The 63214-nt window shown below is 42.7% G+C and overlaps 2 protein-coding genes across 2 annotated transcripts; both read right to left on the reverse strand.

Annotated features, from left to right (window-relative positions):
* Nucleotides 1-2768: 2768 nt before the first annotated feature.
* Nucleotides 2769-16345, reverse strand: T265_01278 (hypothetical protein; the record flags this gene model as incomplete). Its single annotated transcript, XM_009165263.1, has 5 exons — nucleotides 2769-3256; nucleotides 7975-8232; nucleotides 11384-11883; nucleotides 13338-13509; nucleotides 16128-16345. The coding sequence occupies 5 exons, from the start codon at nucleotides 16221-16223 to the stop codon at nucleotides 2921-2923; spliced, it is 1362 nt and encodes a 453-aa protein (XP_009163527.1).
* A 12773-nt stretch (nucleotides 16346-29118) lies between these two features.
* Nucleotides 29119-60351, reverse strand: T265_12762 (hypothetical protein; the record flags this gene model as incomplete). Its single annotated transcript, XM_009165285.1, has 19 exons — nucleotides 29119-29161; nucleotides 33398-33497; nucleotides 34029-34122; nucleotides 36544-36759; nucleotides 37072-37087; nucleotides 37276-37422; nucleotides 39182-39375; nucleotides 40879-41382; nucleotides 41678-41840; nucleotides 43292-43439; nucleotides 45889-46044; nucleotides 46582-46644; nucleotides 47233-47446; nucleotides 49676-50038; nucleotides 51170-51508; nucleotides 53024-53316; nucleotides 54533-55096; nucleotides 59922-60097; nucleotides 60151-60351. Coding segments are annotated over 19 exons (3993 nt in total), but the record flags the coding sequence as incomplete, so codon positions are not given.
* Nucleotides 60352-63214: the final 2863 nt, after the last annotated feature.

Consider the following 63214-nt stretch of genomic DNA (forward strand, 5'->3'; position numbering starts at 1 on the left):
TGGGCGTGCCTCACAAGCAACCTGTGCTTCTGGTATTCATGGGAATTTCGGAGCCGCACGCAATTTGGGCGAATTTCCACGTACAACCTGTGGGAACCTGACAGACATTCGATGCACCATGTTCTCTCTGGCCCACAAAATGAGTTGTATGAGAGGGCGCGAGAATTTTTTCATGTTCATATATATATATATATATATATATATATATATATATAATGTTTCCCTGGAGGCTGGGACTGAGTTTGATAAAATACCTCGACATGTTGCCTGTAGATTGTCTGTTTCTCGAGCGGCCATTATTTGATGAAGTCAGCGCACCAGCCCGGTGCTGATATGAGCTGAACAGGCTTGGGCAAATCGTGCTTCCCCAACCCTTTGTCAATTTCCAGCTCAATTGACGCAGTTGTACAGGACGTCCGCGGGCTTCCAGCTTAACCTGAAAGGCCATAGTAAACTGGACGTGTTTGGCCAGGCAGCCAAGCTTTTGTAGAGCAACTCACAGCGTCTTACTGTCAAACATTTGACGTCCACAAACAGTTCACAGAAGGATATCTATTCACCTGCTACACCTATGCATCTGTCCTGCAGCAGCGATTAAAGCAATGTTAATTCGTCAACTTAGCCGTCCTCACTGATCCTGAGGATCCTGTTGCTTGGAAATGCCGATGACATATGTATTGCACTGGTTGTAAAAAAGCTGATCTAGTGTTTTCTGACCACTCTCTTGTGGGTTCGTTTCATCCTGTGGGAAGTGTTTTCCTTTTATTTCATGGAATGTTTCAGATCATTTTGTCTGCTTGCCGGTCTGATTTCTTTCACTGTTGAAAACTCATCAATTTTCATTAAAGATAACTCATCATATACTTTTCTCGTACTGCTCCTTGTTTCGATTTAACTCTTCCAGTTAACTAGTATTTTTTAGTTGTGCCCACATCTTGAGCCCTGCAACGCTCTGACGTGCAGTTGTTGTATGCGAATCTTCGGGCGAATCCGTTGTTGCACTGAGCTCTTTACGGATTTGTCCGCGACAACTTGATCTGAAAGTATGTGGGGCCGCGATAGATTTTTCCGATCTATTTATTTGTCAACTAGTTGTAATCAATTAATCTCATTCACTGATCCTCAGAATTGTGTTGCTTAGAGATACCGGTATCTGACGGATGGAGCTGGACACAATTCAATATGCTTCAAGCCATGCTTGCTTCATAGGTAAGTCTATTATCTTTTAGAGAGGATTATAGTTGCATTATTTCTTAAATTTGTCGTGGCCTGTGTTTAACTCCAATTTTATGAATAATTTATCAGAACGTTCGTTTTGACGTATCGCTCTTTCGAGGAAGAACCTATCTCCGATTAAAAGTTTTATTCTCAGAGTTCTGAAATGCGGTTCACAGCCGCCGCATACAAACCACTTTCGGTAGTTTAACCAAATGACATATATGTATTCGCCTAACATTCTATCTTGCTGAAATCTGTCTCTAGTCTGATTGGGTGTTGCTTTAGGGTAAGAACTTCCAAACTTCCAGAATCCGCTATGTTTGCCAGTATTCCTGCTTTACCGGATGTCCTGTATGATCAGGACGTGGTGAAATTTCAATCCATTGATCTTTCTGGGTCTGAAAGACAGTTTTTTCAGAAAATACTATCAGAGGAATCTTGTGCTGCTCGCTCGGTTTGACCTACCATTCATTTTCTGCTCTGTGTGGTCGTTTTGGAGACGAGGGTCGCGGACTTTTGTACACGTGTAATACTTGGCGAATACCCAACTGAATTGTATTGGATATCAGTGAAACGTCCACATCCTCATCTGTCACCATTCTGTCAATCCGTAGCGTTGCATCTGATTTGACAGCGTTATTATTCTCCAAATTCATTTACATACAGAATACGTAGTTTTATAAAATTTTATTTTTTATTTCCAATTTCAAATCTCTCACAGTGGCGGACTACCCAATACTGAATTGCTTGCGTACGCATGTAGACATCAGCTCGTTTGTTCACCCATCCGCAATCTTCATCCGCCTGCTCGACTTGTTTTGACTCATCATAACTTAATCCCTCGTCACAAGTCTTGATCATGAGATTGACGTCAGGTAGAAAAACTACTCCTCACAATATCATCGGGATCCTACTCCTCTCACCGTTATCTGATGTGAAGACACGGGACTGCGCCCTTCAGTTATTTGGCTTGCTTACGTGCTCTTAACCCCCCGAGCACGTGGGACCCATGTTATTTTGTATGTTTACTCACTTGCTGGTGAGATGGAATTCTCAACCCACTTTTTCCTTATGACATCTGGAGTCGTCTAGCATGCCTGCGACTTGAGATTCTAAATCTGGAACTCAACACATCCCTGTATGCCGCCCACTCTCATTAACGCAGTTCGCCAATTCGCCACCCAAAAATGTATCGATTATGTCACCTCAATGGATGGTGCATCTTCTACAGTGAACCTGTCCAGATCAACGAACAGATTGATATCCACCTGCATGGCCTGAGCTACCAACACTCTCACTGATAGCAAACAGATATATTTTCAAGATTATGGTTGATCATGAACTACCACTAGTAAAGCTGTTAGATGACCAACTTCTGAATAATTGGAGAAATTTCTGATCCATTCGCATGGCGCTACAATTTTCGAAAACTAATCAAAGTGCCCCACGTATGGAATGCAGACATTTTTTGACATTCATCAGCCAATCACTTGGTCATAAGATTAGCAGGACAAAATCTCGCTTTATGATCACATGGCAGTTTCAGCCCTCTGCAAATGCCTGGTAAGTTTCAACAAGAGGGAAAGGTCTCGTGGATCTCAGATGTCCGGCGTCTGATTGGTCCCTCACTATTGCTAACTTGGTAAACATTTTGCCTTAATTTTACTTATTATCATCTTTTCAACAGGAAAAAATAAGTGGTTCACAGAAACAGCAATAACGCTTGTTCTTGGGTAGTTTTCTGGTCTGGGGAAGTTACGTGAGGAATTATAAAGAGCAACAGTGTAAGCAGCAGGCCCATAGATAGGATGACAAAGACGTAGACTGCTGGATTGATCACTGGGATGCTCGAGTCAGTAAAGTATGAACAAATCAATCCAAATAGCCACCATACAACCAGAGTTTTACAATGGTCTTGAGATTGCTTTGCAGCTGTACAGAGCTGACACATTCGACTCCAGCTCATGGCACCGGACAAACCCAGCAAGGCCATGATTGGTGAGAACAAGTAAGGCTGTATGAAAGCTCCAGGGGCAAGCTGAAATAAAGAGCATATGGAGGAAAAGTCACAACGTTTTTGAGTGATGGGCCACCAAAAAGATATTCAAGAGTTCGGAATGTTTTTTTTCTTTCGTATAGCTTTAATACAACCGTTTGGAATCAGAAGGATGATAGAATGCCAGTTAACTCAGGTCTAGACAGAAGTAAGCAAGATATGTAGAAGAGGATTCAAACAAAATATATCCAACTGGGAACGTTGCACCTTCATCACTAGGAAATATGAAGCTGGAGTAGGCAGCAAGGCTCACACCTGCTACTTACAACGTAGCACATTCGCTAGGTTGAACCTGTAGACTTCTATCGAATAACCTGAGAATACGTAGTAGCCGACCTTAATTTGTTTTTTAGATAAATTCTAATCAGTTTCTCATGCTATGGGTATAGGCATTCCCTTAAGTTAAAGACAGTCACTTTAGACTCAAGTTCTACTGTGACCTGTTGGCAAAAATGACTCTTAAAAGGCAGGCTTAAAGTCCTTTTAAGATTTTCACAGCACACCTATCGGCAACCGAATCGATAAAGCTTGCCGGGTGAGTCATACTGCTACTCTAGTTCCATTTAACATGTTATCAGCACATGCCGTACCAGTAGTAGAAGAGCCATTGGTCGTATAGCTTTTTTAACAAAGCAGCTACAGGTACAAAATGTGTTTATGTGAACAAGTTTTCGGACGGCCGAAAGTATAATGCACTGGAAATTCTAATACAGTCCAATGCAAAATCTGTAGATGAACAAAATGCTTCAGGCAAAAGTCTGGAAGCAATATAGCAGGAGTTTAAAGGGTCCGTATCGTTCCGGTCGCACATCTTGAAGGGTGTAGGCTCTTTATTGGTGACAGTTTTCACCAGGTATATGGGGTTTTTATGAATAAGTCTCCATCGCCTTTCTTTCCATACTACTAGAATCTTCCTCCTTGGTTGTTTGGCAGTTAAACATCAGTTTCTGCTACTGATGTTTTAATGTACATGAAGATACTACTGAGGGTAGCAATGAATGTCATTGAATTGATCATCGTCATCAACAGTATGATGATTTGCTGCCGTATCATTAAACTGGAGTACCTGTCCCTTTAGTATGATGAAATGATTATGTGACGGGACACATCAAACAGGGTGACTAAAGTTCAGAACAGATGGAATTCGTTAAATAGCTTTGGATTCATTACTGGGAGGTTTTGCCCCAAGTAAGTTGCGGTCCTATCGGAGAGAAACCGTCCTGCCGGTGGTCGGTTTTGGTTTGGCTTATTTGTGTTGCTTCTGTGAGGATGTCATTGAATCAATCTTTTTTGACCTGAGAAATATGCCTTACTGTACATCTGGGCATACAGAAAAACATAGCATGCTTTGATGCTTGTGCTTGTCTGAGTAAAACAAAGACTGAGCTTTAGATCCATGGTTATCACTTCACGCATCTGGCATTACCTGGATACTGCTACTACCTTCAAAAAGATGAATCGAAGTTTTTGTTAAGGAAACTACTTACAAGCTTGCTGAAAATTTTCGACAGCCTCACGACCGGTTTCGCCCTTCTTGGGGTTCATCAGGCAGGCGCACGCCTGAAGTTCTCGTCGACTTATGCTCTACATGAACTCAAATGGGACTAATCTCGACAAATATACTCATCATCGTATCATAAACAAAAGATTAAGTTGGGTGTCCCGTGAAAATCAAAGTGATATGCAAATGTGTGTATTTACAAATCAAGGTTGTCGCACTGGGTAGCTTTCCGGGAGCGTCCGTCAGAGGGGTAGATACCTGTGGATTATGTTGGTTATTCTGGAGCCAATTTAGTGTTACTATGCATTGTTTTCATGTATTCTACTTCTGTGGATTTCACTCAGGATATCATAGCATCTGGTACAGGACTGATCTTGTCTAGTCAGGTGTGTAGGTATGGTAAAACCCTAGAAAAAATTATCTTCACTAAGATAAGCCTTGCTAATTCCAAGATATTGGAAAGCAAGACTTTCTATCATATTTAAATTACTTTTGGTGAATGCAAACTCTTATATCTAGTTGTTTGAGTGCTTTTAAGAAGGGCACTACCAAAAATGACGCCCTCACGTTCTTCGAGCGGAGTATCATTTCCCAAGAGCTATGTGTACAAAAATTGAACACATATTGGTCACCGTTCATTCCGAGCGGCACAAGAACCCGAAGACCTTGTATTATCCTGCTTCATCAACAATCCTTAAAAATTGATACAAATCAGAATAAATGACACGAGTTGACGTTTTGCTTGCCTGTATTGATCTGACCGCAAGAAATTTTAACAAACATGATCAAAACCCCAGAGCTCTGTTGCAATCACACGAAACGTTTTGCTTTACCGGTTTAGTACTGTCGATCAGTAAAGCGCCCAAACTTTTCCGTTACATGCGTGTCATATATAACCTAGAGTATCCTCTGGAGGTACCCGTTGAAAAAAATTGGCAAACGTAATTGTTCCTAGGAGGCAAGCCACTCTAGGGCAGTCGTGATCGACTACGACATCAACATAGGCAGTCTCCCTTTGGATGCAATATGTAACAATGTTGTTTTCTGCAGGGGAGGACAAACGTAACACCAAAATTTCATTAGGACGCACAAAACATGTTCCTCTGAATTACCTGTTGGAGATAATTGTGATTAGGAATCCTGAATGGGTCTTGTAAATTTGTGTGATAACTTCAGATATAACTTTAATTTGAGGGTCTGTTTTCCACTGGCTTCTAAAAGCTGTAGCTGAAACCAACATCGATATATTTGACAATGCTCACGAATCTTCTAAACTACCACTCAAACAACATTTGACCACTATATTTTCGAAAGCAACTGATGATGATAGGAAAGGGATGTTTGGACTCCCTTGCCGATAGCGCCTCTCTGCAAGGTTCACAACACAGGTTGTAACCATGCAAAAAATTCTATGAAATCCCGAGTTGGGTAACATCTATTAAGTTGTGTACGAAGTTGTGTAGTTTTGAAGGTATTTTTCTTTGGTGTTTTGAGCTCTTACTGTGATGAGGTCTGACTAAGGAGCGATTTAACTGGTCAAGTAAACAGCCGAATAAACATCCACAAGAAGCCATATTATGTGAATATCTAGGATGTGGTAGACCAGCACCAAGTCCCTTCCCTATTTAATTTTACTCTTTTCTTCACAAAAATGCTTCCAAATACATCATGTTTGTACGGCAGCAAAGCATCACTTATGTCTTGCTGTCCACATTGATGAAGATATAATCTCTTTTGAATGATAAAATTTCCACATAAATTGTATGCGTCGTTATGCGGTCCCCTGGAAAATCTTGCACTATTCTTTGCACCAAGCTGATTTCAAGATAAGCTCCAGAAAAGCACCCTCCTTAAAGAGTTGATGAGACTAGGGGTGTTATTTCTGTCTTTGATTTTTGGATGTAATTGTGGTCTTCCTTAGGCACTACCTACGTATATTATCTCTGGAGCGGACACAGTGTACTACAAGTGACTCCGCTTGAAAAAATCACCTACAATAACTGCCAAAAAGGTTTATTCTATCCTGGAAGGAAACTGGTTATTGGAATAACTCGGCTGACTGGCATATGATCACTGAGGTAAGAACTATCCTAATGGCACCAGTCTGGCACCGGACTGAAATGGCTTAGATTTGGACAGACGTATTCTCAAAAGAGAGCATTCAATAAGAAATTGCGATCAATATTCTATTTGAGGCGTAAAGTCCTAAAATTCCGCAATGGGCTTGTCCACAATTCTCTCGTTTACTTAATGAAATGATAATAATGAAATCTGTCCACACCAATAAAGCGTAATCCAGGAGAACCTAGCCTGGTAACCTTGGAATCCTCATATGTGAATCTGAAATGCACGAGTAAGTATGATAAATTTTCACAAACTGTGATGAACTTTTACGTAAACTTGCTAAATGGAAGAGCTGCATCCCAAATAGATGGCGATTACAAAATCCCGAATGAGTTTGGGTTTAGTAGGAAGGAACACAAAACCGAGTATATCACTCTATCTAGCGCATAAGCAAAGCTACAAAATCACACTAAATAAGTCTGCAGTTGGTGCTACCCGAAGGACACCCCATCAGGATTAAGTGGACTTTCTTCAGAAAAAACAACCACTTGGCTCCTCATCGCATAAGTAGAACGGAACGTATTTTTGTTTCTTCCGAGAAAACCCTGGACCAAAACCTTTTCAAAGAGTTCGAGACGGCGGAAGTGGAAGTTGACTAATAAAGCGGAACTTCATCCTCATTCATCTTTCCCCATATTTGGCTGTACCACTTTAGAAGGAAACTACTGGGTAGTAGCTGGGGATGAAGATTTAAATTGACTGGTACAGACAGAGTGAGCTGTTTTGTCCATGGCAATTTCAGTTGGTTAAGGGTTCGCCATGGAAGATTTAATGGTCGGAAAGTGCAATACTTGATATCTAGCTGCCCTCACCGTTTTCAATATTTTTATAGAAAAAGGACATGCAACACATGCTTGAAAAACAAGGGTCCCCCACTTTATATTCGAAACAGCGATCGAACTTAAGAGCATGTAAGACTCAGTTTTTCAGAACACTACTTTCTCATCATCTAAATCAAGAGGGCTTGTTTCTACCCTCAGATCGCACATTGTTAACTTAGCTGGAGTTGTACGTATGAGTGACGCAGTGCTCTTTGCGTAATGAGAATAACAAAACAATTAAAGCGAACACTTACTTTAATTCTGATAAGCAGAAGGCTAAGGGCTCCTGTAAACACCAAACCAGGAATCGTTCTGCTCGTTCCTTGCCGGGTGGTCCGTAGGGTGGCAAAAATAATCGTAAATAATAGGGCTGATAAGCAGAAGACAAAGAACGCTTCCACAATTGCTGAAGAATAGCTCATGCAGATGACGGCCGTAAATTGGAACAGAAAAATTCCCATGAGTGAGTTCAGGCAGACTTCAACAAGTTTGGTGCCAGTCGATTCACCAACCTGTAAGGAACAGCATTTGGGTTTTATTGAGGCCAGTTTATCCGTGCATAGTAGTTTCCTCATAAAGTCCTAAATAAAGGCAACAAAGTCGTATTTGTAACAGTTATGTGCCCTAAATTTGGATTATATTATCAGGCACAATACGCTGGTGAAACACATTTCCTGGTTGCAAAAGCCTCACTGCAACAAATTCAAACAAGAAAAAAAGAACAAAACAGACATAAAAAAATCACAACGTTTCTGGAATTTATGGCACGCGGAAATTAAAAGACCGACACCCAATATTTTCCTTTACTCGGTCACCCTGTGAGATGAAAAATGATTGAGTTAACACATGTTTGCATGAAACGCAATAAAGCGCGATAAATAATTGCTATGGTGATTACAGCACCAACGAACCAAGGGATGTTACGTGAGACTTATACATTACGAAATTGGTTTGTAATTTCCAGTCAGAGCATTAGATAGCCCTTTCGCTGATTTATCGAAATATTGGTAGCTCCGCAAACACCGCTATAACACAGTTGAATGGAAAAACTCGTACACAAGGTTTTTCAAAGAAGTAAATACATTTTATTTGGCTCAGAAGCACTAATGCACTAAAACAAAGAGCAGTTAAACGAATCATAGTGTTGAAACGCCTAAAAGGCATTCAAGACGGCATAATCTGACAAACGCCTGAAAACCGGAGAATACTTTGCGCGTGCGATATCAAAATCAACGTTGGAGAACTATGTCACGCACAAGACCGAATTCAAGAGTTGTGACGAAATTCACACAGGACAAACGGTAAAGAAGCTGTTTAATGGAGTACATGAACACAGGCATACTTCTGAAAGAAAAGCCCGATTTTCTCTATTCTCCGTGCACAAGGATACGAGAAGACACAAGTTCGCCTGGAAGGGTTTTCACATACTGGCTGAAGCAACAATGAGTAAAGAACATGAATTTACGAAAGCATTTTGCTCGACCTAAGACGTCACCAACAACCATTAGAAATGACCCGCTCTGTCAATCAACATAAACAAGAGAGCGCCGGGAAAACAGAGTTCAAAACTGCAAAAGAAATCAGATCAGAAGCTCCCAGGTGAAACAGGAAAGATCAAGTAAACGAGCAAATCAATTTTACTGGAATATGCACTAAAAATAAGTCAAGAGACCATATTGAGGGCATTTAGATAACCGGCTGGATACCAGAACGCCAGAGCAAGCAGGATAACATAAAAAGGCAATAGATCACGTAGTAGACCAACGCAATACGTTCGAAATTATAAAAAAATATCCAAAGTAGAAAGTTTCATGATATGCTATTACTTTGAAGAACGAAAGTGTACGACATCATACGAAGTGTAAACGGACCAAAGAACCTACAGAAAGCAATCTCTAAGGTAACCCATCATGTCAGAAGCTAGCAGATACTTATCATAATCTACATAACTCAAAGTAGGCAGGAAGAATAGGCCCAGCGAAGGATTGATGGTTTCGACGTTTGCTGATAAGAGTTTGCGGCTAATTTCCAAGCTCAGAAAACATTTCAACAGTCACCTGATCAACAACCAAGATCCATGTTTTATATTTTATCCCGCTCTCTCGCTGGGTGGTTTTAAAGCTTTTTGGTTCATCGTTTTCTCAGTCTGTACATACAGAGATATGTTCTGCTAAACGTCCATGCCTGAACTTTAGGCTTAGAAAATAGGGGGCTCATATTGTGAAAGAAAGTTTTGAGTCGTACCTCTCAGTGGAGCTCTCATGAAAGGCTACTGTAGTTAACAGAGTACACTCCTTGTCCCCTGTTGGTCAAGATTTATTGTGCAACCAATCCAAAGAAAGACCAAGGGAACTTGCCGCTCTATCTTCAGAAAAAATAATACACATAAAATTGTACTCAATAAGATAGGTGGGTCTAGCTTACTGATACCAGTTGATGAATATCAGGCTTGCTTGTTAGCGCCACATATTTCTTTATTACAATAGCTTAAACATGTTAATAGCATGTTTGACATAGAAGTGTTCTGTTAGTTTTCCTCAGAATTTCCGTCTTGATGTACACATCCAGTTGTTTCAAATGAGAGAACGGTAGATGGGTTGGCAGAAAATTTTATTAAAATCAATAATTCTTGCATACAAACACCTGCTTCTACACCTATCGGAATGCAATCACGTGTGTCACCGACCTGTTTGTTAGGGTATTCTACAATGTAAAGTAACAATTAAAGGCTAACTCATAAGAAAATTCCACAAATATCCCATCGCGCTGAAAAATCGCCACATCTCCAATCATGAGTGGAAGTGCTTTGTGCCCAATACACTGAGTGCCGCTCAGGCTCACCACAAAGATTCCCATGAGCTATTCGGTCGACATCCAAATCGACACGTTATCGGACCGTATCGGGTATGTAAGAGCATTTACTAACTACCAAAACAGTGGGAGCAGGTTCACGCAGATTACAACGGATAAAGACAAGCAGGTAAGAGAATTTCTCATTCATGCTACTGTTGTTGTACGAAAGATTTCAGTAAGTCACGTGCTAAAATTAGGGCTTGCAAAGAAAGGACAAAATCTCCCTCGCACAACACGTTTCTATAATCATGTTTCGTAGCTTCATCTCCATGAATTTCGCATTTTCAATTTTCAAGACACTGGTGTCATTATGCAGAATCCGGAATTAGCGGTCCCAACAAGTTCAGTGGATTGCTTTTTAAGCTTACGTTTGAACCCTATGGTCTCAAATCTATCTAAGAACATCATATACTAGGTTGCGCCCCTAGCCTTGAAACGTTGTTCTTACTTGATGTTACAACGATGTGGGCGAAACACCATGCTCAACAGCACATTTTGTCGTAAGACCCTGATTTTATCTCGTACATTTCTAATGACCTTGTAATGCTACTCATTACCACAGAGTCGTCATTTCAAACCCACTGATCTTACTTTGACTACCTCGATATGGCATGATTCAATGGTTGCTGAAAGCAGAACTGGTCACTTTAGGATGACAGCAGCATTGCATTAATCACATTGTTTCGGACAGTGTTTCAGGTATAATCATTCTGTTCGGATTGACATCTACATGGACGCCAAATTCAACGGAACATTCGAAAAAAATAACAACTAAATCTACTTTAGTGCACTGAAGATCATAAAGCTCACCTTTGATCCACACAATTTGGGGACGTTCCTGGGTGCATCTGTGCTGAATGGAATGCAGACTGTAGCCACAGCAGTCGAGATCAGACCAAGTATAAAACAAATATCCGTAAACCTCTGACTATTCAGAATTGTACACAGGAGGAAGACACCCATCATCATTCCAATCAAAACAAAACCGGAAAGCTCGTCACAATGCGGCCGTGGAAGCTTCATTGCGTGCGAGGATAAAATCATTGAGACCAGGCCAAGGGCAACGCCTTCGAAGAAAAAGGACCCGTACATCAACTGCCATGAACTGATTTGCGTGGCCAAAGTCACGATTAACCAGGAGACTGCAGTGAATATTTGGAAGCATACTACTGTCCACCTGAGATTGATTTGTCTGAATCGACACCCAACTAACGTGCCAAGTAATCCACCACAGGCAATACAGCTGTTATTGTACTTTGACCCGAAGACGATGAACATCCAGCTTGCTGATGAGTAGACCAGAAAAATACCTGAAAACAAAGTAGGAGTGTCAATACACCAACGTGTATTCACAAAAACATGCATGTAGGCAGTACTTTGTTTCTATGTTTGGTATGATATGGATAAGAACAAACCATTCTGTCACACCATACCTGAGTTTCCATGCAGAAAAGAAGCATGTTGCCCGTTGTTATGAGGCAGTTCTTTCACTTGGATCTAACTGACTTTTGTCGAGTAAAATTTTCTGTTTCAACCACGTTCCAGTGAATTCCTCAGACAATCCAAAACGTGGGGCCTGTAGCCCACCGAACAGCCTCGTAAGACTACCCCATATCTTATGAAAAAATGAGCATGCTAAAATATGGGGACGGTTTAGCCACAATGGATTTTTGTCTTCAAATTCATTGCAGAACTGAATGATCCGAGAACATTTTATGATACAACACGGAAAATGAATTGACCACTTTGCGTACGCTTCCGGCTCCAGGAAGAGAAAGTCTGTAAGCTGCTGACGGAACTCAGGGCGTCACTCAGCTGTGTGTCTCAGAGAGTTCTTTTCTTCGGTTTCGACGCTAAAGGAGTTTTAAATACAACCAAAACAAATTTGAGAGGGTGATCCAAAGCCTACCGTACAAGGCATGGCATGACATGCTAAAAATAGTTCCACGTTGAAGAACTACGTATCAAATTACTGAAAACATTTCGACAGCCCAAATCATCTTTATCCATAATGCAGCTCCTCAATGATTCTCACTTTTATCAACCTTGTATTCTGTGTCAACATCAGATTTTATATATCTTGTGAAGTAAGCTCATTTGCAAACCAAGTATGTGCCAATATGAGATCCAACTTAGTCCTAGCCGATTCTCACTTTTATAATATTCTTCAGCTGAATATGCAGCACATTTATATAACATGGCTGCCATAGGGGCAGTACAAACCGCCGAGTATATCCTATCTAAGAAACCAAGAAGATGGCTCCTCAAATTTACTTGGAGGCCATCCCCCCTCCTGAAAACGTCTATAACTGTACTAAGCAGACTTATAATTATTTCGCGTGACATTTTTCCCACGGTCTTTTCATCAGTGTGTATAAGCACAATCCCAACTGGCACTACAGTAAGGAACAAGTGCTTCGGAGATCATCTAAAGGTCATGTCAGTGCCAAATTCGAAAGGTTACGTTTGTATCTGTATGTATCGTAATTCTTCACTCCGAAAGTATTCTACCAAGGTATACCACTTGGATAGGCAAACCGAAACTGACAATAATGTAGGAGTTCTTACATAAGATCGTTTCGTAACAGTTAGTGTAGATTCAGGAAGATCAATAAAAAGCGAATTCATTGAGGATGGCAGGAGGCGATGGCGACAAATATATTTATCATTCTCAATAACTTTTGAAATGCTAATACGCCGTTACAGTCCTTGTCAAAAATTATCTTTTTCAACACTTTGATCCATCGAAACTGAATGAACGTACCTGGAGAAATCGACAAAAACCAGCACATACTCAGAGTTCTTTTCGTGGGATATGCTTGATGTGGACATGCTGAAAGTTGAGTGTTACCCTCCAACTGAAGCCCATATGAAAGGCTTTTTTCTGTCATTGGTCGTTTGCGGAAAGAATTGAAGGGATTTTGATATTGTAGTACCTAAAATAAATAATACAAACTACAGTAGACAAATTATTCTATTTTAATATAGTTGGCTATCATGTGATGGATACTGGCTTTCAGATGAAGTGAAATTTGGGTTCCGAGATTTATGTCGCCAGAATAGTTTCACACACTTTTCTTCACGATACACACAGGCACTCAGCCAACGGAAATCCATGGGGTCGCGTATTCGCAAGCAGTTTCGAAGTGATTTCAATCGCACACCCATTATTACCTCTTCAGTAGAGATGCAGTGTTTCCCTATCACATCAGATAAAGATCACTTTTAAGTATACTCCGTGCAACGTATCTCAATGAGCCAAACATGTGCTTCAATCGATCGTCCTAAAATGGATAACCAAGTCCATCGTCCTTGTACCACCGAACTGGTAACAGGACACCAATATGCAAACAAAGTTTAGAGTGTGTAAACTGTAAAGTCCAGGTAAGATCAGTTTCTTTGCCAGCGCGGAATAGACTCTCCTTGACTCTTGGATCAATAGCTTAAAACACCTGGCTACACCTGTTTTCGTTATCTGTCAACGGATTTTTAAGCATAGTCCTCATCAGCTTTTCATACTAGACTAGTTTTGGTTACAGGGAAAAATCTCAACCGAAAAATTCGAATTGACGGTTTTGGCCACAAAACGTCTCCGTAGAGTTTGAGCCTAAGAAAGTCAGTGTACTGTCGGCACAATGTTGCAAAGAAATAACACAATAAATTAGGCGACCCCCTCTATGCCACAAAAGTATGGGATTCCTTAAACAACTGAAGGATAGGAGGTGATTCTCGTCCCTCCATATTCTGACGTGCAGTGAATAAAGGCTAAAAAACCGCCCGCCGCATTGAAGTTCAAGACATAGCGTATTAAGTAACTCTCACCTTAAATAACCCTTAAAACAGAAGTCACTGAAGCAGAGCACATACTACAACCCTGGGAATAGGAAAGGTCGAGCAGCCCGGGGGTCCATAGGTCCCTATGTATATAACCTGATGCCACGCCCTAAATTTTTTCGGTTGGATACACCAAATAATTGATAAATTTACCCAGTTTTACTCGGGGTACAATGACGCACCGGAGTGGTTAGCGTCAACGCAGTCAGCCTCTAGTATCTAACAACGCTAAAATGGGGTGTCATGGTCTGTGATTTTCGGAAGTAACTACATAATGTTTTACCTTCAATTTTCGCAAGCGATAAATCGGTGACCATGTCTTTATAAATGGCGGACTTCCAAATTTTTGGAACCAACCGACGCTCAGAAATGACTGCTTAAGTTCTCAGGCATTCTTGCTAAACGTCGGTGTGTTACGGAGACCCAATTCCTATTCAACCTTCTAGTTACCTGTGATTGGGAATATTTGAATAGTGGTAATAAGTCGAGAGCGTTCTTAGTTGGCCCAATATCTAGAAGTAACAGAAAACGCTTTTAGCTCTCCTCATAGATACAAGAGGCCTTCTTACCTTTAAATACGAGAGGAAAGGCTTATAGGTTTTTGGGACTTCGGGACATTTCTGCATAAAGTTTTGCCTATTTTGTCATAGGAGTGTGAATGAACACAAGAAGATACCTTCTGCACATTCCGAGCTAGAAGTGGACAGCACTAACAGTATTTCCTGTCCGGTTATGGCATAATTCGTCTAATGAGAAACAGTCTGCAGTTGTCAAAGATCCTGGATCTGTGTGATCCTTTATCTGTCCCCCCTTCTTAGTTGGTCAGTCGAAACTCTGGCGTTTGCTAAGGGTTCATGCAGGTACCCGTTAGCTATCTTTTTGGAACTCAGGGAAAAGACAAAAATTAATTAGTCTATAACTGGCTGCGCTGGATGTGGTGACGTTATTCTTTGATTACTCTTGGACACTAGCCGTGCTTTACGGATTCTGAAAGAATTTTGATAGTGGTATTGCAAACTCGCTAACCAGTAGAATAAAGCTCGCAACGGTATGATACCAGATGGTTCTGAGTTTTTTAACTGCCACAGCGGCGAATGAAATGTCTTGTAGGCCGCGTTAACAGATGAGGTTGTAAAATAGGGGTCACCTTCTGAATGATGGTCTTGGGCTGAGCGCCTAATAAGTGGTGGACACATTTATCATCTACTATGAGTGAATTTTATATTGCTGGGCGACATTGTATTGGTTACTTCCTTACTAACGCTTGCAGTTTGGTAAGGTATCTACAGAGAAGTTCTGAATTTCTAAGGAATAAAGCAGCTAATGTGACCTTTAACTTTTCTTGTCAACCCGAATTAGTAAGGATTACGGGTTTACTACTTGCTGATACCAAGATTGGTCGTCACCCATTCTCTTCGAAGATGAGGGAATTTTCGTCACAAGTACGTTGTCACTTTGTAGTAACTACTGGATGTATTAACGTCCAGTGCGGGCATGCTGTGAGTTGGTCACTCTGGTTTGGTGTCTGACTTCTAACACTCGGTAAATGACTGCAGACCATTTATCACTTTCAAGTTAGGCGCATTCCCGCCTTGGCATTTAATTCTTATTATCCGGGGAACATTGAAAACGTCCTTGAGGGTCCTGCAACTCATGCTAGGTGAAATACTTGCAGCAAAAGACCAACCTCGCAAATAAAACAAAAGATCACTTTAGTTACCATGAGCACGTTGACGTGTATAGAGTCAGGCTTCCTTGTTGGTCTTGAGCGGGACGATCCTGTGTGAGTTTTATTTGTTGATGCCAGTTCTTCCATTTGGAGTCTTCCTCAGCTATTTCTGTCAGCGGGTGATGGGACTATTTGTTTTGTTACGTTACGACAAACAATGACAACTGTCAGCCAAAAGTCCTGCTTGGTGTTCAAAGAGGTTGACAAACACCATGAGGTGATATTCTGTCCACTAAACACGCGAAAATTAGGATATTCTTATAAATAAATTTACAGTATGGCTTGGCTTACCGGCTTTGAATTGCATTACTCTGATCTGCTGCCTGCAGGTGGTTTTGATCTATGTCGCTCTGGGGACATTGTTTCGGCTTATTGATGTGTCCGTGTCTGTATCTGGCTGATGTAAGTCCGTAACCGATTAGTTGTTCTTTGGATTGTGGAGCTAGTGCAGAGGTAATTCGCAGTTATCTTCAGCAAGTGCGGTCACATACTTATTTCGCATTAGCTTTTCGCTTAATTCCCCATCTGACAGATCATAAATGGAAGTTTTCAGAGCACTACAATCATCCTACAAAAGATATTGATGTAATACGTTCCAGAATTTGAGCAGTTAGACTGACGTGAAAACTTTATGAGTGGGTTTGTATTTCAACAGCTTTCATGGTATATTTTAAGGTATACCACCGTCGAATAACAGTTTCACACAACCCGCATAAAAGCACCTTGGATAGGTAAACTATATTGACAGGTGTAAGTTTCTTCCTACATGTGCGGGTCCGAACATTTTTTCAAAGTTTTTAAAATGAGTAAATAAGTGGTTTGTTTAAGAGTTACATATTCACACTGAAACAGGACAACAATGAATTTCAAGTTGACACAGTTAAGCTTCATTCTAATAGAGAATAACTGCAGTGGTAATGCTGTGAGGTGAACTGTCGTAGATAATAACTGTTAGTATGTCAGGACCATGTCAAATCTAAATCTTATGCAGTGAACGGAACAAGCTTCAATGCTCGAACTCGTAGTACATGGACTGGAGGTCTTACTTTTAGCTCCATACCCCTACACCGCATTCAAAAAGTGTCTGAATAAATACCTTTATAGTAGTGCTGATGAGGTTGATTGTTAGTTTATATAGGGGGAATTTTAGTGACTAGGGTCCTTGGCAAAAGCGAAAGGCAGTTGACTGAACTCACAGAGCCATCCAAACCCAATAATCTTTCTCTACAGCTACAGCCCCATGACCATAAAAGCCTTACGAGTATCATGTAGCATTTCTGATGGCAGTGGTTTAGTTTGTTCTGGATAACTAGATAGCGCCTTTTGTAAACCCTATGGTTTACTATCTCAAGAGCAAGTTGCAACAATCCCAGTTAAGATGGTCAGAAAACTGTACACCATATTTTATATCTTTGGTAAATTGTAAAACGGATGACCACAGATATACATAGGGTAAAAATAGTACAAAAACAGAAGTCTGACTGGTCCAAAACTGGTTGAGAAAACGTGCTACTTACCGGCTGCCTACATATTCATGCAAGCACTTACAAACGCTGTATTCGCATTTTTTCTGCGATAGGACTTGGAACTGAATTCTGCCAAAAGCTTAAGAGAATTTAGTGTGTTTAGCACCAGCATAGTAACCACTGTTCACCGCTTTGTTTCACATTTTCAGACTGCTTATTAGTTGGTGAGACAACGACGATGGCGATTAATTAATGTTGCACACTGATTAATATGTGCATGCGTAGTGTGTTTCGAGGTAATTCGCTGCAATGCACCTCATTTTTTAAAGTAGAAGTAGTGAGGCAACGAGGTAAAATGAAATGAGTCTTTTTGTTTGCACTCTAGAACACAGAGCTGGTAACTACTACTTTTATAGCCCCAAACACATCTCTAACTGGAAAGTTTTGAGCAATAAGCCAAAACCAATTGGGTCAATAGGTTTTTGAAATAAAACAGCAAGTTGGGAAGTAGTGAAATATATGATCCAAAGATACCTGGATTCCAGATGATAAATAACAGTCGAAGAAGGCGTAGGAAGAATCGGACCGTAGAGGATTTATAATATATCCGCAGTTTCTTCTATGGATTGAGCAAAGCTACTTGATATTTATAAAAATTGGATATAGCACAAAATTCTCATTAGTCAAATATCATGCTTACAAGACCATAATGAGCCAACCGAAAAACTTAATTCCGCTTTCAAGAGATACTGAGTTGTTTCCATTGTTCCTCAATTCCCAGGATTCGGAGTGGGATGAATGATGAGGTTACTTGCTGGATACCGTCAAAATGGGTCTTATCGGGTTTCAATTCATCTGACATTTGCTCTGTTCTACTCTCATAGCCTTGATTATATGCATAAAATGTCTGTTATACTTCTTGCTTTCTATTTTGGAGTGATACACTGGAGGCTGCCTATCCACCGAGCTTCTAGTTTGTAAATGTAACTTATAACAAGAAACCACAATATGCGATCTGTATAGATGGAGACAAATGCAGCAACCTTGGACATCTCTTATGTTCGTTGATCTTTAGCAGCTAAAGCAATTAAAACTATTTTGCCTGCATTCAGCTGTACAGAGCTTCATTGCATAACGGCGTTGCTCGTGGGTCAGCTCCCGTATTCCGTTTGAAAGTCGGATAACAAGTTGTGTAGTTTTTAGTGTTTCTCGACTTCTATTGTAGGAATGCCTCAAAAAAATCTATTTTGATAACAAGTTATTATGTGTGCTAAAACCTTGTTTTCTCAGTTTCAGCCTTTTAGTGATAACAAACCAAACAATTTGATCTCATACAGATTCTGGCTCATTTGGCTCCATATAACGGAATGGTTCAGCTGCCTCCTTAAAGTCATTTGACACCCCGGTTCTGGTTTTCTTGAAAAGTCTGATTAATACATCATTAAAAATAATAACACATTTCGTTTGGGTGCAGTACCCACAAACACTCCCTGTTTACGAATGAGGTTCAATTTTTGCGAGATTAGCAGCTTAGGATCCCTGGATAAAATGTTATGCCATATTTATGTAAACTCCATTTATCTCGATGGTGCAATGTGTGTGTTTTAAGATTGTTCTTCTTAGACAATCCTAGATCCACTGCCGTTTGCACTACTGAAAAAGTCTGCTTTTTGATGCAATAGTTATCTGGTATTCCAAAAACCAACCGCCATGAAGCAAGAATTCGTAGCATTCTCAAAATCACTTGACTAGCATGTTGAAACTTTATTGCGTTTTCCTCCTGCTACTAGCGGAAATTTTCACTTTCTCCAAATAACTTTATATCGTCTGCGGATAATATAACGCTTGAGTGATGGCAATTGTGAAACTTTTCTGAACGGATTTGGCAGAAAACTGTCCCTTGTGGTACCAAAAAAGGCCTAACCTTGATCCTCAAAAGGTGATGCTAACCTTCAGTTCTCAACCCCGTCTAATAGCGAAGGTTTCCATTCACATGTGAAACAGTCCCTGGATTTCCGTCTACTGGGGCACATGTAATATTGTCGTTTGGTTTATCTGATCAGATTATTTTAAAGTCAGTAAACACTTTGTGTATAAAGTTAAAACGATCGTACGTCAAAAGTTGGGGACCTGTGGAAGATTCGAAACGCTGAACATCCATTCAAGAACCCATACTCAGTTCAAACAGGTATTGCACGTTTGAACAGAGAAGCTTCCATTGTTTTTTCTTTGCTCAGCACAGAGACATACGGAACACAGGCATACATAAGCTACTGGCCATGTAGTCGCTGGCATCATTCTGAAAGTGTTTTGAATAAAACCATATCTCAGATTTCTAAACCTTTCGTTTTTAATGACCAGTTGTATTTATACTAGAGGTGCTTAAGCGGTGGAAGTTGGGCCTTTAATTGAAATTCATTTGTAAGTCATTCATATTCTCCTTTAATTATTGCATTTAAGATCTACCAAACACAGTCGAAGGGAAGGCGTGTTGGCCTGCTACTTGCCATTGGCGATGACGTCTAACTCTCGGTTCGCAATCTCCTAAGTTTGGTCTTTCTTTCTTTGCAAATTCAAAATCTCTTTGAAGATTCCGATGCATCCCAATAAGTTAATAGAGTTATTCATTGTGTACCTGTTTCGTAGCAACCATCATCTCTTTGAATAAATTCCCAACCTGTGTCTACTTGCTGGATTTATATAGACTCCCGCTTAATTTTTTTCGTTGCCTGTTTTATGCTGAAATATTTGACCCGATGTTTAGGTGCGCCAATGAAACTCAAAAGTCTTCGCCACTTGGGGTACATGCATCTTGGTCAACACCAAAGGACTCCGAAATATTTGCCTCCGCGCATACGTAACCACAAGCTCACCAAGAATTTCTCGCTGTTTATTTGCATGCAAACTGCACCCGTGCAACAAATACCTTATTTTTTAATGTATGGCTTTGCCCCGTTGTTGTGTGACGCTTTAGGTATCACTTATTTGTCTCAACAACACTAGCTGCATATATATGAAATGTATACATTTTAGAACCGTGTAAGGCGACGGGAATCACATTTTAAAAACGTGGAACCTTAGGCAAAGACGAAGCGCAAATAGAACAAACACATGAAAACGCTGTTGCAACGCACACAAGCCACCGTAACGTTACACTTGTTATTAAAATCATACGGAGGCTTCCATGAAATCCTTAAAGATCACAAAAGATGTCAAAAAGTTGCGATAACATCAATAACATAGGATGCACATTAACCGAAAATACCATTTTCAATCCTAACTTCGATCTCTCCCTTTACACTGAAACGACGCGGAGAAAGCACAGCAAACATCGTGCTAACTGAGTTGCAATTTAAATCCGCGCTATTTGTCTCGGACGTTTGGCTACGGAGGTCAGCAAGTTCAGTTCACAATCTAGCCAATACGAAGGAATAGCGCTGGATTTAGCAATATAATACTAATCCCAAAGATTGACGAAGACACTGTAATCACCAAAACTGGAAGCGCACAAGCACGACAAAGAGGGCTTCCCTGTATTGATACCATGGCTGTGTAGAACGATTAATTCTGGTAGCAAAGCATATCTATGTATCCATTTTCCGTTGAAGCAAAAACGGTGTTGAATTGCTTCTACAAAAACTGCCTCTATCTTTTCATTAGAAAACGGGAGATGCTGAAATATAGAAAAAACCGGAGTCCGACTGCTTCTGCAAAAGCCAAGATCCTGTATATCAATCCCTGAAGCTGTATCTCCGTGACTATCCAATGACCTGTGCTGAAAGATGAGGGTACAGTGCTTGGTGCTCCGAAGCTCTTTCTACTTCTCGTTTCGTTACCTGAGAAATTTCACCCAGTTTCTTGCTGTCAATCTTCTTCTCACTCTTCTAAATCCCACTCCATTATAGCATGTATCTGCAATCCGGTGCGAAACAGTCTCAGAAAATTCCATTTCCCGGTTGACACGGTGCAAGCACGAACCGAACACATTGACTCTGGGTCGTTTAAACAACCCTTTAGCTCGCCACTTCAAACCTACATCTGCTCTGATATTATGGAATTTTTGAAAACTTTTTACTCCATGAGCGTGCGTTGTAACGGCTGCTCAGATTAGAACAAAGAAAAGAACACTGGTCTTTCATGGATCCCGCATGAATCTCCAGTTCCTCTAAAACCTTACGTACAGCTATACCTTGTCTGTCTGTTCCCCGAATTCCTACCTTAAACACCTGCCCCAGTATCAATAACCTAGCTCGCCAAAGCATACCTTTGCTGTGGTACGTACTTTGCCACTGACTCAGAGATATGCTAGCAGGGGAGAATCCATCACCTTGTTTCCTGCGATCCTTCAAAGTTTTAAGGGAACAAGACCATGTACGCCGACTTATCCGACCGTGCTTCTGCCCTGACTCTTATAGTTCTTACAGTCAAGGGGGTCGGCATGTGGCTGCCTGGCTTTTAAATCGTTTGGAATTCGAGACAACCGTCACGCATTTACCGAAGGGACCGTGTCCGCCAGTGGCGATGTGAAAACCGGCTCCGAAGAACCCATGCTAAAGTTATTGTTTGGTATAGAAGACATCAACACCTCTCGATCAGCCGACTGTCACTACCTGCATCCCCACACAATCTCTCTGAAAGCTGCCGGAAAAACCCGCTCCTTCGACAAACGCTCTTTCGTCAGTTGTCAACTGCATTTATGGAGGCTGCACAACTTGATGGCGTTATCAAAACCCGGTATATTCTCAACTCAGCTTACACTGTAGCCTCGATGTCCTTGATCCTTCCACGTTTCAATAGGACATAATCTAATAGCGCACTAGACTCGCTGACCCAAATCACCAAGACCGTCACCTTGCAAAAATGATTCCACGTGCCTCAAGTAAAAGAATCACCCTAACATCTACCGCTAATGAAAATCGCTACCAAATTGATCTCAAACCAGATAGTCATGATGATCTTCGTACTCAGCCGGTCCCCAAACACAGTCTCCAGGGCCATCACGATGAGTCGCACTCACTCAATTACTACTCGTTGAGTACGACGTTCAACAAAACGAGCAAATGCAACAGACATACAGTGAATCGTGCTCTCGCAGTGACCAAAGCGGACATCAATTTCAACCACACCCACGGGATTACATCAAAACTCATGTCCACACGAATCGCGCACGGGAGCACGAGGCTAGTTATGCCTCCGTTCCAACGTTCAGAACCTTGCCTCATCCGAACTAACGTTTTCCTCTACCTCCCGCTTTCGATAGGCATCCATCATCTCTCACGAATCCGACAAATTGACCCACCGTTTTCTCGCAGTGCATGCTGTTAAGGCACTGTCTTTATAGCTTTTCAAACCTTCCACCAGACTTGCACCAATTTGTGGAATATTCTAAATGAATTGCCCGTAATTTGGTGTCCGCATTCCCTTCACACGCGCATTTCCATACATGCAGCGATGGTGTGGCAATGAACCTTAAGACTTCCTGATTCATGGCTTCCGGTTTAGCTACTCGCTAATTCGAGCTTATTCGAATGCACCAAGTATTCCATTTTGGCGTCTGTGTAAGCTATAGCCTCCTGTCATGCGCGATATTTGAAGGCGATCGCATAACACTGAGTAAGCTACATATATATCATCCGAAATATCAACCCAACCTTCATCTCAGCCTTCTCTTTTCAACGTGTACCCTAACGCCCCTCATACTATCTTCACCTCCTGATAGCCAATCAATTTTTCACTGTACTGCTGATCTCATCTCAGTGGACACCATCCTTCAATCACTCCACACAGTTTTTTTTATTTTCATCCCCACCGTCTTCTTCTTCAACCTAATCTCGACAACACCTGCCTAACCACTTCTGTCCATAAACTTTCATTCAACACTTCTTCCTGCTCAGACGCTTCAGATGGACTGTCAGACGAGACGGCGCTGATGGGCATTAATGTGTTTAGTAGACACTGAACCGACCAAATAAATATAACTGATATCTTTTCACCTGACACTGGCTAAGGAATCTTCGCTCACTACAACTCTACAAGATCCGAAATTTTCCGCTTCAGGCTATATCACGCCCCATTTTGGACTCAGATGAGTGAGTGCGTCTTTCTAAGGCTACCTACTCACGGCAAACTAAACGCCTCCGTCTCCTATCTCTGCTTTTTTTATTGTACATGAAATTGTGTGTGACTTTATAATTCTCACGTATCGTGCTATTAGCTAGCGTGCGCAGAGCTGGTATATTCTTTTCTTCTACTAGGCCCCGTATTCCTTGACATTTCACAAAATTTCGGGTTCGAAGAATTCAACGCGCCACCTATTGACGACACCAATCTTTCTGCAGTAAGCTTCTAACGCTATCTTTCTACAAACATTTAGTTCCGATATGCGGCAAAAGAAAAGCAACCCAGCCTCGTGGCAAAATTTGAACGTTTTTTAAACAAAGTTTTCACCAAGAATGGTTCCATGTTAGCTGGAATCAGAAGACTCGCTATGTCAGATACTTCCCACGTCAGTCTCCACTGGAAAATCTCCCATTTTGGGCATCTTTCTTGAAATCATTCTTAAGTCTCACTTGAAATTCGTTGAAGTGCTGTCGTCCCTATGAAATACCGTGTATGTGCCATTTCTCCTTCCCGCCCTCAGAAATGCATCCATTTCAGGGCCTATAAACGGTCCATTCCACCCTTCATCACAGGGCCGGCACAACAGCCACCACCTACTTCGTGACGCAAACTTGGGAGATAATAGTGTGTTCTTGTGGTCTTTGAAGACTGGTTCCCGGTTTGCCGTTTTCCTAGCCCTCATTGAAACTCGCCATGTTTCCGTTATAGTTCACAATGTGGCACGGAATATTTAGTGTAATTACCTGGTTATCTCACATAAACCCACTGATGTATGCTTCTCTTGTGTACCTCAGAAATCCCTCCCGATCGCCAGAGAAAACACCTTACATATGAATTTCAGAAATCCATTCCTCACTTTCTTAATATTTCATTCTAACAGTATAATATGTCGGTCATTCTCGTGCTGATTCCCAGGGATCCTTGCGTTAAATATGTACTGCGCCTGTACCGATTTCTCTCTGATGCACGCAGATAGCCTGGCTCGTTGTTTTCCGTGTCCCGCCTACCGGCATTCAGAACTTCTTAAGTTGTACTCACTTGAGTTTCGTACTAATTAGGAGACTAAAATTTGTGATTTCCGGATTATGCACGATTAAGGTGTTCTAAAATATGTTCTCCGAAGAGCGACTAATTTTGTTTATCCCTGTGTCACCCGCCTAGGCCTGAACGACTCTCCCACCTCGACGCTTTCTCTCTGGAACGAAAACGCCTGTTTAGTTGTCCCATTTTTGCCTTTCGCACCCTCCGGAACCAAACCAAACCAAACAAACCAAATTTCAAACAGTCATCCTCAGAGTAATGCCCTTCGACATTTCATCAAATGGAATGCGCTAACCTGTCATCGCCAACTCACTTGAGTGTCCACATCCGTTGATCCAGCACCTTTCAGCACCACAACATATTGCCATTTTCGGACACACGGACCACAATTATCACTCTCTAAGTGTGCTGTTAAACCCTTCGGTAAGTATATTTAGTGTACAGTTGGAATTCTTAGCAACCTCCTCCAAACCACTAGACTGGCACTAAGTGTCCATAACCTGGTGTCCACTGGTTTAAATTATTTTGGTTTGTTTGCACCTTTCTGGTTGTTTAATAATCACCATAACACCATCTTGACCCGCTACTAAAGTAGTCGAATAACATTGCTACTTTTATATACTTTACTGACTTCATCATATATATCAAAGCAACTGCCAAGTGACAACTGTTTCCCGATTTTCAGCAAATCAGCTCAATTAGTTCACTGAGCAGTATCAAACAGTCACCAACCCGAGCCTAACGGCCTCTGGTTTGCTTATTCTGCATACACCTGCTGGGCCTATGAATAATTCAGGATTTATGCATAAAATTACACCTTGACTTCAGGCTGTCCACTCGACCAGGTCTTGGGTGTTGCTAACCATCCTATTTTTAATTTTTGTCTAGCGGACAACCAGATATATATATATATATATATACATCGCAGATACGGCTGCGCTGTCCCACCTGGTCATTAGCGTCCCCAGCCAGCGCACCATGTCCAGTGTTGCTGTTCACTTCCAGTGGGTGAACGACTTCTTGAATGTCCGTACTCAACATCTTGATCGGACGTGGTCTTTGGTATCCTCAGAAGAGCTTTTCTGCATTTCAAACGATTTTCCAAAGAGTCCATTGAACCTTGAGCCTCTTGGCTGATAAAAAGTCAATTAGCGTAGATAGTTCTTGTGAATCGCGTGTAGTCTGTCGTCACATTGTGATTACCTTAAAAGCTGTATGTTGCTATTTCATTACCAGGACCGAGTACCACAATCCTAGATTTAGTGAGGCTGATCAACACTACGTAATTGAGAAAAATGCCCTACCCACGGGATATGCTCACGTTGGTCGCGTATAATTTAAACTGAAAAAAAACAGATCGTCGACACAGATCGAGCAAAGTGGGCTGGAACTGCATGCTGTGAATGTGATATAGTTTCTTACTAGCAGCGGTCAGTGGAGAAACCCTGAAGGATCCGCCTAGCTCGACCTTCTTGTCAGTTCTGTAACAACCAACTTTTCGTACGATTGCTGTTCTTAAACCAAACTTATATATCACTTGTGGCAGTATACCATTGTCCATGTGGTTATGCCCCATTAGTGTACACAAATAATGTTTGAACTCTGTGGGAATTTCTTCACACTGCTCCGTTGTACTCAAGCTTGTGGCCCAAGAACGTCCGCGGACACATCGCCGCTGAACTCTTGAGAGGACGCTGCAAGAGTAGAAGCGATTGTTCGGTTATCCTTCTTTGTGTTCTAGAGGCCAACTTCTCTCATAATGTTCTGTATCACGTTGGATGCCAGGCTCAGACTGATAAAAAACAATCGTTTCAGAAATATTCACACTTGGACCAAAGTGAGATGTCGCTGAACCAAACGCCATATCTAGCCGGAAATAAGGCACCATTGTCTGCAAGCAGCATCACATGAACGTTGGAATCGTACAGCAGTGAAACAATTCGAAGTGAATAAGGAACCATCCCAGAGGTCTCCAAATTGTATACCACCCGCACAATTGTAGGAAGTCTTCAGGCAGATGAATGCTGAATGGAGCTTGGACGATGCGGAGGCATTGACTCAGATATTAATTTCAAACCCGTTTCCAATTATCAAACGTTCGACCATTCTCTGAATAGTATTACAGAGCACTCCGAGTATTTTTGATCATATACGAGCTAAGTTGGGTCCAGCCATGGTCGCATTCATTTTTCACCCAGAGATTGCCTCCATATATTTCGCTAAAATTAACTACAACTTTGCTGATGACTGGATGTCTGGATTTGTGCGTTGATCGACCTCAGACATGCCGTGGTTCCTAAAAATCCCAGATACATTATATATATTCTTGAGGATTGGAAAATAAACAGATCGTCAAGCTACGTAAAAATTGTACTATAAGTATCTAGACGTGACACAATACTCACAGGGTTGCTGAAAACTCTCCGACAGCAAACAAACGGCTTTACCCTCCTTGGGACTACTTCCGGGAAGTGGATCTTCAAGTTCTCAGACACGTCTGCTCTGAAACAGAGCGCTTCAAATCATAACCGGACACATCCGCTGTAAATAGTTTTTGTCTTGGCACAAGATATTGCATATCATATTTTGGACATTTTTCAGGGTCCACACACATTTGGAGAAATACCACTAGATTTATGCCATTTCTATCGAATGATCCAGTTGCTTTCAACAACTAAACGATGGCAAAATTGAATCACTCTGATATATACATATCACGATAGCACGACGAACACCAAGTATCGTACAGCATTGATGTATGAACCATCGGACATCAAGTGCTCATCAATGAATCGCAAATTCTCGCATCCATGCCACCGCTCATGTATGCCTGACGTGTACGTAGTCTGATTCAAAGAAAGGCTCTTTGTCGTCCCGAATACGAACTGTGGCAAAAGATCAAGTAGTTAGCATATTTTTCTATGCAGAATTGTAAGTTCATTGTCTATGTTATCTATAATACACAAGGAAATCAGTCGGACGTTGACGCCCGTCGCCGGGTGTCACATCTCCTGGAGTAAATCCGAGATGACTGGTCAAGCATTTAGAGACAACTGCTCTCAGTCGGTTCATCTTCACTTTGACCCTTAAACCTCATTCCTATTCCAGCTAATTTCTCTGTCCAAACTTGACCAGGGGTGGAGCGCATTGTATCGTCAAGGTAAACTGCCTTGTCTTGACAGCAACCCGATGGACGTTCCTGACGAGTAATCTTAGTAAATTAGTTTCAACACAAAGCATCTCTTCCAGGGCTGATTTCGATTTGTGCCTCGAGTCAATTACTTTCTGTCGGAAAACAGAATATGAAACAAGGTAACCTGTAGGTTGAGCAATTTTCATTGGAAATTCGACGGCTCCTTATCAAAAGGCGATTGATTGTTGAGAAACTAACGAGTTCAGTATGGCCCATCGCCAAAGTGAAAGTAAAGAAGAAATCCAGCGTTCGATCAAAGCTTTTCTTTTCGCCGGAAATTCTTGGGTGGTAAGTGTATCAACTTATTTGCGAAATACACTCATTTGCGTACCAAGCTACTTTTAATACTAGATCCAACAGAATCCCAACTGAGCATCTCGTGCATGATATTCTCCAAGTGGTTAGAGCGCGAATTTACTGACCGGAAGGTCCGTGGTTCGAATCCGACCTCCGCCACTCGACTTCCCCTGTCTAGGCTTGGGCAACCTGGCAGTATCCCAGACCTCGTGCTACCTTCGGGTGGCATGGCAGCTAGGCACCGGAAGGGTGCTACGGCTGAATGCTGGAACGCTGGATATTCTCCAAATATATGAGCTAAACAAACGCCATCTCATATCTCAGTTGTACGATATTCAAGATAATGCACTGCGTATTTTTGAACAAACACTACTCAAAAGGCTGTTGAAACCTCTTCAACACTCCGCAAACCGGTTCCCCATTTTTGCAGAGCACTAGGTAGACACGATCCCCGAGTTTCCATCAATCACACATTTTGCTTGAAACCAAATTGTGCGAAATTCACCTCCAGAAGGACGAAACCAATCCTAGGCCGTCGTAGAGTATTCAACAATTTTTGAATACTGTCCTTTATTATGTTTTTGCCTCGAGTCCAGTCCTTTTTCTCTCAAAATCTAATGGATATTTCGGTGCCTTGTACTGTTCACAACTGTTTCAAAGCCTGGGGTTCCTAGTACTGGGCCCGTTTGCACTGTAATGAATAGTCGGCACAATTCACTTTCATAAATAGCAGACCAGAACAATAAAAGCAACCTGAAAACATGTACAACGCCTAGTGTTCCGGAAAACTTGTGGCTCATAAAACAAGACATAAAAATACACATATTTATATCGTATTCCCAAATGTAAATCAACCCTGGCAAGGTTAGTTTTGTGGGACTTCAAAATCCAGCTTCATCAGTTCCGTCCTAAAAGAGAAGTTTATACCATAAGAATTGAATAACCGCACAGATTTGCACATCACATCAAAAATTACAGAATGTAGTATATACGAAGTTTCAAAGTTCTTAAGACATCCATGGTAGTGTGGATTCGCTCAGTTTATGAGTAATCATCCATGATCATAAAAAGATACCTACCTACTGAAGATACCTCTGAAGAAGATACCCCTGAGAATAAGTGTCCATTGAGTGAAAACAAACCTTATTTGCCGGACAAGCCAAACGCTAGTCATATTTGAATAGACTGGGGAGTGAATTCCAGACACTGTGGCATTTTCGACCATATTAGATGAAAAGATTCGTTGACACATTCGTCAGCTATTGAAGTTGTAAGGTTGCTAAGGTGATAGTCTATAAACAGTTGCACAACTTGGTACAGGGTAAAAGATTTACGGAGCCAGTATCCACTACTAGTTCATACTAACTGATGATGTTCCGAACTTAGGCTTTTTCTGTGGCAAGCTGTACTCGTATGTAAACACAACAGAGCCTATACTATGCCGGAACATGAAGTTTGCATAATGACAGAGCCGCTTACGGTTGAAGATTGCATGCGGTTTGGAAGTAGTTTTGGACTAGCTGGGCAGACTTTACTGCAAGCAGCTGCAACGGCATTGCCTGAGAAAAGCGTTAGTAACATCGAGAAGTAGCAGTGGGACAACCTTAATACTGCAGCCAGATGAGAAGGCAACAAAATGGGTTACAAATGCCACAGCAATTGAAGATGGCCTAAGTAGGTTGAACAAGTAAAGACGAGTGGACATATTATTAGAGTAATACGGTAATCGAATAAGAGATTTATTTCCAATTCCAGTGGCATTTTGGCGCAGTTACGAATGGAAACTGGTTCCAATGTTTCTACCAAAGTAAGCCAAGGTAGTGTGGCCGAAGCGTTGGATGACGAGATGTATTCCTTCAAATAGTACATAACCCAAAAGTGCTTATTTCTAAGGACTTTTCCAACCTGAGTAGGTACTTAAACAATCTCACCTGGAAGAGAAAGAGTGCTGACGTGACTATGGAGATATTACACTCCGTGTTACACTGATGTGTGTAACATGCCACAGAATTTCCGAAAAACGACGCAATCTTTGTTAGTCTAGCGACTTCGGTGACGAGAATCTAAGCCGGGGGTTCTGAATGTATGAAAGAAACTCTCTAAAAAAGAATCCCTACATTGCATGTGACGTTCCCAGTCAAGGAATCCATTTACACAGTCTTCACGGTTACCTATTAGGTGTCTTTTGAATACCTCGCTACCTAACTCTGGTATACAGTGTGTCCAAGTCCTAGGGTCAAACGCTTCTTGCTGGCTCTATCACAAAAGACCAGCGGAAAATTCATATACCCAGGGTGTCGTGATTGCTATAAGTAGGTGCGCTGATCCAAGTGGTTAGAGCGCGAATTTACTGACCGGAAGGTCCGTGGTTCGAATCCGACCTCCGCCACTCGACTTCCCCTGTCTAGGCTTGGGCAACCTGGCAGTATCCCAGACCTCGTGCTACCTTCGGGTGGCATGGCAGCTAGGCACCGGAAGGGTGCTACGGCTGAATGCTGGAACGCTGGATATTCTCCAAATATATGAGCTAAACAAACGCCATCTCATATCTCAGTTGTACGATATTCAAGATAATGCACTGCGTATTTTTGAACAAACACTACTCAAAAGGCTGTTGAAACCTCTTCAACACTCCGCAAACCGGTTCCCCATTTTTGCAGAGCACTAGGTAGACACGATCCCCGAGTTTCCATCAATCACACATTTTGCTTGAAACCAAATTGTGCGAAATTCACCTCCAGAAGGACGAAACCAATCCTAGGCCGTCGTAGAGTATTCAACAATTTTTGAATACTGTCCTTTATTATGTTTTTGCCTCGAGTCCAGTCCTTTTTCTCTCAAAATCTAATGGATATTTCGGTGCCTTGTACTGTTCACAACTGTTTCAAAGCCTGGGGTTCCTAGTACTGGGCCCGTTTGCACTGTAATGAATAGTCGGCACAATTCACTTTCATAAATAGCAGACCAGAACAATAAAAGCAACCTGAAAACATGTACAACGCCTAGTGTTCCGGAAAACTTGTGGCTCATAAAACAAGACATAAAAATACACATATTTATATCGTATTCCCAAATGTAAATCAACCCTGGCAAGGTTAGTTTTGTGGGACTTCAAAATCCAGCTTCATCAGTTCCGTCCTAAAAGAGAAGTTTATACCATAAGAATTGAATAACCGCACAGATTTGCACATCACATCAAAAATTACAGAATGTAGTATATACGAAGTTTCAAAGTTCTTAAGACATCCATGGTAGTGTGGATTCGCTCAGTTTATGAGTAATCATCCATGATCATAAAAAGATACCTACCTACTGAAGATACCTCTGAAGAAGATACCCCTGAGAATAAGTGTCCATTGAGTGAAAACAAACCTTATTTGCCGGACAAGCCAAACGCTAGTCATATTTGAATAGACTGGGGAGTGAATTCCAGACACTGTGGCATTTTCGACCATATTAGATGAAAAGATTCGTTGACACATTCGTCAGCTATTGAAGTTGTAAGGTTGCTAAGGTGATAGTCTATAAACAGTTGCACAACTTGGTACAGGGTAAAAGATTTACGGAGCCAGTATCCACTACTAGTTCATACTAACTGATGATGTTCCGAACTTAGGCTTTTTCTGTGGCAAGCTGTACTCGTATGTAAACACAACAGAGCCTATACTATGCCGGAACATGAAGTTTGCATAATGACAGAGCCGCTTACGGTTGAAGATTGCATGCGGTTTGGAAGTAGTTTTGGACTAGCTGGGCAGACTTTACTGCAAGCAGCTGCAACGGCATTGCCTGAGAAAAGCGTTAGTAACATCGAGAAGTAGCAGTGGGACAACCTTAATACTGCAGCCAGATGAGAAGGCAACAAAATGGGTTACAAATGCCACAGCAATTGAAGATGGCCTAAGTAGGTTGAACAAGTAAAGACGAGTGGACATATTATTAGAGTAATACGGTAATCGAATAAGAGATTTATTTCCAATTCCAGTGGCATTTTGGCGCAGTTACGAATGGAAACTGGTTCCAATGTTTCTACCAAAGTAAGCCAAGGTAGTGTGGCCGAAGCGTTGGATGACGAGATGTATTCCTTCAAATAGTACATAACCCAAAAGTGCTTATTTCTAAGGACTTTTCCAACCTGAGTAGGTACTTAAACAATCTCACCTGGAAGAGAAAGAGTGCTGACGTGACTATGGAGATATTACACTCCGTGTTACACTGATGTGTGTAACATGCCACAGAATTTCCGAAAAACGACGCAATCTTTGTTAGTCTAGCGACTTCGGTGACGAGAATCTAAGCCGGGGGTTCTGAATGTATGAAAGAAACTCTCTAAAAAAGAATCCCTACATTGCATGTGACGTTCCCAGTCAAGGAATCCATTTACACAGTCTTCACGGTTACCTATTAGGTGTCTTTTGAATACCTCGCTACCTAACTCTGGTATACAGTGTGTCCAAGTCCTAGGGTCAAACGCTTCTTGCTGGCTCTATCACAAAAGACCAGCGGAAAATTCATATACCCAGGGTGTCGTGATTGCTATAAGTAGGTGCGCTGACAATACACTCAATGTCCCTGATCCGGTATGTCCAAGGTCTGAGGATTACCATGAACTTGACTGTAATAGCTGTTTAGGCACCCATATCTGAATCGCCTTTCAACTGTAGTTATATGAACCATAACTGCCTAAGAAACTAGTAAACTAACTAAACCTATTCACGGTCTATCCACAGACTTGACAAGTCGCTGAGGTGAGAACGGAGTAATATCAGCTGATTCATTGTCTATTCGTTTATCGATTGGTTGCATAAAAGATGCACACGAGTAACAGCCGCACCCTGACGGCAGCATCACAAGATAGTTCCATGTAGATGTGTACGTGTGTAACAAACGAGCAAACGAGATTAATTCAACATGTTTACTGCATAACTTTTTCCATTCGGGACAAAAAAATTGTCACTGTCCAAATAATTCCGTTAGTAAGGCGTACTCTTTGCGGAACCAACATATGCATTGGCAAGATATATGCATGAAGTATGGGTAGTGTCTTTAGCCAGCAGCCATGCAGTACCGTAAAATATATTTTGGACCGAACGTACGTCACTTGGATCGGTTGGGAATGAAACCACTGAGTAGCAAATTCTTACCGCAAAAATTCCGTGAACTGATCGTTCGTGTCTCCGTCTGTGTCCCATTTGTAATCCCAAACCTTCAAATCAGAAGTATCTTCCTCCTCATTGGTCCAGTCTGTCGGCGGCAGAGTAGAAGATATGAGGTGGCATTCAGAAAACGTGAGTAAAAACAGCAATCAAGGCAACACTGTGATGGTTACGATATCCAACGATTTCGTTGCGTCTATACCACAGTGGGGTAGTACTGAACTCGAGTTCCCTTTTTGCTGAGATTATCACTGTGCCCAACATTTGCCGCACCAAAGTATGAACACCAGAAGCCTGGCACGCAAAATGAAGGGATGAACATGTTTACACCTAAATGATGAGGCTGGTTCAACTGAAGGATCAATCGAAGAAACGGTAGCTAACCCGGCTGGGCGAACAACTGACATTGTTTCTCAATAGGGCAGTGCCATTGATGCTTGAAACCTTTCGAACAATTTCGAGGATACAAATACAAATGTTCAATTCATCCATTATCCTTCTTCAGGCCACACGAACAAGGAATCGTATATTCAAGAATTTTCTAGGGGATGGAAAACCTGAAGACAAGAGAAAAACAATTGCACAAGGTCAATGCCTACACACACTAATAACGACTAACCTTCTTTCTCGAACTCCTCGAATTCTTTATCATCTTTCAATATGCCAAGCGCTTCCTCCACTTGTTTTGTATCTTGTTCATTTGGTTCAGGATCCTAAAAAGAATTAACGCTCTAGTCTTAAGAAGACCGGCATGGTGCAGACGGTATACGCAGAAAACCGGTCGAAAGCATGCAAACAATGTTTCAAGGGGAGTTTTAAGTAGCAGAACCAGGGGTTCAAACGTGGATGGAATTCAATCAGAAAGGCACTTTTACGGGATATAATATAGGATCTTCGTAGAAAAAAGCTTAGTTTCCAAGTCAATGTTGAACCCAGACTAGTCGTTATAGAGAAACACCAGAAAAAAATATTTCAATGTACAAACCGTAAAACATGATAGATCAACTAGTCCTAATCATTTGAAAGGCGGTGCCTAATGACCGGATCCTAGTATGGGCTTTTTCCTTGGTTTGAACATAGGAGATGGGAACAATGAGCTGTTATTCAATGTGCGAGTGGGGTTGAAGAGCTTTAAAATGTATTTTCAATCTCAATGAACCAAAAAACGAGTGCACAAAGGTCTCCGCTAAATTGTTATAGAGCTTTGCTCATCCCTCTATTAAGTCCTCAGTAAAATCTCTAATGCGTATGTGTAATTAACGATAAGCAGTTTCAGAAACCGAATGTAACAGCAAATACCCCTTAGGTCAGTTATTCCCAGGGGTCAAGTTGTAAATCTAGGGGTGTCAGAATATGGATGCACCCTAACTTGTACACCATGAGCGAAATGTTCCCTACAACGATGGCGATAGATTTTACTTTTTCCAAAACCCACAACTTCGGGTTTACTAGAGTTTCGGTGGCCACTGTGTACAGCTACGAAGGCGTAAGCATTCAGCTACATACAGTAATGCCCAAAGGGCGGTCCCTTTAAGCAGTTAGTCAATTTATCAGCTAAATTGAGTTAGGTCCCTTTAGAGAGTCCCCAGGTGGGTCCACAACTACTACTAGATTTTTGGGATTTCAACAGAAACCATAACCGACCCGCCCACAGAGTCCATGACGTCGTTCTTTCCCCGGGGTGTGATTTCAACGCACCTTTTCTTAAGACAGGATACACTGGGATTCCGGAAGAGCAGATTGTGGGGCACAAACCAACGGGCCAATGGCTTCAAAACCGTGTGCAGCCTTGTTCATCTGGCTAAGGATGGTCTCTAACTCTAGGTCAGAAGCTGCTTCAATGCAGATTTCGAGCTTATATACAGCATGCAGTGGACAATGGATGGAAATATGTCAACACGATCCATTTCAACAATGAAAAAACACAGGAAGTCTTGCTTTTCACTTTCTCACCTGACCTATTTGGCCTGGCTTTTTTACGTGCATCAATATATTTAGTAGCCCTATGCAGTGGCGCATCAAAGACGTACACATGCATTAAGTAACCATTTCAGCACGGGCAGACTGTCTAGGAGTTTGGAGAGAGTGGATGTGTACTGGATTTTGGGAGAAGAATGAAAATGGAAACGTCGAGTACTAACGAAGAATTAGGCATTTCTTAAAATGTTTCCTGAACTCAATGAATCATGAGGCATTGAAACCACGTGCGCGGTGTTAATTCACATGAAAGAAAAACGCGTATGATTCGGAGCCTTGTCAGGAGTTCTGTCAATTGTATAATACACCGTGAAAATAAGTGTGCTATTTTCAATCAGAACCGTATCCCGTTATACATGGACAGACAAATGCTTTGATGGAGAGCATGTACTAGGAACGCAGTATGGTCCGAAATTCGAACCGGTGGTGGCACATAATCAGTGTCTTATCCCATGGACTTTTAGAATTATTCCGGCTTTCCGACAAGATGACTTCTGCACCTTATTCAAGACCTTGTAAATCCTGTATTGCAACCCCTTCCAGTTTTCATATAAACTGCGTGGAATGATCAGACGATCAATCCAGAAATAAGCCTCAATCGTTACAGTGTCTTGTAATAATAAGGGCAAATCGGAACAAACAACTCATCTCATGGTGCTGATTAGCACAATCGGTGGTGGGCGCGGTTGTGATATGAACGTACGCCAAAATCTCCTTTTCTGAAGACCTAAATCAATTCGTTTAGGTGTTTAGTCTTTCCAGTGAACGGGATAGCCAGCGAGAAGCACAGGGGGTCAAGGTAGACCCAAGATGCCTAAGCCTGACAGGATGACAAAGAAATGGCGGGCACCATTCAGGAGATCGCCTCTTTTCTTCCCTGTTGTCAACAAGCAATATAAGTTGGAGGGTGGTAGAAAGTGAGGTGAAATCAGTCAGCTGTCTTTTATGTGCAAAAACAACTATTATGTTTAATCGACACTGCATACCGGGCAATGGAGACCATAAATCACCAAGTTGTGTGAAAACCTCTACATCGAAGGCTTAGACTGCAACATCAGGGACTGAGATCTAGAAATGAACCGAAGTTAGAGAGAAAGCAAATGGATCAATTGAGATGGAACATAGTAATGCTTCACCAACCCATAGACAAAACGAACCTGGAGCTGATATGGTTGCGAACCAACGAGTTGGACGGGAAACAAGCGAAACCATAAGAATGGAAATATATTGAGATAAGGCATATACATTTTTGTACAAAGGACTGAGTACAGGTCAGTGATATCTGGCGTTGTCACAGGCCCATTCGTCCTGCCGGACGTTTTGAAACAACTGGGGTCCCTGGAGTCCGCATGCCCGGGGTAGCGATTGGGCGCCTGAAATGTGAGTACAAAGTACGATTCTAGTTGATGACAGCAATATATGCAAGCGAAAAGGAGTTAAGACTGAGTACATCGTATGGTTAATACGAATTCATTTTTGAAGGAGGCACTATGATAACGATGAGGTTTTAAACACGAAGAAGTTTTTGCGTTTCAGGCGGTTCGGAATCCATTCCAGAATTTCACCGAATTTAGATATTTGTAGGCACTAACGTAACTGCAGATGCACATTAAGAGGACAAATAAAATGTACTTGATGAAAAATCCCTTCTATGAGAATAGTAAATCGAAAGAACCATAACTGACTGGTAGTATCGATAAACTATAATAATGACGAAAGATATTTTGCTTTTATTGCTCACAGGATAGTTAATTCATAAACAATCGATCATTTAGATGACGCCGGCTTAAAAGCCCAGCACAGAGTGGTCTACCGATGTCGATCAAGTAGAAAGTGACTTCATATTAAGGAATATGTACACCGACCGCAGAGAATGCAGCCAAACTCACAATCGACTGGAGCTAATCGAAGCAGTAAGCTCCTCTCGTCGACGAGATATTTGTTCTTCGGCCAATCGCATTTCGCGTTCCATTTCAGCCAGTTGTTCTTCGGCTTGCCTCTTGCGTTCCAAGCGAGTGAGATTGGGATCTTTGACACTTTACAAAACAGAAGACGAGGATGTGAGATTGCAGTTAGTTAGTAGTCTGTAGATACGACAGACAGACGTATCCAATGATGCAACTAGCTTGAGGATCAAACAGTCACTAACTTAATATGGAAATTTGAAAAACCATGCACCATGGTTGCATGTAGAAAATCTGACCACGTGGGTTTCTCAATCAAATGTTGTGATCTTGTCGCAGAAACACCTGCCTTACTCGACAAAAGCGAATTCGCACTTAATCTTGGTCATCTTACGTCGCGACAATGAAAAGCGCGGAAACATGTGAGTTAGGAATGTAACCGGAAGCACGGAGGAAGTCGAGCAACAGGATTAATACAGTCTTTCGACCAAGATTTCCATGCAAACACCATGGGACTGGGTTATCTGGGGTGTTGTCCTCACCACATATAGGAGAGAAACAGCGCATCGTCGAGTGTATCAAAGTTCTAAGCCATAAGTCCCGGATAACGTCTGTTTCATGGCCCAAACTACTGAGTGAGGTCAAGACCGGGTTCCACTTATGAACTCTGCACAGCCTGATTAGTGTGCTAGAAACCTGTGCCCCAAAATGCCGCAGTATTGCCCGTGATGCGTTTCTGTTTGGCCCGGCATGAAACATTTTAATTCCATTCGAGATAGCATGAAAAAAACTTGAGATTCTGTACTACAACAAACCTGATCCTGCTGCCACTTGGAGCAGATGTTCTTATGGAATTGAAGGGTTAAAGTGAATGTCCAGAGCTTAAATCGAATTGATAAGTCATTGGTGGATCTCAAGCATCACATTAGTTTGATATTGATTTGCCAGTCTGAAAAAAAACATAAACACTCCTTTGATAGAACTTTTTCTATCCATCATAACAAAAGGTTACTCTTGGTCATGTGTTGTACCGAACGAGAACAATATATACTAATGGTTGGCAGTTGATCAGGTGACTCTTAATCTGTTCGGCGAGGTTGGTGATTGGCTTGCCAACGCTTCGCCTCCATTCGAGGGAGTATTAGCATTTCGCGAGCTGCCATTATTTCAATAATGACAAACCAACGGAGATTATTAAAATCCTAAACCCAAGCACAATGTACGGGTGAGGTGACACCGGAGGCGATTCAAAATCGACCCCTCAGTGTTATATAAGGCTGCTCAGAGCTCATTCAGATGAAGAAGATCAGTACACAGGACGTTTTCCACGGCTAGTTGCTGATGAAGAGCGCATCACCAGTGCATAACGCCCCCTATATTCTGCCTCCCTACCTTGTGGGGCATAGCTTTATTGATAAAGGACTTCACGAGCGATTCCTCCATTTAAACCGTGTAACCGTATCTAAACAACAAACGCCAATCAACGTATCACACGATGGCTAGCTGTTCAGACAACTAGTCGAACAAGATAGGGACAATTGAAAAACCATCGCTTCTCATCGACGTCATTATAGTACAGATATTTTCATCCCATTTTCTTTCTCTTGACCACATCTTACAACATTCCACCGTCAATCCAATACTAACCAGTGTGCCATCACTGATGCAGGGTTTTGTTGTCTGTTAATCCTTGCAAGATTAGTGATAAAACCCTGGGAACATCTCAATTAATAAGGTTAGATCGAAACGTCGGTAGTTTGCTCCAACACTCTGGCCCATTTACTAGGGTGCGTAATGCCAGCTGATTGTACTGAGGCTAAATAATCCGGTAGTCGGGTAAAAAGATACCCATAATCGAAAACATATTCTCTGGTCGGTACAACCAACTTACCTGTAAAACATCGGACCCATTTTGGCGAGCCAGGTGCCATCCACAGAAGTGACACATTGCATGTACTCCTTTGTGGTCATGACCAGTTCATGGTAAATCACATAGTCCGGAGTGTAACCCATTCCATACAGGGCACTGGTGGGATGCAAGTGGCACGGCATTCCGGTGCGCAAATTCACATACTCTCCCAAGCCCTGGTGATTATCCGAAAGACAAACAACATATAAACGCGTAGGTCACAAAAGACAAACCAATTCTAGATACCCTACACAAGGTAAAGGGTAATGAAAGGCACAGGCAGACACGAAGCAGACAGCCTTCGGTACATGCATCGCAATGGGAATTAGGAATGGAATGACAATGGGGCATAATAACTAATATTAATAACAATGGTACTGATATAATTACTAGTGTTTCATCCCATCCAAAAGTTAGGAAGGGCTACAGAACAAGCTCTTCCAAGCCTAAATAAACCAGAACATCAAAGTTAGGTTTTCCTTAGGAATATATGATAATAGAAATCGTCCATAGGGGATAATCAACGGCAAAGTGCACTGCTACACTAGCAATTAAAGCCAAGTCAGAATTTACCAGTGGGGCTAGTGAAAGCGAAGCTACTACCTCCAACCGGCCATTCAACCAAGTTTAAAATAGCAATAAATCGAATATAATCACTCCGCATTTAAGGCATCTAAGTCTTGATGGAATCGTCCTTGTATATTCGTTGCTGAAAAATCCTGGGATATGGGAAATGGGAAAATCCTCCTTTGAAATCATATCCCACGAGCCTAGCCGGAGATTTTCGCACCAAAGTTGAAAACCATTGGGTACAGACGGAATGTAAGGAAAATGCTAGTCGGCCATTATCCGTATCTCTAACCCAGTTTGCAGAAAGATTTTGGGCAACAAGTACTTGGTTTTGCACCATGAAATCCTAGTCGGAAGCGAGTTATTCGGTTAACATAAAGGTTACTCTATATAAGATTTCTTACAGAAGTTTCTGTTCGAATCTAAAACAAGTGGGTTTGTACGATTGTCCAAAAGAAGTTAATCTGAGTACACAACTGGCTAAATGATATGGATAAACTGATTCCCCCATAAGCCTGTCAACAGAAAATGCAGTGAAAAATCTCACTGCACTCAACGATTTCAGCCATTCACTCTGACAAATTCAGTGGCCTCGTCATTCGGGGATTGATATAGGCAAGGCCGAGACGAGTTGCCTCAGTTTTTGGATGAACCTGCTCGGCGCCATACACAATACTGTTGACTTTACAGCAGTCATCGTTCACCTTACTAGCAGTCAAAAGGTAGATAATGAGCTCACCGAATCGATGCAATGGACTTTCACATATTAGCTATTCAAACTCGCCAGTCCGCTGCTTTTCGAATGTGCGCGTTCAGAGTCGGTCGGCTGAGTGGAGAAGCTGACATCGTCGAATTTCAAGATGCGGTTTCTCCGTCGGAGGAAATTGACAGAAGTGATCTCTCCCGAATGCGGTGCGGCGAATGGATGCGGAAAGCAAGTTCCCCTTAGACAAATCAGATATGCTTCACATGAAACAGTAAGAACAGTACTTATGTATGGGTGTTTGGCTAGCTGTGGTCTGTGGCTAGGTACGGTTACGCAAACTGTCAAAAAAAACGGGGAATTTCGTTTTCCAAAGAAAAAAAACTGCAGGTTGGCTGAAACCCACCTTGATTCGAGCGGCCTGGTGAAAGAATGTGGCACAAAGACATTCGCGGACTACATCCCAATCACTTCTGATCGAGCGTAGATTCATATTGTGCTGCTCCATAATCTCTTTCATTTGCTGCCTTACTTCTCGCACTTTTCGCATCGCCTTCAGGTGCAAAAAGTGTCGAGCACAAAACCCGGCCGAATAACTTGATTTGCGCCATTGAGTGAACACATTCAGCAAGGTTAAATGATCCGATTCGGGGACTTGGAACTTTTCGCGCGCGTTGTCGGACTCTTCCTCACGTCCTTTGGGACGATAGAATACGCTGGGAACAGATAGCATGGACACAATGGTGAGAATTTCCTCAGAGCAGTCCATATCGCAGGATGTGATGAGCAACTTCGACAAGGCTGGGTCGAGTGGGAATTCTACCATCTGGCGTCCCAAGTTGGTCAGACTACCAGTGTTATCCAAAGCACCGAAAATCCACAGCTGATACATGGAGTTGAGGATGTTGTCCTGAAACGCAAAATGACGAACGGCGTAACCCGTATGTCAAGAAACATATGATAAACTGAGCCATATCGGGTATACAATGCGAACAGTGAGCTGTTATGACTCAAGCAAGAGGTTGTCTCAAGCGGCCATTGCTTAATTCATCCATAAAACTATTTAAAAACGGTGTATTAGTTGATATCAGCCGCAAGCGTCGGGCTGGAGACCAGCTTGTGATCCTGAGAAATACAACATTTAGATTTTGTAGACATTAAATATCACTAAAAACCAGAGAAATATAAGATACACTGATACTCACTTGTGGAGGAGCATCCATAAAATGAAATCGCATCAAATCTTGAACTCCGAGTGATTTTAACAAAAGCACAACGTTAGCCAAATTTGTCCGCTGGATCTCAGGAACAGCTGTGAACAGCATCTCTTCTTGAAATTGCCCGATTGTGTAAAGACGATAGCATACTCTGTGTGCGAGATTTCGGTATGGGAAAGTTAAATGGGACAACAAACAAACAACAACAAACAAACAACAAACAATAGGACATCAAATTATGAGAAGCGACATGGTTGGGTAACGCAGACTAGACGTTTTCCTTTGGCGCACACAAATTGTGACAAGTGTTGGAAAATAGGAGTCAGAAGTAAGAGCAGCAGGTGATGGTCGAATCGGTCCTTCCTAGAAAGGACCCATAAACGAAACCTGGCCCTTTATAATGACAGACAGAATACCTCGCACAAACACTCAACCGAAACTAGCTTATTAAATCCCGTCAAATTCCCCAGATATGAACAATATGGTCTCAGCATACCATAACTTTATTGTGTATCTTGCCAGTTGGATCACACAACTTCAGGGATGTGAGGGAATTGTCTCACCAACGATTACTGAATGAAAAGTGGATGACTGACTCATTTCTACCGGGTAACGTCAAGCACACAGTGGTGGCCGATGAGCTCCAACAAGAACTGAACTAACTTGCGCTCTACCTCGTGTACCAGAGGTATCCGGATTTTACGTAATCCGGATACTAGTAATGAGCAAACCATGTGCAGACATAAACTTGGTAAACTCTGATTACCTCACTAACTTATGGTAGCCAGGCAACCAATATCGAATACTAATCAGTTGACAAACGATAGAATATCCAGGAGTGGTTTCGTTTTGTTTAGTCTTGAACTGACTTGTATATTTGCAATGTACTACTCATAAGGTTGCTGAAAATTCGTCGACAGCCCACGACCGGTTTCGCCCTTCTTGGGTCTAATCAGTTAGGTGCAATCCCCGAGTTTCCGTCAACCTTATGTTCTACCTGAAACCAAATCGCACATTCAGTTGGCTGGAATGGGTTCGAGGCGAGTCTCTCGAAAAACCAAATTAGTTTGCAAATGAGTGTGTTTCGTTCGACTGCCTTGTTTCTTAGTGTTAAGTATGCAAAAAGAAGATAGCAACAGAAAATTGCGGAAATGCCACCATACTTACAACAGCAATCACTAAGTAAACAAGCCACCACAAGCAAATTAGCATGAACCCAACAGCTTGGCTAGCATACAACACGTAGGTTCGAATAAAGCATCAATGAATACGGAAAAGTGGTTGGCAAAAAAATGAAGTAAACCAACTCGACCTGGGTAACGACATGCAGTAATAGTTAATACATTTGTGTGTTTGTACTCAATTCGTTTTGGTGTATCCAATTATTGGCTAGAATGATTTGAACAGTCAGTAAAGCTGGAAAACGACGGAAAAATAAGACAACCAAATAGTATGGAACAAAGAAAGCGGGTGTAAATTCTCTTTCACGAAAATTTTGGCTCGTTCCAGGGATATAGTTCGTGACAATTAAGATTTCGACCCTAAAAGTATAGGTACAGTACCCGTAAATGAAACCGGATAAGAAGAATTTTGTTGACTCACCCAGGCCCAGTTCTACCGGCTCGGCCAGCCCGTTGATTGGCGTTAGCCTGACTGATGGGGAAAACTTGCAATGCATCCATACCAATCTTCGGATTAAATACTTTCAATTTGCAGTATCCCGTGTCTATCACATAGCGTATTCCATCAACTGAAAAACAGCGAAAAACACATTAGAAACAGAAAATTCGGGAAGAAAGTGAGCCGCATTGAAAGAAGTCGGATACTTGTAGGAGTCCCGAAAGGTCCCACGAAAGATGGCACATCAATACTATGTGCCAAATCTTTCACACTATGTTGTCTTCAGGTTTTCTGACCCAATATTATTATTAAGAGTGAATGAACAGTCTATCCCTTCACGTGATCGCCTGGTACCAGATCGTCGTTTAGCTAGTCGTCACAGATGCGTTCATACTAGACCACCGCTGAAGCCTGAGTGAATTACCCGCTTCTGGACATGAACGGTCCTACTTCACAAGACCACTTCATCAGTGACCATCCGGTTGCTGATACCTATTGCACATGAACAGTGAATACGGAGGAAACGGGTACCCATTATTACACCACGTATATAAAATATCAGTTGGCTTGTTGAGATGTATGTTTACTTCAGTTTTAGACTGCTTAAAGCATAGAATACAAGTGTGGTGGAAAGTTTCCAAGATATGTGGTTCTGCAAAAGGAGAGCTTGAAAAGATCATTTGGACGGATTGTGAAACATAGTCTAAATTGAAAGCCTGAATAAAAACAGAAAAGATTGAGGAAAGTACGGTATTCGGCTGCAACTCGAAGAACCAGACGCCAGCATCACGGTATTGAGGTTCCTTTTCGTCACCATGACTGACTCGGTTCGTGGCTCTCAAATAACCCTCCTCCCTCCTACCAGTAGGCCTTAATTTATTGGGTTTGTGTCGACACAAGCGGCTTACACGCATCGTCACCCGGTTCATGTAAACTGTTTACGGCGAACCACCTACGAACAGCGCCCACAGGTTCACTTGGTGTTAGTCAGTAGATCCACTTTGAATATCAGTTAACCACCTTATCAGCGACTCACTGTAAACAACCTACTATGCAACGAGTCTGGTTTGACTGTGTAACCTTCTTATTTATTCACCCCATCTCCGGTAACATGTGCATCAATCCTTACAGTTGCATTGCAGCGGTTAGATTTCTCTTTTACATTAGTCTTCTCAGAAATGCGGCCTTTAAAAACCAGTCACCTTCACGGGGGAAGTGAAAATATTGGTTCTGAACAGTTTTCCAATGAAACTATTATGGTCCTGGATGGTTGCAAGGTTTCGAGAATTCGCGTTCACACCACTCTCGTCTAAAGAGCTGTCTTCCAGTCCTGACGCAATTACTCTCGTGAGTCCACACAAAAGAGGGAGAGCATTGGATTCTAGCTTCGCTCTCATTAGGATGGTGTTATTGGGTTGCACGACGCTTACGAGTGAACACCTTCGTCTGTTCAAACGTGGAAATTCAGGCAGGTCCACCATGCGCTTGTGAAGTGGTGCTAACACGCTTGCCTCGCATGTCAAATGTCCGGAGTTTAAACCTGAGCACGGTCAAGGATGTGCACTGCTGATGATCTCTAATAGGAGTCGAGCGCTTCTCCCTTCGGCACGGACCCACGAAACTAACTGTATCAGGACAGGAGGACCGTCCAAAACGAGCGATGCAAACCGAAACTGAATGTGAAGCTAAACCAGAAAGGAAACTGCATGCCAAGCTTGCAATTAATTTAATGTCTGAAGTAAGTTGAAAGCACTCGAACACTCAGCGGAGACTAGCTCATCGTCTCAAATGGTTAAGGGACGCTAACGTCTATTCAGACTGATTTCACCTGCTACTTGATATGCGCGAGTGAAACACAACTCTTTATGCTGAACAGCCGCATAAGAGCAGAGATCCTAATCAATAGCTTACACTTTTGAATTCCAAGTCTTTGTTCTTATGTCCCAAAAGAAAAATATGAACGCAACAAATTCGATAAGCTTTAGGCAGGTTAGGATGCAACATAGAAAGTGATAAAGTGGTGTGGTGGCTATGAAGTTACTGTGCAAAAGAACGTTTTCACAGATTTTCTCACGTGATACGCAAGTGCAAAGTAAAACTTTACCTCTGGGAATTCGGAACGACCTTGCCAATTATGTTAAAATGAATGTTGTAGATTACAAATGTAGACGTCCAATTATCAATAAGGGGACAAAGATCAGATCAGTAAAGCAGAATATACAATTTGTGCCTGAATGGATTATAAAAAGACCTGAGAATAATGATGCTGCCTATTCATCTTCCATCCACCCACAAACACGCGTTATCAGCGGAAGGGTCTCAAGGTGTGTCTGCACCATTCAGGTTGAACCGGAAAATACAGCTATGGTCACCTTCACCTGAGTCTCATTTAACGGTAAGAAAATATAAGACTCTAATAATCAACATTCGGTCAGCTTGTTATGTGTTACGTCAAAAAATTACCTACCTCCGTTTGGAGGAGATGGTCATCTAAGCCCCCAGTTAAACACAAGCGGGTGGTGAAACGGCATGATAAATTTCGGAGGAACTGATGAGTACTCTGTCAACAAATGGCTTACCCGTTAGTGAGGTTTCAGCGATATTAGTGGCCACCACACATTTCCGGACACCGTTTTCTGCTTTCATGAATATCTTCGCCTGTAAATCACTCGGTAACTGTGAGTAGATGGGTAGTATTGAAAGTGGTGGGGCCTCTTCAAGATTTCCCAAGCGTTCTGAACGGGAAACAAACGGATGCAGATGAGTTCGTTGGAGATGAAACTACTGGCTCGTCCCAGCTTAAAGTGTATATTATACACGGATAACTACAATAGTCTTTCACGATGCAAGATCTACCCAGCTTATCAGATTATTATGACCAAGCGACGACATGCAGTCTTTGAGAGAGAAAAACTCGTAAACGTCTCCAAGCTTCCTGAAGTGCGTCGCCAGGCGTGTTTGATAAATCTACCGGCAGGCACTAACCAAGAATTATATAGAATAAATGAACTATAGTAATACTAACCAAGTTATCAAACTTTATCACCTTGAAACAAAGCAAATAAACTAGATCTTCCGTGGCATAATTCACACAGATGCAGGCCTAAGTAGTCATAACACATCCAAATATTTCGGCAGTTCCCTTGAAGCAATTCGAAAAGAAAGGGCCAAAATGTGCAAAACAGAAGAACAGGAATGCAGGCTACAAAAACTAAACCTAATCTCTCGACAATTCGATTACATGTTGATTGTCTGAAAAAATAGAAACATACCTGCAATGAGTTCACAGGTAACTTCGATATCCTCCTGGCCAGGCATGAATATTAGTATGTCACCTGAAAAGAAAGTACGGAGTTTGAAAACAGCAAAGATGGAGCAGCTCTTTAACTAAACTACCAAAACATTGGAAAAATAGACAAGGTAACTTAAGTGCATTCGCCCAAACGATATGTGGTGACCTAATGTACTGAAGTGATCGAACCATCGCTGGTGCCAAGCGGGTCCTACAATCATGATCACCACAGGCAAATATTTAACGAAAGCAGTACAGAGACAGCGAGCTGCCAGCTAGGATCACTTTCGAGAATCATTAATTTAGAGCAAAACCATTGTTTAGTAAACAGGTCGCATGCTATTAAAATGCACATGGAAGTGACCCAACAGGGAGAATCGTGGTGGCGAAAATTGAATTGATCTGGAAGGACGCATTGGTGTTATCCTACGACAGAATGGTTTTGTGGGTATTTCAGGTTTTCAGCAGGACATTTGGCTAATCTGGCGACTGAGGCCGCTTGTGCATGCCAAAACCGAACAACTATTACTCGCGTTAATTGGCCTGTTATTTCTCGACTTCAAAGGGAAGAATTTGGCACCGTAGAATTATACAAAAACATTAGGTGAAAAGTTCGTCACCAATAACCTACCATCAATCGGTGATCCAAGGTGGACTTGAATAGCCTGTTTCACAGCAGCATCTACGTAATCCATTACGGTCGTTTTGCTAAACTGCAAGTCCACAGGAAATGTGCGACCCGGAATTCGAAAGGTGGGACAGTCTCCAAAAAACTGTGCAAAGCGCTCTGCATCCATGGTTGCCGATGTAATTAATAGGCGTAAATCATTGCGCCGGCTTACAACCTTATGAACAGAATAAAAGACAATGAAGGAATGAGTTTCCGCAACAGATCACAGTAATCATTCGACCCTTCGAAAGCACATGTCCAGCAGACATCTCACAACTAAAATGATACCCAAATCTCAAGGGATATGTTTTGGTATGATTGAAATTCAACTGTGGTGAAAGCAATTTGATAGAATGTCTGTTTCCGGCCAAAAACCCTTCGAATGAGCCCTTTCTAGCTGTCCCGATTGAGTTACCGCGTTTCAGGTAGCAGTAGCTTGGGTAAACTTGTCTACTGGTCACACCAGCTCTGCTCTGAAGTTAGGAAATTAGACTGTACGTCAAAATAAGCTTCATTTCAAGGGAAACTTTCATGTCGCATCATCCTGTTCGACAACTAACGAAGTCCAGCATGCTGTAAGTGAGCATAGTGAATTCATCCAACCAAGACACGAAAAGGTAGAAGTGAGTCTATTATTCCCCACACAATAGGTGTGGTCCAAGTTCAATGCCAAACTCAACAAGTTGCGGCACTTCGATCCAACACTGGAGTCGTTACTCGCGCCCAAGATTGGTATTTTTACAGTAGCTAGTATTTATATTGTCTAAGAAGCAGGTTTTATCCCTTAACTGGCACAGATAAGAACGCTGTGGCAGATTAACTGGCAGTATGAGTTATCCGTATCTATGCTACATAAATCTAAACTCTTGGCAGAATGCTCAACCTAGGAAACAGCGTGAGAAGCAGCAAAAATATTGAGAAAAACACTTCATTCACTTAAATTTCTACTGCAATCTGATTAGAGGCATTCAAATGAGAAAAACAGATGATGTTTCAGTATAGATCGAAACAGTTTGAGATAGATAGGTAGCTCGAGAAGGCTAAGTGGTTAGAGTGCGAATTTACTGACCGGAAGATCCGTGGTTTTAACCCAACTCGGGCATTTCGACTGCTTCTGTCTAGGACCAAGCAACCTAGTAGTGTCGTAGCCCTCGTGCTCCCTTCGGGTAACATGGCAGCTAGGCGCCGATTACCACCATGCTATTATTAATATCTAGATATTAGACAACCAGGAGAATTCTCGAAAGAATGATAATCCACAAGGCACTGATCACTTGAATCAACGCACGCAACATTGTGTGCAAAGTATCAAAAATCAAACAGAACACTATCAGACCAGTGAACAAGGAAACAAACGGGCTGTCCAAGAGACTTTAGCAACCCTTTGGATGGTGATACATTAGGTGGAAAACGAGAACTTCTCTGGAGCCCAACAGGCAAAGGTTACCGATAACTTTGAAGTTGACGTATCTTCATTCACGTCTGGGCTCCACCGCTGTTTCTAGCAAAGGTGTGCGAGAAATTGTGGCAGTTGAGCATAGGAGCCCGGCTCATCGAATTCGAATTCCCGTAAGTGCTCTAACATGCTATATCCTTTTGGTATCCTACCGAACTTCACTTTCCAGAATATGCCTTATTTCATTCTTCCTTGTTAGCAATGTTTAGGTCTAAGATTTTGTGGCCCGCAGCTCCTGTGCGTTCCCTCGCATTGATGAACAACTTATTTCATTCGAATGGCTTATTACCTGGAAGGAGGACAGATTACTTTCAGAACCTCATTTCTCACATCCCTTCAGCTACTAGCCGAGATGAGAATGGTGACGATTTCTTTCATCAACACGGTAACTCCTCTCCGTTTCAAAAAATGATTGCGCACCATCTGGCCTTACTGTGCCACTGATACTCCCATAAGCCAACCTCAAGAACTTAGAAGGATAGGGCGGCAATTTGGACTCCGGCAGATAGTGGATCAATTTTAAACAAACCCGGTACATTAGTTGCAGCCCGTAAAAACATACCCACGCATAGCCGAACGCAAACGCGGATTTAACGTCTCGGTTCAGCTACCGACCGGTTAAAGAAACAAGTCCGATTACGCCGGCCTGGTGTAATATGGAGCGGTCTGAGATGTGGTGCTCACACGGTGGTCCCTATTTGGCATTTGTTGCCAGAATACAGCAACCTGAAGCCATCCATAGATTAGAATGACGAGTACCAGATAAGAAGACGCACTTTTGGGATGGTTTTTCTCTATCCCAAAATGCGTTGGGGTATCCCTAGCTCTTATCGGAAGTGTGACATGAGGATTTCTTCACAGTATCAGTTTTCCGACGTATTTCACTTCGCGTAGAAGTTGGGTACAGAAACCAACGGCCGGGAGAAGAGAAATCAAAACAAAACTCACGTCACGAAGAAGCCCGAATAAAACGTCGGTGTTGAGCGACCTCTCATGAGCTTCATCCATGATGATAGCTGAATAGGGATCCAGATCGGATTCGCGGAGAGACTCACGCAGAAGTATACCATCCGTCATGTACTTGATCAGTGTTTTAGGTGAAGTACAGTCTTCAAATCGAATCGCGTAACCCACTTCGTCACCCAGCCGTGTATTCATTTCTTCTGCAACGCGACGTGCCACTGACATAGCAGCAACACGTCGAGGCTGTGTACATCCAACCATGCCATATGTGGTGTAGCCATCTTCATGCAGATACTGCGTCAGTTGTGTGGTTTTGCCACTGCCAGTCTCCCCGACAATAACAACTATCTGAAAGATGGAACAAGCCCAAAAGTGGTTGAAACAACCAAGTAAACCTAAACAATCATTATTAATGTTTTAAGCTGACTTGCACGAATCTGTTCAGCTATAACACACTTTCGCTGCCTAGCTGCCATGCTGTCCGAAAGAAACATGAGGCTGACTTGCACCAACTAGTAAAAGTGTGGGAAAGACACATGAGTCCCAAGCTAAACGGATCGGACCAAACGAGACAAGGTCAAAACGTCAACGGTGTAGTAATATCTTCGGACTGACAAGAACAGTCTGAGTAGTCTGACAAACCAATTTACACTGAATCGTGGATGAGCAGTCACATGACTTAGACAGACTATATTCAAGGCTAACTGTACACATAGTCTTTCCATTTTTTATATGACCAACAGCTGATAGCCTTTGAGCCAGTCACAGAAGGCCTCTAGAGGTGATGCAGTGAAAGGTTTCGCATCGGTCTGTGGTCCATCAGAAAAGTGAGCTGACACGCGAACCTGTGTTCAGAGTCAAATGAAGCACTCTAGAGGTAACGACACCCTTGGATTGATGATTTCCAGTGATGACCAGATGATCAAATTGAGACGATGGCTGGTTACTGAATTCTTGTTCAGCAAGGCCCCTTCAGCCAACAAGCTGAGTACGAATACCGCGATGTAAATAACATGGTCAATTGCATCAGGACTACTATACATCAGAGGAGTAGAGTACCTTATTATCTCCACATTCCTGTCGCATGCGGTAATAATATTTTGCCCTCAGAGTGTCCCGCAACACAGTCACTCGCAGCATACTGCACTCGTATCCCGTTTGTGTTTTTCTGACATGAGGAATGAATTTTCGGCCGGGATAGCACCGCTCAAGTCTGAAGCATTGTGACAGCTACTCAAGTATGGCGCAACCGGAGATCCAATACCAACTTTCAACTGGTTGGGTCCCCAGTAAAAAAGCAATCAGGCTCCAGTTCGTGGAAATAACTCCTTTTCCACTTCTATGAGCTGAATATGTCGGCTTGCCTCAAATTGACCCAGTTCATAGTCTAGGGGTAATGGATTAGATGCAACCTGTTTTCTGTATTCTTCTAACAAGCAATATAATGCAATCATTGTCCCACAATAACCACCAACTCACCTGATGTTCTTTTATCATTCTCAGTAAAGATGAACGCACAGAGAACACTGGCAAATACTGTCTTTGCTCAGAGAGTGTCTTCTGTGTGGCGAAGTCACTTACAGCCTCTGATTTCATGTCACCAACTTTGTCTGCGAACGTTTGTGTTTGACGATGCGAGTCCTCAGTCCACCGGTCCTCCGGTTCTTCAGGAGCCTTCACTCCCATTACTTCACCAATCCGTGTTCCAGCCAGCTGCCATTCTTTCTTTTGTGCCCGCTTGCGCTCTTTTTGTTCACGAAAATAGCGCACCATTGCACTACCTTTCTGAGCAACTTTTGCCATCACTGAATCAGGGTCCTACAATAACGTGAGAAAAAGCAACGTACGATTAGAATTCCCAAAGAGATGCATGAAAACGACAGCGTGCCTGGTATCGATACAAAGAATACTGGAGGAACCAAACCCATCAGCTCTGGTGCAGTTTTGGCTCATATCCATCATGCAACTCGAGAGAGGCACGAGTACCGAGATACTGCCAGCTCGGCCAAGCCTAGACAGTAGCGACCAGAAAGTCAACGCCAGACTTGAACCACGGCACCCTCCGTCAATAGTTCACACATTAACCTTTGATCTATCTTGATTTTAACCGAAATCTACGGCAGTCTCTCGAGGATAACGCTGAGGAACATAAGTATCTCGGGTGTGCTGCTTGGTTCTTGGTATATTTGTCAAGCATTTTAGTTGGATTGCAAACGTTTCATTACCATATGAGGGGAGGTCACCCACACAGCGTCTAGTAGGTAAATTCTCCCTTTTTCTACCTAACCTTATATAGTTTCTGAACAGTCCCTAAGGATTGTAAGGTGGCTTTCGCGTATTTTGGTTGGGCGGCTTGGAATCCGAGTTGCGTCTTCGTCTCGTCCTCTTGTATCCGTTGGGTTCGTTGGACGCCTTCGATTGGACAATTCTACTTCTCCGCAGTGACTGGACAGTCTGCGTTCATAGGAGGTAAACCACTAAACCAACCAGACCACGAAGTAATAAGGAAACGATCCAATCACAACGGAGGAATAAAGCTGTCGAATTGAAGGCAATTAACGAAGCGATCAAACACGAAATGAGGCCATGATGTAACTCAGACTGACTAACACATTACGTGAAAGCCATCTCGGGACCAACCAATCACCTTAGAGTTATCAGGTGCTGTTTAGAGACCATATTAATAAGACTAAAAAGGGGAATTTACACGCTCTGTCAAGCACCGACGATGTCGCTACGCTTGGTGATGAGGTGTTTGCAATCCAATCGTCAAGCTCGACGAACAGACCAACAGCCAGTCTCAAGATGTTTGGATGCTACTAATTTTGATGGCCATATCTAGGATCAACAAATAAATAAGATACAGTTACGTTGCGACCACCCGAGAAACAGGACCGTCTACTACGCATCTCTGTCAGATACACCAACCTGTTTTTGTGGCAGTGGAGCTCACACAGTAAAAAAGATTGTTTCTAGAGGCGAAGGAGCACGTCCTTGTCAATTCAACCCCAAATCAGTGTAAGGTTTTTCTCAGCAGATTATATTTCCCATACACTTGCAACCGATTTGGTATCGTGAAACGAGGAACACAAAGACTATTTCGTTTCCGGGACACAAACTAATATGGATTCCGTATCCTGAGACGGAGCACATAACCATAGCCATCCATTCCTTTATCTGTTAAATCCAGTGTCTAAAATCATCAACTAAAAAATAACCACAGCCTGATTTGCAAGCTTAAACTACGTGATCATGGTGGATAATTAGCCGTCAAGTCTATTGGTAACTCTGTTGCACAGACATTATTCCAAAAACGATCCCGATACTTCTTACCTTGACAGGAATAACTGGTTCAGGTTGTCGTGTGAACACTATTCGACCGTCGAGGAAGGGAGGAAGTATATTACGCACTAGTAAATGTACACGTGCTTCGCCTTCCTCGTTAAAGTCTTCATCTTCTGCAAAATCAACACGCTGGACCACACCGGAACGTAACATTCGGTTGTGCTCCCAAGCTTGGTTGTCCTTGTGAACCTGGACTGCCTGAGCCGTCAGCTTCTGTCGATTGCGTTTTTTTCGTTCAGCAAGCTGACGCTCCTTTTTAGCCGCGTATTCTTCGGGGATATCTGTGGCGACAAGAGAAGTCCGAAAATGTTCACAATCATTTTAGCTGAAAGGCTATAACATAGAGGATACGATTTCCTTCGGAGATCACGGAAATAGACACAAACCTAAAGGTAATAGCAGAACTGAGGATGCACTTCAGCTGCACTAAATCTCACACTAAAAACATGATAGTTGGGTACAGATAACTAACCACAGCGATACCACTGTATAGCGGACTGATTGTGATCAGGCACGTCACTTTAACGAGTGATTCAGACAGGAGAATGCGGTCGGATCCCGAACGGTCAACCTCGCATGGTAAATCGTTTTTGGCAGAAAAAGATTAAGATCAGAACAGTAATTCTGCCCAGGAGAGGATAAAGCTAGCAGAAGGACAACTCAGCTTCCCCCCCCCCGGGGGGGAGTTTCCCACCAAATAACAATGACTGATGGAGAATACTAGCATAGTATCTCGAGTGAATCGCTCCAGGGGTCTCCCTGGTCCGCATTACTGCCTACACGGTAAGTGTCGATTTCTCTCAATATCAGAAAGTCATAGTTGAGACGCCTGATTGCTTTGCTTAGTTTTTCGATCATTGGACATTTTTGTTGATCCCGGAAATGTACAAGCGAAAAAGTCGTGTTTCTGTATCCCGCTTAGTTTTTTATAACAGGTAGATGTTTATCAAAAATGTGAAAGGTAGAGATGGGAGCCCTTTGTTGGCAGCTGGCTTAAGTGGGGAACAAAACACTTTAAAGACTGACATGAAGAGTCCATATCAGCACTCTATTTAACAACAGACTGATGTGCGACCTCTCTAGCTTAAAGAGAGACCACCAACCTCGCTCCTTTGAGAAAATTTGAGCACAAACAACAAAAAACCGCTTCAGTTCGGCTACTCGCCCAAGCTAAAAGTTTCACCGGCCAAAGGATATAAAAAACTGTTTAAGTGAGCAATGTACCAAGGAGTCACTCAAGCACCCCCGAATCGGTGTATCTCGAGTTTTTGGAGTGAAACGGACTATGGAATGTATTCGCGTCAATGATGAAGGAAGATAACGGACGCCCGGTAGCAGCGACATGACGAATGGGTGTGGCTCGCGGTTTAATCCCAATAGACTAATGGAGTGTGCTATCCATGAGCTCTCTGGTATATGTACGTCTAGGCTGGTAACTAATCTGTCTCAACGACCCCATCAGCCATAGAAGGGGAACTATAAAAATAAAACACTCACCTGCAAACGGATTATTTTCCTCATCGTAACCGTCATCCATTTGGTACCAGTTGCGATCAATGCGTTCATTCTCCACCATCATCTCTTCGGTTTCTTCGAAATTATCCGGACTGTGTTTGTGTCCCCTAGTAGTCCCAGTGCTAGGTCTTGCGGATCTATGTGAATGGTCGGAATGGTGTTCACTCTTGGGACGATCTGACCGACCTATACGATGATGTTCACGGTCACCATGGGGAGATTTCATCCACGTGTTATGTTTGAAAGTAGGAGTAGGTAGCGGCGTGTAAACATACCGTTCGCGATTGGAGTCCGATTTTAGAAAGTTAGTACCCTTCGGAGTGCTCCCTCTGCTGCCGAATCCGGAGTCATCCCAGCTCCACTGCTTACCGGAGCGTCCTTCAGCTCCATGCAAATCGGATGGAGAAGCAAAGCGATCCAAACTCAAGTTGGTATCATCACCAGACCCACGGGCACTGCGATGTGACGGTGTTTCGTCCTCCCACTCAGCTTCTCTGCGGCGCCGCACACTTTGTGATTCCCGATCCGCAGTGATAACAGAATGATCTAAAAAGAGTGAACAGGGTGTGAATTAGAGTAACACCACGAATCCGCCAGGATGGATTTGTCAAGAAAGTGTACAGAAAGCCTCAGTCTCACCCACACTATTTCGGACTCCATATGAAAAGGTTCATGAAATCTGACACTTCAGATGACTTCCGTGATGGGAGTCTCATATACCACTTTCGCCTAGCGAGAGCTATCCAATAAAATGAACGCCAAAAGCCAACACCTCGATTAACAACCACCGGCCTGTCTGAGAAAGTCCTCTGAACCCCTAAGGTCAAACCAACCAAACATATCTTGTGGAGCCTGAGATAGCTCAGGGGTTGAGCTGCAAAATTAGTGGCCAGACGGTCCATCATCCGACTGATCTCGTATAGGCCTGCGCAGCCTGGAAGCATTATGGTTCTCGTGACTCCTTTGGGTAATAAAGATAAGAGATAATCGTTCAGTTGTAGCGTCTTTTCGGTGGCTAGTTGCCATACTTAAGGAAGGGGTTAGACAGTAAATGTGTACCGAAAGGGTGTTACAGCTGACTGACTGAAGGATGAATTGATCTACATCGTTTGGAATCGGTTTTATCACGATTCAACGGCAGATTGTTCACCATGGTTGCTCATTTATCACCTTGGTTCGCCGACAAATCCGATACAAAGGCTGCACGGACAATTTCGAAGGAATGGACTTTTCCCAAGGGGAATTCACCGTATCCTAAGAATTGCCAGTCTCTCAGCTCAAACGTATTGGGGCAAGAATATTTTCATCAAAGGTCAAGGTTAGGGCAGAAGTTTTGTCTTTCAAAACTCCGATTAGTCTGCGAGAGGAAAAGCTGGGTCTATAATACACAGAGAGAGACACATATAGTCAGAATGTCTCGTTTCTATTCTCATCAAAAGAACGCGTGGTTCAAAATGCGTGATAAAAAAAGGTTAAGAAAGCGACGCGAATCAATTACGAAGCCTTTCAGTTCTCGTTGTTGAACGTCAAACGGCACAGCCATTCATTGTTTTCACAAAATAGATTACGTCCCCTCTGCAAACTCATTGGAGGGGGTTTGGAAAAATTTTTTTTATCCAGTTTGCTACGTCCTTCAAGTGGATACCTCTGAGACCTTATGGTTAAAACTGCATCTATATTCCAAACAACAGAAGGTTTGGTTAATTTTGGCAACCGGATTAAGTGTTACTGTTTCAATACAGGAGTTGTGTCTTAAAAATTAAGGCAATTGTGGATATGGGCACTATTCCATCAGAGTACAAACTAATCTTAGTGATTTTTAAGTAGAACGACTTCAGGGATGTCAGAGTCGGACCCAGCACAGTGAATTCAGACGCACGGAAGAAAAGCCATCCTAAATTACCGGTTACCATGATCTTTCTGTGTCCACACCTCATAAACAAATGACGGAATCACTGAAACACCACATGTGACAGCACCTAAGCAGACACATCACTCTCCACAGATTTTGACTCTAATAATTCAATGAAATTAGTAAACAAGATCAGGTCAGCGGGATAGTCAGGCGACCGTTGTTGATTTGCTAACTGAGAAGTAAGTGAGAATGAAAACAAGAAACGAAAACAGTCACTCTATTCGGATGACATATACAGCGGCACGAAGTCCGTGGTTTGGGTTTCGGATGGTAGACGAAACAAACGACACTTAACTAACAAAAGCGTATTCACTCGGTGTTTCCTTAACGGTAACAACAAACCAATTCAATGGCTCTGTGTGGCATCGGTTCCTCTCATTTAGGTTTTTAATTACCTAAAATTTCGTTTCATACTCACCGTTTGTCCAGAACGCAAGAAGGATTTCATCCAGGGACCCTAGACCTCTTCAACTGCCTAAAGGTCACTGAATGGAAGAGCTTGATTTCAATTCCTAGAACTAAATTAGGACAGTCGTAACTCGTCAGCAATCCTTCATAATTTATTGAACTGTTCTCAAGGAAAGGTAGATTTCTTCCGATCCTTTGACCGGAGAAGTAACCGATTGTACCGGTAACCGATCGCATGAAATTTAACCGTTTTTGGTATATTCTAATTCTTTCAGTGCTTTCTACCACAAAACAAACCAACGGAACCAGTGGACAATTTTTCCTGACCGTTGCTATTTCTTCAATTACTCGTCCTATGCCACTGAAAGCCGATATTCTTCCTTCTGTCTTTTGTTTTCGTCTTTTCGGCCCCAGCATTTTTGAAAGCAACCACGCCTAGTGAAACATCAGCTTGGGTGTTTATGCGCCACCTAAGCCAGCCTTATCCAATTGGGTGCAAAAAAAGTTCTTCAGGCGAGAATCGGAGGAAACGAATCACTGTACCCCTGTAGTTAGTCCGCAGCCATTTGTGCCCCTTTTTGTTTTCACGTCCTTAGAAATAAAACTTTATCAATTTTACATTTTTACAGTATGGCTCAGGACCTACACTTTTCAGCTCAAAAGTTCTAAACAACTAAAGAAACGAGCAGCCTTAAATTTCTCACGCACTGGACCATCTCATCCAGAAACCGAATGACGCTGAGACCAAACTACTCTGGAATAACCAAACCGCGTCCAGAAAATTAGTTACATAGTCTGTCGACATTTAGGCTTCAAGAAAGAACCATCAGTAGAGAGTAAAAGGTAGTCCTCATTTGCAGTCAACCCAACCGCGACCCATATCAAGGTGATCCAATTTATCTAATTTATTATCAGGCTACTATATGGAGGAAATCAAAATGAACGCTGACCACACGGATTAGCGACGCAAACGCTTATGGACACAAGCAAAAAGGTAGTCACGACCAAGTTCTGTTGTAGTAATGCACTTTGTTTACGAAAGGGACGTGTACTGGTTATCAGAAGATGGATACAAGAGACTTCCCCAGGGTTTGAAGTACAGTTTCAGCTGAATGTGGGTTCGAACGTCTCCTAACAATACACGATAAGCTACGGTGGAACTTAATGTAAGTATACTGTACGGTCAGTTGCTTGACTAAAGGTGAACATACCTAGTGGTCAGCCGACCAACACTTACCGCAATTTCACCTCTTGATACATCATATATCATCATCGACAGCATGACATCACTGTTCAACACCGATGCTTCATTGCCGCACAACCATGACTTACTTGAACTTACTTGACTTATTGTGAAAAGAATAAAGGTGGACGAGGAAGGGACTTGGTGCTAGCTTACCCCAACCATTCTGAGATGCCTGCACCTCCACTCATTCAGGTAATCTGGATAGAAACTGACAACAAGGACCCCACTGACAGACATATCTTGCAGTGTCTCCAATCAGGAGCAGTGGGGATCACGCGGTCCCCATCCTTGAAGGCGAGTAGCATCGAAAGCACCCAAACGTTTCGTAATCTCTTTCATATCCCTCTTCTAGGTCAATGGTTGGCTATCTCTCTGCTTCCGCCACTCTGAATCGGGCAGACGATAGTTAGGCATACGCAACACATATCCTAACCGAATCAGCTCCTGGTGCTGGACATATTTTTCAATGGAAGTACCCATTGCACAGCAGAAAACTCCCAATTGCCTCGTTATGGATACGCAGACACCAACCCACACGAGCTATGGTTCCGCGACGACTGTTGGACACCTAGAGACGTCCGCTGCTCCAACAGGACAAGTCTTACAGCCATACAACAAAACAACCCCACTGTAGCTTGATACACACGTCCCTTAAGATTCAGGGATTCACCACTTTGACGCCATAGGTGCCCCAACGCGACCCGGGCCCTGCAGATTCGTGCATTCACCTGTCACATTACAATCAGAACTTATATAACTTCCAAGATACGTAAAACATAACCTCCGGTACCTTTCACTGGATTTCAAGTGGCGCGTTCAGCGACTACAACGTCCACGAGCATTACCTTACACTTTGTGGGTGCAAAGTGCATACCAAAGGATGGGATGACTCTGGTCAGTTCATCTCCTCCTCTTCGAAGATCACAACGATGTCATCTGCATATCCCAGATCGACACGGTTTTCGTCACAGGCTATTTGAACACCGGGGTTTCGGAAACCTTCCAGCGTTCGTGATTTCATCGCATCGACCACGAAGTTAAACAGGAATGGGGGGTGGGCATCCTTGACGGACACCACTTTAGGTACGAAAGCTTCTGGAGAGCTCGCCGTATATTCACACACGTCCAGAAGTCTGGAATCATATAAATATATATTATATATGTATATATAACATAATGGTAACGTTTCATGCAATGGAAAGTGGGCGGCTTGAAAAGCCATATGCTTCGATGCAACAGGAAAAGCTGGTGACAAAACTTTTAAGTTGCCACTGAAGCAATAAGATTCGCAGGTCCAATATGTAGCACGTAGCTGTCTCATTTCACAATTAATGTGACAGTTTCAACAGACCCTGCGGTCTGGCGATGCCAGAACAAACCAGCTAGACTGAGTAACAGTGACAGGTCACCAAAATGCTGTACCACAGTGGGCCGAAAAGCTAGGCTGAATAGAATCATGAAAAATAAAGCTGAGTGAAGCATATAATCTTCGGCATTTATAACTGAGTGATCAGTTTGCTGCTCTAATAGGAGAAGTTAGAGGTGGCTCAGGACCGATGAATTAGTTGGACCCGAAAAGCCAGTTAAAGCAGGAGCCGACGGCATCCGTTTGTTTAATTCACTTGAGTATCTGTTGTGTAGCAGCATAGTGTCGCACATAGCGCTGCATTCTACCAATAATAGCAATAGCCAAATCAATGAGACCTTTATGTGCTCAACATACATGAAGTCGGCTTTTTTCACATTATCAACCAGAATCAAGTGAAAGAATACAGGTTTCGCATGCCTATTATCCAGCTTACCAATGTCCCTGCGTACTGTTGATTCAGGAAGAGCATTTATGCTCTTCCGGGAAGTTGTCGAGACGAGACCAGATTTCTCTTTTTCTTGGCGTTCCCGCTCGCGTCTACGCTCTCGAGAATCCAGAAATTCTTTACTGACACCGCCTTGATTGGAAGGTGTTTCGACACGACGTTCCCTGTAAATCCTGCTGGATATGTGCATCAGATTATTTTTTTTAAATCACGTTACCTGTCACGGTTAACTTGATCACGCTTTGCAAAGTTCAACTCCTTCACGGTACCTTCAAGTCGCTTCCTCTCTGCCAACTTATCCAGACCTAGTAATGATCCTTGTGGTTTCTTGAAATCCGACTTTTTCTTGCTGAGAAATAAACCGCCGGGTTCATTTGCATCGGATCCTGAAAGTCGATCTACAGCTTCAGAGAGTTCCATAATAGCCTAAAATGGCCAAAAGATATATTGAACCACCCCAAGTTTGTGAGTGAACTTTTTCATCAAAGAAGCAAGCTGCTGATAAAAGCACTACTGTATTAGATAAAACGAAACACTATTTGGGGCATGCGTGTACTAGCATGTTTGGACGTCTCTCAGACAGCAATGAGCAAATAAGCTATCTCCATCGATCCGGTGAATTTCACGGACGTGTTAGACAGGATAAATGCACAGAGGATCAGACCGTCTGGAACAGTATCCACGATAATCAAGGTTGTTCAACAGCGACACCTAAAGCAACTGCTGCCCCCTGCACCTTAGCTCATTTGCAGATGGCCGCCAGACAAGGCACGAGTCTCTCCAGCTGCCACCACGGAACAAAGGACGTTTTTTGATGGGAACTCACGTCTAACATCTGTGGTATATCGACCTACATGTGACCTTGATTTGCCAAGAAGCGCTCACCGTCATTGGCAGCAAGACCAGCGTTGAACATACCCGTCGGGAAGAGACATGACCTTACCATAGTGTGAGGATTTGTGCGCCTAAGCGGCCCATCGAGCCACCCTGAAGATTATCCGTATAACGTTAAAGGTTCATCAGTGGAACGATACAGTCTCTGGTTCTGAGGATGGGGGTTACAAAGTGTGATGTACAATTCTCTGAAAGTTAAACTATCTGGTAGAGCCAAAACAATCATTCCTGCAGCCACGAAGAGACTGGACCTTACCGTGGTGTGGCGGTTNCGTTCCCCAAAGGTTACCATTAGCGTCTGTATGGTGTCATCGAATGACCTGTCGCGTGGGTTCTGTGGCAGGATCAGGTTGCAGTACTTGTCCAGCTCTGCCAGGCCAAGTTTACGAAGCAAGAGCCGGACTTTCCATGCATCGTCCTGTGCAGCGAGATCAGCCCGGATTAGGCCCTCGTAACGGCGGAACCACGTCTCGAACGTAACGTTAGCGTCTGGATCGTAGTTAAATTCCGCTATGCTATTCGCAATCGCATCTACCTGCTGACCGGGCGCCGGATTGGACTTAGCACTACTAGCGGGAACCTTGAGCTGCGTAAGCATCTCGATGAGTTTAAGCTGTTGCTCGAGCAGCGCCTCTACTTTCGCAGGATGCATTACGAGTAGAGCGAAACACCTCGTCGCCAAATGATATGTATCGGAATCGGGTACGATCAACGGATATACGCGACCTGAGAACGGGCGCACAACTCCCCAGCTATGACGCGAGCCCAACCACTCCTAGCACAGACAGAGAACACCAGACCTTCAGGAGAGGGCTTTTACTGCCTCAACCAAAGGCGAATTACAGTGGGAGCAACGTCGTATATATATATATTTCGAGCGACCTTGGGGAGCGAAAAGTCAGTTAATGCACACAAAGTGTAACTGGCCAATAGGAAAAGAGCGTGGTCTTTACGGATTGAGGTGCGACATGGAGGAAAAGGCGCGAAATTTAAAAATTCGAAACTTTTTGAAAATAAACTGGCAATAACTCGGAAAATAAGCAGTTTTTGGGGATACTGACATCCACAACAGTCGCCCAACCTTGTATCGGATGCACACGACCGAGAAGCTGCCAGTGCATGAATAAGCATGAAATCCCGTACTGGACCGTTGAGTTGAGTTGATAACTGCCGTCTCTCCCGGGATGGGGATCGCGGGGCAAGACAAAATAGTGGTTGATAGGCCTGACAGAGGTGGCCGTGTCACGCGGTCAATTGTGCTTTGCGTCAAAACTATCACCTCCGCTACATGGCTCTCACTCCCCGCAATGCTAGACAAACATCCATTTTCTATGAAACCACGAATTGAGTCATCTCTAAGATGTGAAATTTATCCCCTTGTTCTCCTTACGGTCGGTGAATGAAGCTATAGAATTTGGGACTACTCCACTTGAATGCACGGTTTGCGAGCCGAGAAAAATTAACGAACTGAACAGGGCGCGTCAGAGTGCACGAAAAGCTGCAAAAGCAATGACATCTGAGAGGATTGTCACACCTCTCCACTCTTGTCCAATTTAGTCATTGAGAAAGTGATGCAACGGACACTTGAACTTCCCCACGACTTTGGTGTTTGCACATCTCGAAGCGGCGAACTTATCAGCCTGGTAGGTGCTGACGATATTCTTGTCGGTTTTTAAAAAAAGCTGGAAGACGGAAAGGTTAATAGAAGTCTCCCAGTCCTTCGGGATGTGCTTCGCAATCACAAAGCGCAACCATGCTGCAGGGTATACAGTCTGAACGTGCTTCTGGAAATTCGAAGAGAAACTGTGGAAGTTATGGTACACTCTACAAGTTTGATTAGATCTGACGTTAGTGTGACAGACGAAGCGAACGCACGGAACTCAAGAACCGGGAAAGATTTTGCCGACATGCGCCACTTGTGGCATCAAAATCGAAGAGACTGGACCCGACACGAAGAGACTGGACCTTACCGTGGTGTGGCGGTTTGTGTACCTCGGCAACCCATTGAGCTATACTGGGGAGTGTCCGCACGATGCTCACAGAGTTTCTCATACCAGGTTGGTCCATGGGTAGAGGTCCGACGAACACAGTCTCCTGGCCCTCCAGGTTGGAAGTTGGGACATGTATGGCGACGTGTTCCGTAAAAAATGGTAATGTACCTGCATTTCCAGCCGAACACCGCTGCCTTGCGGTCAGGCTTTTGAGCCAAAGGCTTTGGATGAAGACCCTAATCGTCCTCCTGTCTAGATGTGGGCGCCCTGGCAGTATCCCAACCCACATACAACCATGAACTGCACATACACAAATAAATTCATGCCACATCGGCCGTCGCGTGGTGACATCAGCCGGCTCGCCTTACTTGCTGCATACAGCAGGGCGGGTAAGCG

Source organism: Opisthorchis viverrini (assembly GCF_000715545.1).
Source record: "Opisthorchis viverrini unplaced genomic scaffold opera_v5_13, whole genome shotgun sequence".
NCBI classification, from domain to species: Eukaryota; Metazoa; Platyhelminthes; class Trematoda; order Opisthorchiida; family Opisthorchiidae; genus Opisthorchis; species Opisthorchis viverrini.